At 44.4% G+C, this 67814-nt stretch overlaps 1 protein-coding gene across 1 annotated transcript; it reads right to left on the minus strand.

Moving 5' to 3' along the window:
- Positions 1–18282: 18282 nt before the first annotated feature.
- DCAKD (dephospho-CoA kinase domain containing) lies at positions 18283–60103 on the minus strand. The gene is made up of 5 exons (XM_073607724.1): positions 59966–60103; positions 51566–51679; positions 50350–50553; positions 41369–41456; positions 18283–19249 (listed from the first exon to the last, which is right to left on the minus strand). Exons 2-5 carry the CDS (start codon positions 51675–51677, stop codon positions 18964–18966), a joined length of 690 nt encoding a protein of 229 aa, XP_073463825.1. The 5' UTR covers positions 51678–51679; positions 59966–60103; the 3' UTR covers positions 18283–18963.
- Between the last annotated feature and the right edge of the window lie 7711 nt (positions 60104–67814).

The following is a 67814-nucleotide window of genomic DNA, read 5'->3' on the forward strand; positions in this document are numbered from 1 at the left end:
TTCAAAATTGTCAGCCTTTTTTTGTTTATAACACAAAAAATAAAAACCGCAGAGGTGATCAAATACCACCAAAAGAAAGCTCTATTTGTGGGGAAAAAAGGACATCAATTTTATTTGAGTACAGTGTGGCACGACCGCACAATTGTCGATTAAAGAATGGCCTGGTCATGAAGAGGGGGAAATGTTAGGGAGGTCAAGTGGTTAACAAAAGACATGTAAAACAAAAAAAATAATAATATGCATGCTCTCACTACATACAATAAATTATTTGTAAAGCCAAGACTTTAAACCTGCAAAAATGCACCTTGGTCGCCTGTTTCTAATGCCAGAGTGAATGGGACCTTAAAGGTACAGGCTCTGAAGTTGTCTTTCTGATGCTGGCTTCACTACCTAGGAGGTAACTGGACTGGAACAAGCATATAGTCAGTGAAGTCTGAACTGTCATCGTTGACTTTCTAGGCAAGTGAGTCCCTGTTCACACAGCATTCTAACACAATTGCAAAAGATATTCTTCAGATTTCCTGTAGAGCACAACACAAATGTATGTAATTGAATGTCACAGCGGGTTGGATTTTTTAAAATTGTGAAAGCCCCTGGGTGACATCACTCTTACATCATAGCTCCCAACTGTCCCTGATTTCGAGGGACTGTCCCTGATTTGGAACAATGTCCCTCTGTCCCTCTTTCCTCCTCATTTGTCCCTCATTTTGATCTGATCTATAAAGCTGTATATAAAATGCACTTTTTATCTTTCAGAAAGTGTTTCCCAGTGCTAAACCTTTCATCCAATTTCTAAATTGCTGCATTTGTACATTTTAAAAGCCAATATAAAGGAATAGTAGTGGTAAAAAAAAAAGCCCTTGTGGATTTGATTAACCTTTTTCTTGGGTTAATTCTCCTTTGAGGGGGTGTGGCAGGGGGCGTGTCCCATGCCTACATACGTTTGCTGGTAGGTGTCCCTCATTCCCATCTCAGAATGTTGGGAGGTATGCTTACATGAGTATTAGTCTTAAAAAGTGAACCTGTCATCTGATTATAAAACACAGAGTACAATGAGGTCACCTAGAGCTCCATGTTTGTACCTTCAATATAAGCAGCCTAGCCTTCCAGTTTCGGCTTGCCCAGCTCTCCTGCCTCCCAGACATCCCTATGTGACCATTGCTGTGAAGTGAACGGCTGGAGGATGTAGGCCCGCTTTTTGCTCTACCAGGTAAGGTCAGAGATTGCATAATAAATCATCTTGAGTTTTGGGGCTTTCTTAGAAAACTCATTAAAATCTTTGATAGTTTTTGCAAACGCCCCTAAGATGTGTGATGGCATCTATAGCTTCCTGCCTTGTATTCATATTACTAGTTTCATTTTATTGGTAACATTCTAACTTTAAATAAATCCCTTTGTGAAAAATAGAGAGCAGCTCCCTGAAGGCAGCCCAGTCCTGGTGTAAGAAACAGCTACAGCCTGTCTCCTCCCAGGTCACGCCCCTTTAACCACTTGCCTACCAGGCACTTACAACCCCTTCATGCCCAGGCCATTTTTCAGCTTTCAGCACTGTCGCATTTTGAATGACAATTGCGAGGTCATGCAACACTGTACTCAAACAAATTTTCACTTTCTTCACACAAATAGAGCTTACTTTTGATGGTATTTAATCACTGCTGGGTTTTTTATTTTTTATTAAAAAAAAAAAAAATTTGACAAAAAAAAATTTTTTAGTAATTTTTTTCCTTCACCGATGTGCGCTGATGAGGCGGCACTGATGGGCACTGATAGGCTGAACTGGTGGTCATTGATGAGGCGGCACTTATGGGCACTTATTAGGTGGCACTGATGAGGAGGCACTAATATGCCACACTTATGGGCACTGATAGGTGGCACTGATGAGCACTGATAGGTGGCACTGATGGGCATTGTTAGGTGGCACTGATGGGCACTGATACGCGGCACTGGTGGGCACTGATAGGCAGCACGGATAGGCAGTACTGATGGACACTGATGGGCATTGATCGACAGCAGTGATGGGCACTGATAGGCATCACTGATAGGCGGCACTGATAGCCAGCACTGATTGGCATCGCTAATGGGCACTGAGTGGTGATTTAAGTTACTGTTTCCTTTCTATCATCTTGAACAAGTCTGCCCATTCTCCTCTGACATCAACAAGGCATTTTCCTCCACACAACTGCCATTTTACTAAATATTTTCTCTTTTTTTTTTGGACCATCCTCTGTAAACCCTAGAGATGGTTGTGTGTGAAAATCCCAGTAGATCAGCAGTTTTTGAAATACCAGCTCGTCCGGCACCAACAACCATGCCAAGTTCAAAGTCACTTAAATCCCTTTTCTTCCCCATTCTGATGCTCGGTTTGAACTTCAGCAAGTCGTCTTCACCACGTTTAGATGCCTAAATGCATTGAGTTGCTGCCATGTGATTGATGGATTAGCAATTTGTGTTACCAAGCAATTGAACAGGTGTACCTAATAAAGTGGCCGGTGGGTGTATATACGTACTTTAAAAGAGCTCAGCATGCATCCTGTTCATCTGCATCTTATATCCTTCCAGGACCAAAACAAAGCACACGCACATTGCTTTCTCCCGGCACACAATTTGTTATTTCCCATAACGGAGTCTGTGTTGTCTTGGAGAAGGCAGATGCAAGTTTCTCCGATCGATGATTGAAAAGTTTCAGAGTACGAGCGAGGGCACTTGATGGCCCCCTCCCCACACACACAGGTCCTGCGGTAATTACCCGGCCAGGGCGATTGAGCATGAATTCTCAGTATCTGAAGGAGAAAAGGCCAAGAAAAAAAAAAAAAACACACAACCTGGACAGGCACACACTGACCCACAAACACACTGCGCCCAGTGTACATCTAACCACACAGGTTCTACGTGATGATATAAAAGACTAACACAAGGAGTAAAGGGCACATTGACAGCAGCAACAGATATCTCCTCTTTTCATCAAGAATAATGAAAGAGGATTCTGAATGGCTGCTTATTGCTCTTTTGCTTTATTAACCACTTCAGCCCCTTCCTGACCAGAGCACTTTTTGCGATTCGGCACTGCGTCGCTTTAACTGACAATTGCGCAGTCGTGCGACGTGGCTCCCAAACAAAATTGACGTCCTTTTTTCCCCCACAAATAGTGCTTTCTTTTGGTGGTATTTGTTCACCTCTGCGGTTTTTATTTTTTGCGCTATAAACAAAAAAATAGCGACAATTTTGAAAAAAAACGCATTATTTTTTACTTTTTGCTATAATAAATATCCCCCAAAAATATTTTAAAAACATTTTTTTCCTCATTTTAGGCCAATACGTATTCTTCTACATATTTTTGGTAAAAAAAAAATCGCAATAAGCGTTTATTGATTGGTTTGCACAAAAGTTATAGCGTTTACAAAATAGGGGATAGTTTTATGGCATTTTTATTATTATTTTTTTTTTTTTTCTAGTAATGGCAGCGATCAGCGATTTTTATCATGATTGCGACATTATGACGGACACATCGGACATTTTTGACACATTTTTGGGACCACTGTCATTTATACAGCAATCAGTGCTATACAAATGCACTGATTCCTGTGTAAATGACACTGGCAGTGAAGGGGTTAACCACTAGGGGGCGATCAAGGCTTTAAGTGTGTTCTGGGGAGTGTTACTAACGGTGGGGGGGGGGGCATGGCTACGCGTGACACGTCACTGATCTCTGCTCCCGATGACAGGGAGCAGAAATCAGTGACACTGTCACTAGGCAGAACGGGGAGATGCTTGTTTACATTAGCATCTCTCCGTACGTCCTCTTCGTGAGGCGATCGCGGGTATCCCCGTGGCGATCGAGTTCGCGGGACCTGCAACCTGACTCATGGAGCTCCCGACCGGCGGCGCGCACGCAATGGCACGGCGGCAAATTCAAAGGGACGTACAGGTATGCCCATTTGCCTAGCTGTGCCATTCTGCCGACGTACATCAGTGTGCGCCGGTCGGGAACCACAGAAAAAAAATGTAATATAATGCCCCATACACACGAGCGGAAATTCCGCCAGCAAAAGTCCGATGTGAGCTTTTGGTCGGAAATACGTCGGAAAAAGTTCCTATCGGAAATTCCGTTCGTCAATTCCGACGTGCAAAAAAAAACGCACGCTCAGAAACAATTCGACGCGTTGCTCGGAAGCATTGAACGTAATTTTCTCGGCTCGTCTTAGTGTTGTACGTCACTGCGTTCTTGACGGTCGAAAGTTCAGAGAACTTTTTTGTGACCGTGTGTATGCAAGCCAAGCTTGAGCGGAATTCCGTCGGAAAAACCATCCAAGATTTTTCCGACGGAAATTCCGCTTATGTGCACGGAGCATTACAAAGCTTACCAGTCCTTAGATGTGATGGCTCCCTTCCTTTTCTGTGTTTCAGGCTTTATTTTGAACTGGTGATCCTGCCAATAACACACTTATGCCCCGTACACACTATAGGATAATCGGGCGAACGATCGTACGGTTTTCTTTTAGTGTACACAACTTTTCAAGTAAAAATTTCCGAAGGGAGAAGCTCCAAAATTTTCACCCTTTGCTGTGACACTCATATATTTAACTCAGGTGCTGTCCATTTTTTCTGATTGTACTTGAGATGGTTCTACACCTTCATTTGAGTCCAGCTGTGTTTGATTATATTGATTGGACTTGATTAGGAAAGCCACACACCTGTCTATATAAGACCTTATAGCTCACAGTGCATGTCAGAGCAAATGAGAATCATGAGGTCAAAGGAACTGCCTGAAGAGCTCAGAGACAGAATTGTGGCAAGGCACAGATCTGGCCAAGTTTACAAAAACATTTCTGCTGCACTTAAGATTCCTAAGAGCACAGTGGCCTCCATAATCCTTAAATGGAAGATGTTTGGGACAACCAGAACCCTTCCTAGAGCTGGCCGTCTGGCCAAACTGAGCTATCGGGGGAGAAGAGCCTTGGTGAGAGAGGTAAAGAAGAACCCAAAGATCACTGTGGCTGAGCTCCAGAGATGCAGTCGGGAGATGGGAGAAAGTTGTAGAAAGTCAACCATCACTGCAGCCCTCCACCAGTCAGGGCTTTATGGCAGAGTGGCCCGACAGAAGCCTCTCCTCAGTGCAAGACACATGAAAGCCCGCATGGAGTTTGCTAAAAAACACCTGAAGGACTCCAAGATGGCGAGAAATAAGATTCTCTGGTCTGATGAGACCAAGATAGAACTTTGTGGCCTTAATTCTATGTGGTATGTGTGGAGAAAACCAGGCACTGCTCATCACCTGTCCAATACAGTCCCAACAGTGAAGCATGGTGGTAGCAACAATATGCTGTGGGGGTGTTTTTCAGCTGCAGGGACAGGACGACTGGTTGCAATAGAGGGAAAGATGAATGCGGCCAAGTACAGGGATATCCTGGACGAAAACCTTCTCCAGAGTGCTCAGGACCTCAGACTGGGCCGAAGGTTTACCTTCCAAGACAATGACCCTAAGCACACAGCTAAAATAACGAAGGAGTGGCTTCACAGCAACTCCGTGACTGTTCTTGAATGGCCCATCCAGAGTCCTGACTTAAACCCAATTGAGCATCTCTGGAGAGACCTAAAAATGGCTGTCCACCAACGTTTACCATCCAACCTGACAGAACTGGAGAGGATCTGCAAGGAGGAATGGCAGAGGATCCCCAAATCCAGGAGTGAAAAACTTTTTGCATCTTTCCCAAAATGACTCATGGCTGTATTAGATCAAAAGGGTGCTTCTACCAAATACTGAGCAAAGGGTCTGAATACTTAGGACCATGTGATATTTCAGTTTCTCTTTTTTAATAAATCTGCAAAAATGTCAACAATTCTGTGTTTTTCTGTCAATATGGGGTGCTGTGTGTACATTAATGAGGAAAAAAATGAACTTAAATGATTTTAGCAAATGGCTGCAATATAACAAAGAGTGAAAAATTTAAGGGTGTCTGAATACTTTCCACTCCCCACTGTATCACATCGAGGAACAGCGTCTGAGAGGTTGGGAGTCCTTGGTGGGGACAAAGAAAGTAAAGATTGCTGGATATATACCCCTGAGGGGAAGGTGCCATTAGACCCTATGGTGGGTCTTCATGTGAGCTGAGCACATATAGAGACCGGTGGAGGACACGGTGGTGTGCTTGATCACTCATGTTTGGATTACCACTAATGAAGATTTAGACACGTGCACTGAGAAGAGTTTTGCTTTATTTGGATTTTGATGTGGTGGAATCTACTAGCAAAAGTCACTGTTATAATAATGATTGATTTTGCTCACTGCTAAGTGTTTATGGATTGTCTTCACAATTCTTTAATAATTACCTCATTTATACACCCTGCTTAGCAGCTGGGTGTGGTCGCGCTTCACTATTTTTATCTTTTGTCATACATTTTTGTGGGAACACATTGTGTGTTAAGCAGCAACCATTCACAAGGTGTATACACATACAGTAGCGCAGAAGTATTTCTAGTTTTCTATGTTCTTCTGTCTGTCCAAATTGGACTACGAGGGCCGGCCTTGGCTCCCGATGTGCATCAATGATGCTTGTCCACCCATGACCCTTTTGCCCGTTTGCTGGTTTTGGACCACTTTTGGTCGGTCCTATCCACAGCAGACCAGGAACAACCCAAAAGAGCGATGCCGCGTACACACGGTCGGACTTTACGGCAGACTTTGCCCGGCGGACTTTTCGTTGTACTTTATGACGGACTTTCTGAATGAACGGACTTGCCTACACACAATCCACCAAAGTCTGTCGAATTCGTACGTGATGACGTACGTCCGGACTAAAACAAGGAAGTTCATAGCCAGTAGCCAATAGCTGCCCTAGCGTGCCTTTTTCTCCGATGAACTAGCATACAGACGAGCGGACTTTTCGACCGGACTCGATTTCGACGGATTAATTTAAAACATGTTTCAAATCTAAGCCCGTCCAACTTTTGAGAAAACAAAGTCCGCTGGAGCCCACACACGATCGAACTGTCTGACGAAATCCCGTCCGCCGGGCAAAGTCTGCCGTAAAGTCCGCTCGTGTGTACGTGGCACTAGAGTTTTGAAGTTGCTCTGACCCAGTCGTCTTGTCAAAGTCTCTCAAATCCTTACACTTGCCCATTTTTTTGCTTTCACTTCAGGGACAACTGGTTCACTTGCTGCCTAATATATCACACTCACTTTCAAATGCCATTGTAACAAGATAAAGTTAATTGTACCTGTTGTCATAATATTATAGTTGATCGGTGTAGGAGCTTGGTGTTTTTCCTGCTCACTTGTTCTATACATAGAAGGGGCAACCAACTATCAATACCTGCATGTTATAAAATCATAAATCTTTTGCGTTGACAGAATTGTAACCATCCTAATGGTATGGTATATTAGCGTAAAGCCATGTGGTCATCCTCAATACAAACCGTGCTTCCCACGCAGTCAGTGCATCCCGCACGCACAGAAGGGACTCTCAGTGACACAAATGTAAATGGGGAAAATGCATGTAGAGCCTGAACGGCACACACCAGGAGCCACGGGCTAAACCGACACACACTGAATGGATGAAGCACCAAAAGAGGAACAAACACACAAACACTGATGTAATGTGACATACTCAGCGACACTCCACGGATATGCTAAAACACACTGATGTGTGCATATCATAGAGACGTTCTGGGTGACATCTAGAAAGTGACATTAACATGTACTATAAGCCATCACTGTGTGAAAATGACACAAATCTACAGTAAATATAGCCTGTTAATTTAAAGTTGGCTGTATCTTAAATGAAAGCAGATACACCCTCAGTGGGGACCCATTTACACTGGTCCAGTGCGTTAACGTGCAGGATTTCATGCGTTACCATGCACTGCTTTCGGTTAGTCCATCCGTTTTGATTCGGCGGAAAACAGACCGCAATTAATATTTTAAGGGAGATGCATTATTTTGCTTAACCACTTCAATACAGGCCCCTTTCACCCCCTTCCTGCTCAGGCCAATCTTCAGCTTTCAGCGCTGTCGCACTTTGAATGACAATTGCGCGGTCATGCTACACTGTACTCAAACTTAATTTTTATCATTTTTTTTCACACAAGTAGAGCTTTCTTTTGGTGGTATTTGATCACCACTGGGGTTTTTATTTTTTGCTAAACAAATGAAAAAAGAGAAAGTTTTGAAAAAAAAACGTTTTTCTTAATTTCTGTTATAAAATTTTGTAAATAAGTATGTTTTCTCCTTCACTGACGGGCACTGATGAGGAGACACTAATATGCAGCACTGATGGGCACTAACAGGTGGCACTGATATGCAACATTGATGGACACTGATTGGAGGCACTGATGGGCACTGATAGGTGCACTGATGGGTTGCATTGATGGGCAATGATGAGCACTGAGAGTTGGGCAATGATGGGCACTAATAGATGGCAATGATAGGCAGCACTGATGAGGAGGCACTGACAGGTATTACTGATAGGCACTGATTGGCATCACAGATGGGCACTGATTGGCACCACAGGTACACTTGTGGGCACTCGTCGGCATCACTGATGAGGCTGCACTAATAATCACTGCACTGATTATTAGTGCACATCCCCCCCTATCAGGAGAGCCACTTATCGGCTCTCTCTACTCACGTCCTGTCAGAGTAAGTAGACGAAAGATGATAGCCGGCACTTCCTTGTAACGCTGTGATCAGCTGTGATTGGACATAGCTGATCACATGGTAAATAGCCTGCGTCATAGGCTCTTTACCGTGATTGGAGATGCGGTGTGCCAATTGCTGCGGGCCCTGGGGGGCGCGCATGAGTGGCTTGTTCTGCTGGACATCATATGACGTCCAGTGAGAACGGGAGAGCACCTGCCCACACGTCATTTTGCTATAGGCCAGGCAGGATGTGGTTAACAGAGTGCACCACGGAGCACAGATGGCTCACAGAGGGGTGGATTTACTAAAGGCAAATAGTCTGTGCAGCACTTTGCAAAGTTCAGTTGCCCCAGAGCAACAATACCTTGTTGTATTTTTACTTGCACATGACTGGATGATAGAATGGACTTGCTGGATTGTGGAGATGGAGTTTGTGTGGATGGAATCGGTTTGTTTTTTTGGGCTGAACAAAAAGAAAAACGATCCATCTATGGCCAGCCTAAGGCTCACCACATACCCTATATTGTCAAAAGTATTGGGACACCTGCCTTTATACGACATTACATTTAATGGCATCCCAGCCTTAGTCTGTAGGGTTCAATATTGAGTTGGCCCACCCTTTTCAGCTATAACAGCTTCATCTCTTTTGGGAAGGCTGTCCACAAGGTTTAGGAGTGTATCTATGGGAATGTTTGACCATTCTTCCAGAACTGCATTTGTGAGGTCAAGCACTGATGTTGGATGAGAAGGCCTGGCTCCCAGTCTCCGCTCTAATTCATCCCAAAGGTGTTCTATCGGGTTGAGGTCAGGACTCTGTGCAGGCCAGTCAAGTTGCTCCACCCCAAACTTGCTCATTCCTGTCTTTATGGACCTTGCTTTGTGCACTGGTGCGCAGTCATGTTGGAACAGTGTGGTGCCATCCCAGAACTGTTCCCACAAAGTTAGGACCATGCATTGGTCTAAAATGTCTTGGTATGCTGACGCCTTAAGAGTTCCCTTCACTGGAACAAGCCCAACCCCTGAAAAACAACCTCACACCATAATCTCCCCTCCACCAAATGATTTGGACCAGTGCACAAAGCAAGGTCCATAAAGACATGGATGAGCGAGTTTGGGGTGGAACTTGACTGGCGTGCCCAGAGTCCTGACCTCAACCTGATAGAACACCTTTGGGATGAATTAGAGTGGAGGCTGCAAGCCAGGCCTTCTCATCCAACATCAGTGCCTGACCTCACAAATGCGGTTCTAGAAGAATGGTCAAACATTCCCATAGACACACTCCTAAACCTTGTGGACAGCCTTCCCAGAAGAGTTGAAGATGTTATAGCTGCAAAGGGTGGGCCAACTCAATATTGAACCTTACGGACTAATGCCCCGTACACACGGTCGGACTTTGTTCGGACATTCCGACAACAAATTCCTAGGATTTTTTCCAACGGATGTTGGCTCAAACTTGTCTTGCATACACACGGGCACACAAAGTTGTCGGAAAATCCGATCGTTCTGAACGCGGTGACGTAAAACACGTACGTCGGGACTATAAACGGGGCAGTGGCCAATAGCTTTCATCTCTTTATTTATTCTGAGCATGCGTGGCACTTTGACCATCGGATTTGTGTACACACGATCGGAATTTCCGACAACTGATTTTGTTGTCGGAAAATTTTATATCCTGCTCTCAAACTTTGTGTGTCGGAAAATCCGATGCAAAATGTGTGATGGAGCCTACACACGGTCGGAATTTCCGACAACAAGGTCCTATCACACATTTTCCATTGGAAAATCTGACCGTGTGTACGGGGCATAAGACTTGGATGCAATTAAAGTTCATGTGCGTGTAAAGGCAGGCATCCCAATACTTTTGGAAATATAATGTATGTGCGGCCGCACCTTCTTGACAGAAGTATATCTAATGATCAAATTCTGTCCAATGGGCTTGTTGGAAATTTTTTCTCAATCAGCAGCTGCAGCAAAAGGGCTGCAGCCACTGCTCAGTGTATTGTGAGAGTCCCTACTTTCAGAATACAATGTTTCAGCAGTGAGGATTCCTCTATTCACCTTGATTGTGTGGACAGAGGAATCCATTTGTTTTTTGGGCTGAACGAAAAGAAAAACGATCCATCTATGGCCAACCTAAGGCCCACCACGTACAGTAAATGATCCAACCCCAACCAAACCTTCCTTCCTACAAGGAACCATTCCATAAATGTGCACAATCTTTTCTGCTGCGGACACTTCCTGTCAAACTGGTCTCCGGGGGGAGAACTGATCTTTTGGGGTTGATAAACTAAAGGCAAATAGACTGTGCACTTTTGCAAGTGCAGTTGCTCCAGAGCTTAGTAAATGATGGGAAGCTCTGATGACTTCCATCATCCAATCGTGTGCAAGCAAAAATGTTCTTTTTTTTATTTTCCTTGCATGTGATTGGGTATTCTTTGTAAAGTGATCTTCATCTTGTTTACTAAGCTCTGAGGCAACTGCACTTCCAAAGTGCACAGTCCATTTGCCTTTAGTAAATCCACCGCAATTAATCCAATTCATCTGGCTGACTTCTAATGTTTTCCAGAGCGGCTACTGCCTAGGTGGTCTTCACAGTGAATAAACTTGCCCGCTCTGCCATAATGACTGTGCCCCTTTATGGAAAGATCAGAAAGATATCTCAGTAGGTAATGTTTTTGTAAAAGCTGATTTTTATTTTATTTTGATAAATACCACAAAGAAAATGACGTGACTCATATAAAAAGCTTTCTAACCCGACATGTTTTCTAATAAAGGTGGCTGGCACAACATCCCATCTATAAAAATGACACACATCGCCAGCCATTAAATGTATTTCTATGCCTGGCATGGCTGTATGTGTGTGGGCACCTTCTCCTGTCTGGCACAGCGAGTGACAGGTCTGGCATTGAGGAGGAGAAAACTGATGGAGATTTCTGGAGAGGTTGCACATGGGACTGGCATACAGCAAAGTGAGGAGGAAGATGTTCGTGGAACTCGGCTGGAGAGGCTTTGTAGATTCCCAGAGGAGAAGTGCCAAACCATCGCCTGATCGTCATACACCGAGGATAAAAATGGGGCAAAGGGACCCATTCTATTTCCATTGTCCATGTCTTGTGCTTGCTATGCACGCTGCTGCTCTTTGCAGTTGCGAAAAAAATTAGACATAGCCCAGAGTAAAAAAAACAAAAAAGATGTATACAAATGAGGGAACTCTATTTATCATAAAGTACTTGTGGGTCAGAGCCAAAAGCCGCAGGGTCAGGGGTACTCAGCCTCAAATTGAACGAACCATTTTTTCTTATTTTTCCTATTTTTAGCCATTTGTGGAAAGAGGAGCTGTAGAAAGGGTGTACAGGGAGTGTTTAGAGGAGTCACAAGACTCACTCTAGTTCACAAAACATGAACCCATCTTTCCTTTTTTGATTGGTGGCCTGTTATGTCCAGTCAGAATTGTAATACTATGCCCAAACCATGGTGACTGATATGCTTTCATGTGCTTTAATATGCCCCAGTAGAAGTCCTAGTAGGACGAAACACGTATGGCTTTGCTTTCTTTCTCTCCACATTGCCTTTTTTATCTGTGATCACAATTTTATTGTATGCTGGTTTTTATGAAATAAACACCTGACTTGTAGTATTGGGACGCCTGCCTTTACACGCACATGAACTTTAATGGCATCCCAGTCTTAGTCCGTAGGGTTCAATATTGAGTTGGCCCACCCTTTGCAACGATAACAGCTTCAACTCTTCTGGGAAGGCTGTCCACAAGGTTTAGGAGTATGTCTATGGGAATGTTTGACCATTCTTCTAGAAGCGCATTAGTGAGGGCAGGCACTGATGTTGGATGAGAAGGCCTGGCTTTCAGTCTCCGCTATCGGGTTGAGGTCAGAACTCTGTGCGGGCCAGTCAAGTTCCTCCACCCCAAACTCTCTCATCCATGTCTTTATGGACCTTGCTTTGTGCACTGGTCCAAATCATTTGGTGGAGGGGGGATTATGGTGTGGGGTTGTTTTTCAGGCATTGGGCTTGGCTCCTTTGTTCCAGTGAAGGGAACTGTGGTTGCAAACCCTTACAGACCACTTTAACCTACAAGTAAGCCTAGATTAAGGCTTACCTGTAGGTGCAAGAAATGCACGGTTAAGGAGATATTTTCCTAAAAACGGGCACGATGTCTACGGCACATGTGCGCGGTAGACAACGGCGCAGGCGCACTGAGTGTGCCGTTAGTGAAGGCGATTATGCCGTGCGCCGGAGTGACGTCATCGCTGCTCCGGCCAGTCACAGCGCCGGAGCAGCGATACCCGGAAGTCACTACGGGTATCATGGCAGCGACGGAGGACGTGAACGAGGGTCGCTTCGGGGGCTTCGATCTCAGGTAAGTAATTCCTAAAGAGCTAGTATGCTATGCATACTAGCTCATTATGCCTTTGTTCTGTAGGGTGTTTTTTTTTTTGACAGGGTTTACTTCCTCTTTAAGGCGTCAGCATATCAAGACATTTTGGACCATTTTATGCTCCCAACTTTGTGGGAACAGTTTGGGGATAGTCCCTTCCTTTTCCAATATGAATGCACAAAGCAAAGTCCATAAAGACATGGATGAGCGAGTTTGGGATGGAGGAACTTTACTGGTATGCACAGAGTCCTGACCTCAACCCAATAGAACAACTTCAGGATAAATTAGAGCAGAGACTATGAGCCAGGCCTTCTCTTCCACATCAGTGTCTGACTTCACAAATGCACTACTGGAAGAATGGCCAAACATTCCCAGAAGAGTTGAAGCTGTTATCGCTCCAAAGGGTGGGCCAACTCCACATTAAACCCTACGGACTAAGATTGGGATGCCATTAAAGTTCATGTGCGTGTAAAGGCAGGCGTACCAATACTTTTGGTAATACAGTGTACATCTGGCCACCCATTTTTTTACATGATGGGGATTACATGGGTCCCATTTTCCTCCATCACAAGATAGAGAAAAAAAGAGAAAAAAAACTTAATGGACTTGGGTGTCACATATGTGACATGCGTTTTTGTTCTGATCTGAATCAGAAGGGGATAAGTCTAATGCCGCGTACACACGAGCGGACTTTACGGCGGACTTTGCCCGGCGGACTGGATTTCGTCGGACAATTCGATGTGTGTGGGCTCCAGCGGACTTTGTTTTCTCAAAAGTTGGACGGACTTAGATTTTAAACTTGTTTAAAATTTATCCGTTGAACTCGAGTCCGGTCGAAAAGTCCGCTCGTCTGTATGCTAGTTCGACGGACAAAAAGGCACGCTAGGGCAGCTATTGGCTACTGGCTATGAACTTCCTTGTTTTAGTCCGGTCGTACGTCATCACGTACGAATTCGACGGACTTTGGTGGATTGTGTGTAGGCAAGTCCGTTCATTCACAAAGTCCGTCGGAAAGTACGTCGAAAAATCCGCCGGGCAAAGTCCGCCGTAAAGTCCGCTCGTGTGTACGCGGCATTACAGATGGAATAGAGGGAGCGCGTGTGAAAGGGCCCTTTGACTTGACACTTTAAGGGCTCATTCTCACATGAGGTTGGGGCAGGTAAAACCCAGTGGTTGCATTGTAGTTTTACCGCCCTCCTCCCCAACCTCTACAGGCAGTAGGGGGGGGGGTACACATGCCATGGTCGCAATGCTTTGCTTTAGGGTCACAGCAGGAATTATACCAATTTGTTGCTGCCGCCTGCCAATTGCAACCAATCCAAATGAATGGGTCACTCTGCAGTGATAAAAGGGTAAAGCAGCTAGTGAGGATTGAACACCTCCTCACTGACTGTCAAATGCTCTCTGAAGAGTGATCCGAATAGCGATAGCTCTTCATAGAGCACTGCTAGTGCGAACAAGCCCTAAAAGTAAATGTGATTATAGAACAGGCAGCACAAGGAACTCCGATGGGGAGGGTGTCCATTCTACGATGACAGGTGGAAGGGGCTTAGTGCTAAGGGTGGGGCTTAGAGTGGAAGAATGGTGTAATGCTCAGTGCTAATAGTATGAACAGTCCTGTATCAATTATAAAAGTGATATGATTTAGGTAGAGTGACCCTTTAAATAAGGATGTGTGTGCTTGGTGCCAACCCATCTTGTGTTGGTATACATTGGGGTATTGTGTTCATCTCTTCTTTAGTGGTAATAATGGTTTGTCCGTGTCCAGCAACTCCTGGGTTACACGCTCAGCACTCCGGTCACGTAACCAGAGAGAGATGTGCTGTGACGGCCATAGGACTGGGTGGTCTCCCTCCTTTCCGCTGATCCGTGTTTGATCAGGAAAAGAACAATCTGATAAAATCCGCCCCCTGCCCCTTCTCCTGGGTCGATAAACACCTCTCATCTTCACTAACAAGCAGCGAAAACCAAACTGTGTCACACTGCCACCCACTGACCACATCGGAGACTTTCATTCACAGCAGCACATCGCCGGTCATAGATAAAAGCCTCTGCACATAGTATACCTGACTCTTTAAAGGAAATGTAAACCCGATCACTAAGTTCTCATATAAGCGTTAACATTCTAATGTCATTCAGCATTTTTTAAATCTGCAGCTTTAATGCATACTGAGAAAGGCCATGCGGCCGTCGCCGGAGGGCATGCTGAAAAAGGAAAGCCCATGAGGCCATCGCCAGAGGGCATGCTGAAAAAGGCCATGCAGCCACCATTGGAGGGAATGCTGAGGAAGGCCATGCAGCCATCACCGGTGGGCATGTTGACAAAGGTCATGTGGCCATCGCCGGAGGGCATGCTGAGAAAGGCCATGCAGCCGTCACTGGGGGGCATTCTGAGAAACGCCATGCAGCCATCACCAGAGGGCATGGTGAGAAAGGCCATGCAGACAAAAAAATGGCTGCAAAGAGACTACAGGGGAATAGCAGCACTAAAATGCAACAAAAGATAAGAAAAAGTGAAAACAAGTACTCTATTAAAATAGCGACAATGTGTATGATACACCATGCTTCAGTCAACTAAACATCATTTAGTTTACATTCACTTTAAAGCCTGTGAATCATTGACACTAACATGAGACATACAGTGCCTTGAAAAATTATTCATACCCCTTGAAATTTTCCATATTTTGTCATGTTACAACCAATGTGATAGACCAACACAAAGTGGCATATAATTGTGAAGTGGAAGGAAAATTATAAATGGTTTAAACAAATTGTTTACAAATGATTATCTGAAAAGTGTGGCGTGCATTTGTATTCATCCCCTCTGAGTCAATACTTTGTAGAACCACCTTTCTCTGCAATTACAGCTGCAAGTCTTTTTGGGGATGTCTCTACCAGCTTTGCACATCTAGAGAGTGACATTTTTGCCCGTTTTTCTTTGCAAAATATCTCAAGCTCTGTCAGATTCAATGGAGAGCGTCTGTGAACTGCAATTTTCAAGTCTTGCCACAGATTCGCCATTCTAACACATGAATATGCTTTGATCTAAACCATTCCATTTCAGCTCTGGCTGTATGTTTAGGGTTGTTGTCCTGCTGGAAAGTGACCCCCCACCCCAGTCTCAATTCTTTTGCAGACTCTAACAGGTTTTCTTCTATGATTGCCTGTATTTGTCTCCATCCATCTTCCCATCAACTCTGACCAGCTTCCCTGTCCCTGCTGAAGAAAAGTATCCCCACAACATGATGCTGCCACCACCACGTTTCACAGTGGGGATGGTGTGTTCAGGGTGATGTGCAGTGTTTGTTTTCTTCCACACATAGCGTTTTGCTTTTCGGCCAAAAAGTTAATTTTTAGTCTCATCTGACCAGAGCATCTTCTTCCACATGTTTGCTGTGTCCCCAACATGGCTTCTTGCAAACTGCAAATGGGACTTCTTGTGGCTTTCTTTCTACAATATCTTTCTTCTTGCCACTCTTCTATAAAGGCCAGATTTGTGAAGTGCATAACTAATAGTTGTCCTGTGGACAGATTCTCCCACCTGAGCTGTGGATCTCTGCAGCTCCTCCAGAGTTACCATGGGCCTCTTGGCTGCTTCTCTGATTAAGGCTCTCCTTGCCCAACCTGTCAGTTTAGGTGAACGGCCATGTCTTGGTAGGTTTGCAGTTGTGCCATACTCTTTCCATTTTCAGATGATGGATTGAGCAGTGCTCTGTGAGATGTTCAAAGCTTGGGATATTTTTCTATAACCTAACCCTGCTTTAAACTTCTCCACAACTTTATCCCTGAGCTACCTGGTGTGTTCCTTGGCCTTCATGATGCTGTTTATTCACTAAGGTTCTCTAACAAACCTCTTTTTTTTTTCTCACTAGAAACAAAAAAAGACTGAAAATTTTGAAAAAAACAAAACAAAACAAAACAAAACAAAACAATTTTTTTTTACTTTCATCTATAAAACATATTCAATAAAAAATTTAAAAAAATCAAATTTCTCCATAAATTTTGGGCAAATGTATTCTGCTACATGTTTTTGTATATTGATTGATTTGCATGAAAGTTTTAGTGTTTACAAACTTTGGGATATATACTGAAATTATTATTTTTTTTATACTAGTAATGGCGGTGGTTTTCAAAGTGATTTCTCAACAAAATAAAGCATGGAGACATGGATGAATGGTGGAGTTTACTTGGAATTTAAAAAATTAAGCATTTTCAGTTTGTGATGCTCACTGCAGTGTAGTTCTGTTTTAATTATCTCTACATTTTTGGAATTGCCCTCCACAGAACTTCCACTGTACAGATACACTATATTGTCAAAAGTATTGGGATGCCTGCCTTTGCACATGAACTGTAATGGTATCCTAGTCTTAGACCCCATACACACTATTAGATTTTCTGCAGATTTTTGTCTTCAGATTTACCAAAATCATGTAGTGCAAGGGCCTGCCTGATTGCATACAATTTGAAACTCTTAAGGTTTGACCTCATATTATATGGTTTTGGTAAATCTGAAGACAAAAGTCTGCAGAAAATCTAATAGTGTGTATGGGTCTTTAGTCTGTAGGGTTCAATATTGAGTTGGCCCTTTGCAGCTATAACAGCTTCAAGGTTTAGAAGTGTGTTTATGGGAATGTTTGACCATTCTTCCAGAAGCGTATTTGTGAAGTTAGGCACTGATGTTCAGCCCAAAGGTGTTCTATCAGGTTGAGGTCAGGACTCTGTGCAGACCAGTCAAGTTCCTCCACCACAAACTCACTCATCCATGTCTTTAATGTCCTTATAGAGCTTGCTTTGTGCACTGGTGTGCAGTCATGTTGAAACATGACTGTTCCTACAGAGTTGGAAGCATGAAATGGTACAAAATGTCTTGATATGCTGACGTCTTAAGAGTTTTTCTTCACTGGAACTAAGGGGCTAAGCCCAACCGCTGAAAAAAACCCCCACACCATAATTCCCCCTCCACCAAATCATTTTGAGGGGTGGCCTAATACTTTTAGCAATATAGTGTGGATGAGCAAGGAACTTGACTGGCCTTCACAGATTCCTGGGAAGGCAATGAACTCATCAGCTGCAAAGAGAACTCACAAGATTCTAGAGTTCTGTTGGGCTTTACCCCATTCCCGACTCTATCCAAAACTAAAAGTTTGGGTATAGATAGACTTTCAACTGTATTGTAAATCAAAGTGTCTACATGTGGAGTTCTTTTCTAGAGGGTAGGTCTGCTTTAAGAACACAGCTTAGAATGAAGCGCTAGTTCACCTAATTATTTTATTGTCTTATTCCTTGAACCAGAGATTAAATATACTCCACTTTCCAAAATTTCTCTTTTAAAATCAAAATTGCACATAATAAAATGCATTAGCAATCCTCCCTATATTTAAAAAAAATCCATAGAAATTACTTGCCGAGCTGTTAGTTTAAAAAATATGCTACTTATTGATCTGTGGAAGACTGACAAATACCAGTGTTTACCTTTTTTTCTGAATGCTATAAAATGTAAAGCTTTTTTTGGCTTTGATAAGAAGTAATGGAGAGCTTCTCTCGATCAGTGGCTGCAGCCTCTGATCAGTGTATTCTGACAGCAACGGGTCCTGGGTTATCGTGGTGGGTGGATTCCTCCATCCACTTCATCTGTATGGATGGAGGAACCTGACAGGCTGAAATAAAAAGAAATAGAAAATTCCCTTCTATGGCCAGTTTTAGGGGCTGATTTTTTTTTAACAGCCATCCAGTAGAGGGGCTATAAACCACGGATGGATTCAAGATTAAGTCTACCCGAGCTGCACACATGAATTTGGTAATCTTTCTTGCCTTCCACCACATTTTGGATTATCTGAGAATACACTGTTAAAAGCAGTTAAAATCCTTTTCAAGGCATGTACAAGAAAAAAAAATTGTCACAGTCATTAGGTCATGCTGCCCTTGTCTTGGCTCATTACTGCCATAATCGCCGGACGAGGTGCCACATTAAAGCCACAAGCCCAGCAGCCATGGCCACTGCGGCAATTCGAGTGGGTAGATAGCCTAAGGATGACTCCAGTTTGGTGTGGAGCTGTAGAACTTGTCGCCTCGTACTGTCTCTGTCTCCGGAGTTGTCGATAACGTGGTCAGCAAGTGGAAGTTTGCTGTCAATTGGTAGCTGTGCTGCTAGACGGTTCTGGACCTCTTCCTTTGACAGGCCACTCCTCCGAATCAGCCGCTCCACTTGCGTCTGGGGGTCACTGCCAAACACAAAACAGGAACAATAAAGCTTGTGTCAAAAAAATGGATAATGGTTCTCTGTGTCCCTATGAGGCCCCTTGAAGCCATGGTCCTGGCTGTACATGGCCAAATCTGAGATTAAGCCTCAGCTCCTTCAGGTAAGTCCACCAAAAAGGGGTTATAGCTGGGCCTGCTGTACAGGACCAGACCCAATCAGTTTAGCAGGGTTCCTAAACAGGGAGGGTAATCGGTTAGGCGGGAACTCAACTACTGAAGTAGCTATAATAACTAGACATGTGCACTGCCAAAAAATGTGTTCATTTTCGTTTCATTTGTTTATTTTTTTTTTTCGTTTTTCGGGTCATTCGTTATGATCACAATTTGTACATTTGCACATTCACACATTTGTACATTCATAAATTAGTACATTCGCACATTCATAAATTCGTACATTTGTACATTCATAGAATTCATAAATTTGTACATTCGTAAATTTGTACATTCGCACATTCGTAAATTCATAAATTCGTACATTCGTAAATTCGTACATTTGCACATTTGTATATTCGTAAATTCGTACATTCGTACATTTGTAAATTCGAAAATTTGTATGATCGTAAATTTGTACTTTTGTAAATTTGTAAATTTGTAAATTCGAAATTTGAAAATCCAAAAATTCGAAAATCTGGAATATTAACTAACTATTAAATTATAGGTATTGTAATTTCCTTTCAAATTTGGCTGTTAGTGAACGTAACTAATATGAATTTATCCGAAATAACGAATGCCGCATCTAAACAAATGGAACGGAACAAATTAATAATAAATAATAATAATAAAAAGTTTTTATTATTATTATTTATTATTATTAATTCATTACATTCCATTCGTTTGGATACGGCATTCGTTATTTTGGATAATTCGTAACTTTGGATAAATTTGTATGTGTTACGTTCACTAACAGCCAAATTTGAAAGGAAAGGACATTACAATACCTATAATTTAATAGTTAGTAATAGTTAAGTTATTATTAGTTAATTATTATTTCAGATTTCCGAATTTACAAATTTACGAATTCATTAATTTACGAATGTACGAATATACGCATTTACGAATGTACGAACTTACGTATGTATGAATATACGAATTTACGAATATTTGGGAAAATTTGTCAAACGGGTTTTCGTTAATTCAGATATTTGGATTAATTAACGAATTTGTCGAAACTTGTTAAAAGACGAATTCGGAACGAAATGAATTGCACATAACCTGAAAAGCTGAATAGCTGAAAGTTGGCTTCCCATCCTCTCCCTCCTGCCAGCTTTCAGCCACACAGGGAGATTGGTTCCTGTAACTGTGCCCTCACCGAACCGATCACCCTCCCTGTCCAGAATCCTCTTAACTCTGCTGCCCCATTTGCCTCTGTTTCCCCAGCGTGCCGACTTTCCTCTTCCTCCCACCGGCTTTCAGCTGCTACAGAGGAAAACTACAGGGGATTGGTTCCAGTAAATGCACCCAGGTGGCACTCTTTGTCTTTAGTCGAAAAGGACCCCACTTATTGTGTGTAGTATAGGCTACAATGGTGAATTACAGCTTCACTATTGGCCACACGAAGGTGGCATTCGTTTGAGCCAAACTGGACCATAGTAAGTGCTTCATCTCATTCCTGGAGTTTATTACTGCAAATCTACCCTTCCTTCTCGCCACAGTGTTGCAGGTGCTCACAGGACCTTTGCCAAGCCATTTAATTATTTTGGCATACAACAAGTGGCAGCCCGTCCATAGGGGCGCATAGGCGCCACCCCCTATTCATGCGTCCGGCCCCCTAATCTACATGCTGGGACGCATGGATTTTAACAGGGTTTATTTATTTTTTTAAGCACATGATTAGAGCATGAGGCTCTAATTGGCTTCAAAAAAGGGTGCCCCCCCCCAAAAAAAATACACCACTGGATACAACAGTGAATTTTTTTAAAACACTGACCATTATTAGGGTTTATTTCAATATAGAAATGTGTCTCCTGGACCTATCTATTCCCTCACAAGGACAAGCACAGAACTTAGTTGGAAATCCTCTAGAGCCCTTTCTTGGATTTCCGTCAGTGTTAATTTCGACGACTGGGGAACAAAGCCATGGGAAAAGCAGGAGGAGCCAAAGCCGCAGCCGCAGATGTCCACAGGGAGGTTTCCTGCACCGCTCCTGTGTGAACTTAGGCTCAAAATCACTATGACAAGCATGGGTTCATAAAGGGGGGGAAACCACATACGATTCAGACAGGAATCGCACTGAATTTGCGCCTATTCATTTTGTATGGACGCAAATCACACCTCAAAGTATCAGTACTCAGTATCAGCAAGTACTTGACGGAATGTATCGGTACTCATACTCGCCAATAAAAAAAAGGGTATCAGTGCATCCCTACTGTCTACCATATCAACAAGGCAACTACCGAATTTTTAACATCTGTCCACATAGGTGCAGAGGAAAGTGGTGATTCGTTGACACAGTGATCACATTTTTTTAAATGTTTTAGGGCACCCCCTATGTTTATATGTTAGCTCCTCTCTCCTTCAAGTGGCTGTAACCCTCTAATATACCCAGTATAGTGACTGGCCTCAGGTGTCGGGGGTATTTTCATGAGAACTCGTGAAAATACTTGGTATCGGCGCATCGTTAGTAGACAGTATATAACGTTACCTCCATGGGCGTAGCATAAGGGTTTGCAGGGGTCACAAACGCAACCCCGCCCCTAGCTCCAGGGGGCCCCTGCAGCCTCCCTGTCATATTATCATATCCTCTACAAGGTCCAGCTTCGATTTGCCCTAGGGCCCCACAGCCACGCTCCAGTACTGGGCTTCCACTTTGCCTTCCACAGTCCACACCCTTCTGTTCTCATTGGCTGGGGAGAAGCTTTGAGCCATTTCCTGAATGCAGAGGAGCATGGGGGGAGAACAGCCCAGGATGCGGAAGTGTCAGTGCTGCGTGCTGGCAACATGGAATGGTAACCAAGTTAAGAGGAGGAGAGTGCCGTCCTGTAGCCACGATGGGACCGATGTCACTGATGAAGTATGACACTGCTCAGTGTCTTCTAGTCACTAGCTGGGATTCTCTGTACCCCCCACCCGAGGATGTCCGCTTACCCCACTTTCCTGACAACTGGGGAAAAGACACACACCTCCGGGAGGTGACCTTCCCCCAACACCTGCCAACACTGACAGAGAAACCTTCAGAAATTGCTAAAACAAATCCCTTAGCACCTCCTAAGGGGCCCCTGAGGGGCTGCAGGATCCAGATTTCATGTCACATGGCTTTGCCCCCCCAGATCTAAGTTTTGCCCCCCCCCCCCAAAGCCCCCTGACCGCCCCCTCCACCCTGGATGCTATGCCCGCTGCTGAGCTTCTTTCCCATTACAGCACTCTATACTGCTCCTCCTCCGCAGGGCTGAAATCACATTCCTTTACAACACAGCCAGTCAGCCATGATCTGCACAGGGTGTATCTGCCTACTGCAACTACAGTGCCATTCTGACCAGGGGATTTCACAGGTCAGAACAGCAACATAAAAGCCAGATACACCCTGTGAAGGCTGATAGACTGTGTGTAAAGGAATGAAAGGATTTCAGCCCTGTGTATTGTGGGGGGGGGGGGGGAGAGCTGTTTACAGTGCCGGAATGGGAAAGGAGCTCTGCCAGATGACCTGCCAGGGCTCTCTGTCCTCTGATTCTCCAGCAGTGATCCCTGTCCTCTGATTCTCCAGCAGTGATCCCTGTCCTCTGATGCTCCAGCGGTGACCCCTGTCCTCTGATGCTCCAGCGGTGACCCCCCTGTCCTCTGATGCTCCAGCGGTGACCCCCCTGTCCTCTGATGCTCCAGCAGTGATCCCTGTCCTCTGATGCTCCAGCAGTGATCCCTGTCCTCTGATGCTCCAGCGGTGTCCCCCCTGTCCTCTGATGCTCCAGCAGTGATCCCTGTCCTCTGATGCTCCAGCAGTGATCCCTGTCCTCTGATGCTCCAGCAGTGATCCCTGTCCTCTGTTGCTCCAGCGGTGACACCCCTGTCCTCTGATGCTCCAGCGGTGACACCCCTGTCCTCTGATGCTCCAGGGGTGACACCCCTGTCCTCTGATGCTCCAGCGGTGACACCCCTGTCCTCTGATGCTCCAGGGGTGACCCCTGTCCTCTGATGCTCCAGGGGTGACCCCTGTCCTCTGATGCTCCAGGGGTGACCCCTGTCCTCTGATGCTCCAGGGGTGACCCCTGTCCTCTAATGTAAGGAGGAACTCTGGGAACTCTAAACTCTTAAGCCACTTAGAGTATCTTGGTGTATGGTGGGTGTATCTGCACACACGGTGGAAGTGGTGGGTGGTAGTGGGGGGCCCAGGTCAACTTTTGCATCGGGGCCCACAAACTTCAAGCTACCCCTCTGGTTACCTCTAAAACAAAACAAAAATGCACTGTATTAGCAATATATATGGAATTCTTTGGTCTGTTTAAATGGTGTTGTTTACTGTGTGATGGTTATTCTTGGTACTTAATAACCTATATTTGTGTGTGAACGATCTGAGAGTCATGGAATATTTCTATAATGGAATATTCCCCTTTCCTTTTTTTATTTCAATTTAAAATGAGTACTATGTGAAAGTTTTTGTTCTTTATGACAAATTTGTATTCTGTAATAATTGTTTTTTTTTTTCTATTATTGAAAAACGATTAATAAAAGATTAATAAAAATGACCCGATTCAAAAAAAAGATAGAATCTTTCTTAACTGCACAGATTACATTTCAGCGTAGAGCTTGGCGAATTTTTTCCACTAACTGCTCTGCTAATCTATGTACTCTTTTCTTCTTTTTTATACTGTTACTATCACTCTATATGTATCTGCCAATGGCAGTTTGTTTGTACCTTACCTAAAACCCAATAAAGAGATAATGGAAAAAAAATGAAAAAGACAGAATGTGGTACCTATGCTAACTGGTAAGTGTATTTTAACGTTGAGAGACAGAATAGCAACAAAAATATCCAGAAAAACAAATTTCAAAAAAGTTATAACTTGATTTGCATTTTAACCTCCCTGGCGGTTTTCCCGAGTGTGGCTCGGGGTTAAAATTCAGTACCATTAGCGGTAACCCCGAGCCACACTCGGGATCGCATTGCAGGATCCTGGGGCGGCGTTACTTACCTTGTCCCCGGGATCCTGCGATGTCCCCCGCAGTGTCTGCGGGCTCCGTCCTCCTCCGAAGCCTCTCCGTGCCAGGCTCCGTTCCCTGCGAGCGTCGCGACGCACGGGGGCGGAGCCTGGCGGCAAATTCAAAAAACTGTCAAAATCATAACACATACAGTACTGTAATCTTACAGATTACAGTACTGTATGAAATGATTTCACATCCCTTTTGTCCCCAGTGCTCTGGCCCATGCCCTGCATGCAGTTTTATATGATATACACTGTTCTTTCTGCCTGGAAACTGGAGATTGTCCATAGCAACCAAAAAGTGTCCCTTTACGTCAAAAGTGGCTTTAGACCAGCTAGAAAACAGCGATAATAAATTAGAACACTTGCAGAATTGAGCGATAGTGAATTGTGGGGAAATTTATTTTATTACTATTTTTTAAAATTTTTTTTAATTATTTATTTTTATTTATTATATTATAATTTATGTTTTTGTGTTTCAAACTTTATCATACCCGGGATATCTACTAGACTCTGGTTTGGACAGATTTAAGTGTGTTATTGTTAAGATTTACAGACCTACAATATAAAACGCCAAATTTCCATGCAAAATAATGGTACCGCTTTCAGCACCTAAAATCCGAAATAATCATACCGCCAGGGAGGTTAATGAGTGAAATAAGTATTTGGCCCCTTCACAAAACATGACTTAGTACTTGGTGGCAAAATCCTTGTTGGCAATCACAGAGGTCAGACGTTTCTTGTAGTTTGTAGTTGGCCACCAGGTTTGCTCACATCTCAGGAGGGATTTTGTCCCACTCCTCTTTGCAGATCCTCTCCAAGTCATTAAGGTTTTGAGCAAAGGCGTGCCCACGGGGTGTGCCCAGGCACACCCTAATCATCCCTGTGCTCTGTCTGTGTTTCACACCTTTTGTTTTGTGCTGACTGCCTGCAACATGTCCCTGTGTAACTCAGTCCCCAACCCTGCCTGGGGTCGGGTCCGGTCGGCAAAAACAGCTGTGTGCTGCGAGTTGGAGGATTGAGCAGGGAGGGAACTAGGACCACAGCCGTGGAGTAACCCAGCCGGGAGCGCATTTGCCGATGCAGTTTCTACAGTTCCGGCTGCAGGTCCCGCAGGCGCCTGCGGAGTGATCTACATGTGCACTCCGCCCCCCTCCGGCCTTTCTCTCCCTTAGATCCCTTTCACACTCAGGTGTTTTTCAAGTGCTACAGTGCTAAAAATAACGCCTGTAAAGCGCCTGAAAAAAGCCTCAGCTGAAAACCCAGTGTGAAAGCCCGAGTGTTTTCACACTGGGGTGCTGCGCTGGCAGGGCATCACAAAAAGCCCTGCCAGCAGCTTCTTTGCAGCGGTGTAGGAGTGGTGAATATGAAGCTCCTCCCCCTCCACCGCTCCTCTTTAGCGCCACTTTACCGCTGACGCCCAGGGCGGCTCAGTGTGAAAGGGGTCTTAGAAGCAGCGGGCTAGCCTGGATAGCGGCAGGCGAGTGGCTTCAGGCAGCCTGCTAGATCGAGGTGAGTGAGAGAGACAGCACTGAGCAGGGCAGCGGGTGGGCAAATGATGCACCAAAAAACAAAAAAATAGCCAACCAATTGATGAACCTTACCCTGGCTTGTCAATATATATATATATATATATATATATATATATATATATATATATATATATATATATATATATATATATATATATATATTACATACTTTTTTGCTGACAAGCCAGGGTTCATATGGTTTTAATTGTATATGTAATTATATATATATTACATATACAATTAAAACTATATGAACCTTGGCTTGTCAGCAAAACAGTGCGTATATATATATATATATATATATATATATATATATATATATATATATATATATATATATATATATATATATATATATATATATATATATATATATAATACTACATTTCTTTGGTGTAAAAAAATAAATCCCCTAGCTTGTCAGCCAAAAGGTGTGTATTTATTTTTCTATACCTATATACTACATGTCTTTGGTATAAAAAAAATATAAATCCCAAGTGTATATTAACACTTCCCATATGCCCACAGCTCCAATATATGGTGGACGGAAAGCAGTGCCAAATGTGGGTTAACGTACCTGTACATCAGCCCACAATGGAGCAGTGGCGGCTGATGCTCAAAATTTTTGGGGAGGGGGGTGCAAACAAATTGAAAAAAAAACCCTTCAATTGCAGCCACTGTGCCCATCAAACGCAGCTACTGTGCCCAACAATTGCCGCCACTATGCCATCAAACGCAGCCACTGTACCATCAGACGCAGCCACTGTGCCCATCAAACTCAGCCACTGTGCCATCAAACTCAGCCACTGTACCCATAAATTGCAGCCACTGTGCCATCGAACGCAGCTACTGTACCCATCAATTGCTGCCAGTGTGCCAATCAATTGCTGTCACTGTGCCCATCAATTGCCTGATGGGGTCTCTATTGTCACTGGGTGATCTATTAATGCTGGGGAAGTCTATTACTGCTGGTGGAATCTATTGTTTCTGGGGAGGTCAATTGTTGATGGGAGAATACTACTGTTGAGGGAGGGGGCTTATGTTGCTGGCATAGGTGTGCGCAGGGGGTGTGCCAGGTGTGCCTGGGCACACCCTAATCACTCTGTGCAGTGCCAATTTCCCCTACTGCCCAGGCTTCCCTCTGTGTTGCGCCCCCCGCAGTGCTACTGGTTTCTTTCCTCTCCTCCTCCCCCTGGCTCTTAAGGAGAATGTTTCAGGATGAAAAGCAGGGGAAAGGGCTAGCCCATGGGTGCTCAACCTGTGGCCCTCCAGCTGTTACGGAACTACAAGTCCAATGAGACATTGCAAGCTGCGGACAGTTACAAGTATGACTTTCAAAGGCAGAGGCATGATGGGACTTGTAGTTCCCCAACAGCTGGAGGGCCACAGGTTGAGCACCCATATCTAGTCAATATGTCATTTACTGGCCCCTTCCTTTTCTGAATGAACATAGAGAGCACACTCGCTCTCTGTGTTCATTCATAACTGAAGCATATTAAACTGTGATTACTATGCTTCAATTTGTGAATAAACAGGAAACGGCTCAGTACAGAGCTCCTCCCATTCATTCCCTGTGCAGTGCAGTTGAGGCTGCAGAGAAAGGGGTGTGTGTTTGAGCTTTGGGGTGCACACCCTAATACAATGGGCTGCGCACACCTATGGTTGCTGGCTGCTGGAGAGTATATTGATACTGGATGCTGGGAGATCTATTGTTGCTGGGGGGGGGGGGTATTTTCTTGTGTGGTGATATATTGTTGCTGGGGGGATCTATTTTGCTGGGGAGATCTATTGTTAATGGGAAGGATCTATTGTTGCTGGGAGGGATCTATTGTTGCTGAGGGAATCTATTGTTGCTGGGGGATCTAACACATTTATTCAAAGCAGTAAATACAATTCAGGATATTAAAACATGACACTTATTAAAAAAAATCCTACTTACTGTGCAGTTTTTAAAATTGTTTATTTGATTCAGAAATGTATTTAAAAGATTTATGTTAAAAGATTATTGCAGAGATCTTGCATGGAGCCCCAGACCGAGGGAGATTGACAGTTATTTTGTGTTTCATCCATTTGCAAATAATCACATCAACTGTTGTCACCCTCTCACCAAGTTGCTTGGCGATGGTCTTGTAGCCCATTTCAGCCTTGTGTAGGTCTACAATCTTACCCCTGACATCCATGGACAGCTCTTTGGCCTTGGCCATGGTGGAGAGGTTGGAATCTGATTGATTGCTTCTGTGGACAGATGTAATTTATACAGGTAACAAGCTGAGATTAGGAGCACTCCCTTTAAGGGAGTGTTCCTGATCTCAGCTTCCCACCTGTATAGAATTGATGGGGATCAAATACTTATTTCACTCATTAAAATGCAAATTAATTTAGAACTTTTTTGAAATGCATTTTTCAGGAAATTTTTGTTGTTATTCTGTCTCTCACTGTTAAAATAAACCTACCATTAAAATTATAGACTGATCATTTCTTTGTCAGTGGACAAACGTACAAAATCAGCAGGGGATCAAATCATTTTTTTTCCTCACTGTATACTACAGCTGGTTGGCTCCATTGCGCAAAATTACGTACCTGTACGTGATTTTGTTCAACAGCCACTGGGGGGCACGCGCACCCGCTGGAGCCGCGATCGCACGCTGATTGGCCACAGGGGGAGCCAATCAGCGGGCACGGCGGACATCTCGTCCACCCACGATCGCTCCCCACAGAGATAGAATGGCGGTCTGCCGATGTAAACAAGGCAGACCGCCATGCTGTCAGGCATGGACACTGTGATCTTTGCTAATTATAATTGGTGGCACGGTGGTGTAGTGGGTAGCACTAGCAGTAAAAAGGGTCGCTGGTTCGAATCCCAACCACGACACTACCTGCCTGGAGTTTGCATGTTCTCCCTGTGCCTGTGTGGGTTTCCTCCGGGTATTCCGGTTTCCTCCCACACTCTAAAGACATGCTGGTAGGTTAATTGAATCCTGTCTAAATTGGCCCTATTATATGAATGTGAGTTAGGGACCTTAGATTGTAATCTCCTTGAGGGTAGGGACTGATGTGAATGTACAATGTATATGTAAAGCGCTGCGTAATTTGGCGGCGCTGTACAAGTACCTTAAATAAATAATAATTAGGAACACGGATCACTGTGTCCATGCAGTGAGCTCATCCCCCCTACAGTAAGAAAGCACAAACAGGGAACACACTTAGCCCTTTGATTGTCCCTGATGTTAACCCCTTCCTGCCAGTGTCATTTATACAATGTCAGTGCATATTTTTAGCACTGATCACTGTAATAATGCCACTGGTTCCCAAAAAAAGTGTCAGTTAGGTGTCCCATTTGTCCACCGCAATGTCACAGTCCCGCCTGAGCATGGGTCCTCGTAGGTCTTGTCTGAGCTGCTCCCTCTGCTCTGTCTTAGGTTACACCCCAGATCAGCCCCAGTGTGACTTCTATCCATCACAATATTTGATCCATTAGTGAGAAAAGAAAAACACCCTAATGAGCCAGACTACTTGAAATTCTTCTCGGCTGAAGTGGAATTTGTTAGTATTAATTGGTTCTGATTCTTCAGACTTCTCTGTCCACAGACTCTTAATGAGCTGCTTTATCCTGACAAATCAATGCTCTTACTTCCCCTTTATATCTATTGCGACCGCTCAATTGTTATGATGAAGACGCAGAGGCCAGGCTGCAGCACATAAGCACTAGATCCGAAGTGTAAGCCCACCCGAATGTGACAACTCAGTGTTGAGTAGTCACTGGCACTTTAATCATCAAGTGGACGCTCACCCTTTAACCACTTCCCGCCCGGCCTATAGCAAAAAGGCGGCTGGGCGGTGGTTCAGCTAACCTGACTGGGCGTCATATGACGTCCTGCAGGATAACAGCCGCCGCGCCCCCGTGGTGGCGCGCATCGCGGCGATCGGTGGAGTGGTGTGTCAGTCTGACACACTGCTCCACCGATCTCGGTAAAGATCCTCCGGCAGAGGCTCTTTACAATGTGATCAGCTGTGTCCAATCACGGCTGATCACGATGTAAACAGGAAGAGCCGTTGATCGGCTTTTCCTCACCCGCGTCTGACAGACATGAGTAGAGGAGAGCCGATCGGTGGCTCTCCTGACAGGGGGGGTGTGCGCTGATTGTTTATCAGCGCAGTCCCCCCCTCAGATGACCACACTGGACCACCAGGGCCACCACTAGGGCCACCAGGGAAGGGGGCAACATGTGGATGGCCAGGTATGTACCCCATGGCCATCCACAAATGAATGCCCAATCTGTGCCAATCAGTGCCCACAAATGGGCACTGATTGGCACCAGTATGTACAAACACAGTGATGCCCAGCAATGCCACCCATCAGTATCATCAGTGCCACCCATCAGTGACAGTGCAACCCATCAGTGCCACCTGTCAGTGCCCATCCATGCCCATCAGTGCCCATCCGTGCCACCTATCAGTGCCACCCATAAGTACCCATCAGTGCCGCCTACAAGTGCAATCAGTGCCACCTACAAGTGCCCATCAGTGCCGCCTATGAGTGCCCATCAGTGCCACCTACAAGTGCCCATCAGTGCCACCTACAAGTCCCCATCAGTGCCACCTACAAGTCCCCATCAGTGCCACCTACAAGTGCCCATCAGTGCCGCCTGAGTCCCCATCAGTGCCGCCTGAGTCCCCATCAGTGCCGCCTATGAGTCCCCATCAGTGCTGCATACCAGTGCCACCTATCAGTGCCCATCAGTGCCACCTATCAGTGCCCATCAGTGCCACCTTATCAGTGCCCATCAGTGCCATCTTATCAGTGACGATTATTGAAGGAGAAAACTTACTTTTTTACAAAAAATTTTAACAGAAACAAAGAAAAACTTGTTTTTTTTCAAAATTTTCGGTCTTTTTTTATTTGTTGCGCAAAAAATAAAAATCCCAGAGGTGATCAAATGCCACCAAAAGAAAGCTCTATTTGTGGGAACAAAATGATAAAAAAATGTGTCTGGGTACAGTGTAGCATGACCGCGCAATTGTCATTCAAATTGCGACAGCGCTGAAAGCTGAAAATTGGCCTGGGCAGGAAGGTGTCTAAGTGCCTGGTATTGAAGTGGTTAATGACTCTGAACATGAAGCAATCATATAACACATGGACTTTGGCTGTCCAGAAACCAGCATTGGAAACTGCCAGCTATTTACCAGCAACGTCATGCAACTTATGGTGCTGCTCAGTCCCCCTTGTGCTATTTACATCTTTCACAGCATCAGAGCACAAAGGAATCATTCCCTAGTCACGCTTTACAATCACAAGGCACAAATAGCATGAGGGGGGGCTGAGCTGCATGGTGTTGCTGGTATACAGCCAGCAGTTTCCAATGAGTTTCAGAAATCTACTGCACAGAGAATTATACAAAGCTAAGCGGGGCCATAACTTTACAACGGGATAAAGCAACTTTACAGGAAGACTTAGTGGGCCCTACTGACAAGTCCAGTGCACTACTAATGCCCTGTACACACAATCGCACATTCCGACAACAAAATCCATCTGATTTTTTCCGACGGATGTTGGCTCAAACTTGTCTTGCATACACACGGTCACACAAAGTTGGTCGGAAATGCCAAACGTCAAGAACGCGGTGACGTACAACACGTATGACGGGCCGAGAAAAATTAAGTTCTATAGGCAGTGCGGCTCTTCTGCTTGATTCTGAGCATGCGTGGAACTTTGTGTGTCGGAATTGTCTACACACGATTGGAATTTATGCAAACGGATTTTGTTGTCGGAAAATTTTAGATCCAGCTCTCAAACTTTGTGTGTCGGAAATTCTGATGGAAAAAGTCCGATGGAGCCTACACACGGTCGGAATTTCCGACAACAAGCTCAGATCGCACACTGTCCATGTTTTAATACATTTGGGGTGAACACCCTAATACAATAGGTTGCTGTCAGGGCTGGGCTCAGCCCTTCCTTCTCTGAGCTGGCCGCTCAGCTGTCGGCTAATTGCCAGCTCCCATTTCTCTCCACAGTTACTCAGCTGTTGATGATCCTGCTCGTCAGTCCTGCCTACTTAAACCGTCCAGTCCATAGGAGCTCTGCCTTCGCCTTGGTCAACATCACAGAAATTTTCTCCTGCAATCCTGTTCAAGACTTGCTTTGCTGACATTCCTTCTGGCTCCAGATCCTGCTTGCTGTTCCACTACATCGATCCCCAACTTCTGGCTTGGCTGACTATCCGTTCCGGTTACTGAACTCTGGCTATGTTTTGACTACGTTTGTTCTTTTTACTTTTATTATTAAACAAGTGTGATTTAACTGTACTTCTGTCTCTGTCTGATTTCATGGTTTCTGACAATTGCGCACACCTATGCTAGGGGGAGAACCTCTGGGGGAGTCTTGGATGGAAGAATGATCTGGGGGTCCTAGTAGATCACAGGCTCAACAATAGCATGCAATGCCAAGCTACAGCAAGCAAAGCTAGCAGACTATTAGCATGCATTCAAAGGGGTATTTAATCAAGAGATAAAACTATAATTCTACAACTGTACAGAACACTGGTTAAACCACATATTGAGTATGTCATTCAGTTCTGGTTACCAGTCCTCAGGAAGAATGTGCTGAAACTGGAGAGAGTCCAAAGAAGGACAACAAAGCTAATAAGGGGGCTGGAGAACCTCGGTTATGAGAAATGACTACAAACATTTAAGGTATTCTCCCTGGAGAAGGGATGCTTAAAGTGGTTGTAAAGGCAGAAGGTTTTTTTTTATCTTAATGCATTCTATGCATTAAGATAAAAAGCACTCTGTGTGCAGCAGCCCCCCCTAATATTTTCATGAGCCCCATCTCTATCCAGCGATGTCCAAAAGTGCCTCGGCTTTTCATGACTCTCCCTCCTGATTGGCTGAGACACACCAGTGGCGCCATTGGCTCCAGCTGCTGTCAAACTCAGTTAGCCAAATCGGGAGAGAGAGGGGGCGGGGCTGAACCACAGCTCCATATCTGAATGATTACATGGAGCTGCAGCTCAGCTTGGGTACCTATATAGCAAGCTGCTTGCTGTGGGGGCACTCAATAGGAGGGAGGGGCCAGGAGCTCCAGCCAGGGACCTGAGAAGAGGAGGATCTGGGCTGCTCTGTGCAAAACCACTACACAGAGCAGGTAAGTATAATATGTTTATGTTTTTAATGGGAAAAAGAAAACAAAAGTTTACAATCACTTTAAGAGAAGATACAGTATGATTGTAATTTACAAATATCTAAATGGTTGTTCTAGCACAGAGAGAAAACTATTAAAAGTCTTAGGTCACTTAAGAAGACATGTGGCCACTCAATAAAGTTGGGTGAGAAGCGGGTTAACCTTCAACTGTATAGGGGATTCTTTACTGTCAGAGCAGTAAGGATGAGGAACTCCCTTTCACAATTGGTGGTGTCAGCAGGGAGTGTCAATAATTTCTAAAAACGTTGAGATGGGCATCTCAGTAAACGCAATATACAGAGATAGGGGAAATTATAGTGATGTAAACACATACACACATTGAACTGGATGGTCTGGTGTCTTTAATCAACCTCACCAACTATGTAACTGTAGAATTAAGACTTTAGCATTTGGTAATTACACTTTTATTGTAAAATACCTGAAGTGATTCTAAAGGCTCATTTTTTTTTTAACCACTTCAGCCCCGGACCATTTGGCTGCCCAAAGACCAGAGCGTTTTTTGCGATTTGGCACTGCGTCGCTTTAACTGACAATAGCGTGGTCCTGCGACGTTGTACCCAAACAAAATTTATGTCCTTTTTTCCCACAAATAGAGCTTCCTTTTGGTGGTATTTGATCACCTCTGCATTTTTTATTTTTTTGCGCTATAAACAAAAAAAGAGCGACAATTTTGAAAAAAAAACGCAGTATTTTTGCTCTAATAAATATCCCCCAAAAATATATATAAAAAACATTTTTTTCCTCAGTTTAGGCCGATATGTATTCTTCTACATATTTTTGGTAAAAAAAAAAAAAAAAAAATCGCAATAAGCGTACATTGATTGGTTTGCGCTAAATTTATAGCGTCTACAAAATAGGAGATAGTTTTATGGCATTTTTATTTATAATTTTTTTTTTATTAGTAATAGCGGTGATCTGCGATTTTTATCGGACTGCGACATTATGGCGGACACGTCGGACATTTTTGACACATTTTTGGGACCATTGTCATTTATACAGCAATTAGTGCAATTAAAAATGCATTGATTACTGTGTAAATGGCAGTGAAGGGGTTAAACACTAGGGGGCAGTGAAGGGGTTAAGTGTGTCCTAGGGAGTGATTCTAACTGTGAGGGGGGCTGGGCTTGAACACACAGGACAGTGATCACTGCTCTGGAACACAGAGAGCAGTAGATCACTGTCCTGTCACTAGGCAGAATGGGGAATGCTTTGTTTACATCAGCATCTCCCTGTTCTTCCTCTCCGTGACACGATCGCGGGCACCCGGCAGACATCGAGTCCGCGGGACCCGTGGTCACAGTCACGGAGACCGCGGCGGGCACGCGCCTCCGGCGGCGCGCTCACACTCACGACACTTTTTAAAAGGGGACGTACCTGTACACCCTTTTGCCTGCCAGTGCAATTCTGCCGACGTACATCGGCGTGCGCTGGTCGGCAAGCGATCAATAAAAAAACATGTTATACTTATCTGCTCTTTGCAATAGTTTTGCACAGAGATGCCCCGATTCTCCTCTTCTCAGGCCCCCCCGCCAGCACTCCTGGCCTCTTCCCCCTGTCGAGGGCCCCGAGAGCAAGCTGCTTTCTCGGGGGGCACTGGTGTGTGCTCACTCCTGAGCATCTTATGAACACACAGAGGGAGGCTGGGCACTGCCCCCCCTCTTCCTCAACGCTGGCTGCGATAGCAGCAGGAGCCAATAGCTCCCGCTGCTGTATCTGAGCCAATTTTTTACCTTAATGCATATAATACATTAAGGTAAAAAACATTATGCCCTTAGAACTTCGTTAACAGTATTTTTTAATGAATACATTAATGCATTCATTGAGGTTTTTTAAATCTTACTGTAGTTCAACTTAAAGGCTACAATGATGTATAGTGTACTGAGGGTGACCTAATATGTCTCGGAGTATAAATTCTACACTAACTATTGCACAGCATATACTGGGAAAGAGACTGTTATATACATGTTTGGAAATACAGTAAAACCTTGGACTGCGCGCATAATTAGTTCCAGAAACATGCTGGTAATCCAAAGGACTCGTATATCAAAGCGCATTTCCCCATAAGAAATAATGGAAACTCAAATGATTAGTTCCACAACCTTTTAGGGCTCCATCACACGGACGTGTCCATGTACGGAGCCCACTCTGCTCAGCGGGGGATCGCTCCTTCGATCCCCGCTGAGCAGGCAGATGACAGGTCCGTCTCCGCACACTGTGCAGCGACGAACCTGTCAGAGCGCCGCTCTCCCCAATGGGGGATCGGATGAAGACAGACCGTAGAGTCCATCGTCACCCGATCCGATCCGCAGACGGATGGAAAAGTAGGTTTTTCCTCCATCACACTTTTTCGGATCGGAGTGGGTCAGATGTCAGCGGACAGGTCACCACTGACATCCGACGCTCCATAGAGGCCTATGGAGCGTCCGTTCAGGTCCGCCTAAAAAACTGACAGGCGGACCTGAAAGGATCGTCCGTGTGAAAGAGGCCTTATTCATAGGTCCTTCAGTTTATAGTCCATATAAAAAGATTATAGCAATGTGATAGGTTGTGCGTTTGCAGGACGGGAAAAAAAACTCCTGCAAGCAGCATCTTTGGAGCGGTGTATACACCGCTCCTGCCCATTGAAATCAATGGGGCAGCGCGGCTATACCGCCGCCAAAGCGCCGATGCAGCGACCGGTTTTAACCCTTTTTCAGCCACTAGCGGGGTTAAAACCGTCCCGCTAGCGGCCAAATAGCGACGCTAAAACGACGGTAAAGCGGCACTAAAAATAGTGTTGTTTTACCGCCGCCGACGCTCCCGCCCCAGGGGCCTTAAAGAGAAGAGCGGTACCTCTAAATGTACCAATATGTTGCTAAATATTGTACCTTCAATAAATATAACCATATTGCTACACTTATAGGCACCTCTCTTCTCTTTTATACTCAGTTGTGACATGACGCTACTTGTATATCAAGTCAGAATTTATTTAAAATTTAGCTTGTCTTGCAAATGCTCTCAAACCAAGGTTTTACTGTATTTAATGAATGATTAGAAGGGCTTCTATACAAGTTACATTTGCACTTTGTGTTAAATCTTAGCTTTAACCTGCCATCTTTATCCTCGGTAGACAATTCCCTTTATATAACCTTATACTTATTCTGACAGCATTTTGTAAATCAGATAATTACATGGCCAGAAATTCAATGACAGGATCGTTTTGATCTCTCACATAATCCTATACACTTACTTTATAAATTGTTTTTAAAGGAAACTACAGAATGTATTCTAGCAATCATCAGGCGAAGTAGAATATTGAAACGTGGAGGTAAACTCAACAGATAAAATCTTGTGTAATGGAAAGCTTGCCATTCCTCAGGGCAGAGAATCAATTAAGGTAATTAATGTATCCAATTCTAACCAGTGATCTGCACCAGACCTTGTTTTCTGTCTGTGATTGATGTATCCAGCAAGAGGCCAAGTACAAACTTCTTCTGCTCTGACTACACTGCCAATTATGTTATAAAAGCGGGACTATAGTTAAACATTAGCTCTGAATTATTTCAGCAGTCTAGCTGCAATGACTAAGATTAGGATAGCTGAACATCTGAAACACCTTACTTGTTGAGAAGGAATTAGGATTCTGAACTTCCTTTCACTGGTCAATGCTGATCAATGCTGATCAATGGTGAGGTTGTGTGTTCCTGGGATGCTCAGGCCAGTCAAGCGTTCCTACTTGAACATGAGGCCAGGCGATGGTTGCCTCGGAATTAGCCATGTGACATTGGGAATATTTGTGCCCAATTTCTTTACAACGGGTACGTAATTGAACACTGAAACATAGGTCAGCTAATTAAACCTACCTAGTAACCTACATTTCAAACTGAGCAAATAATACAAAATGTGTAAAAAGGGGTTACCATTAGTAAAATATACCAAGTGAAAACGATCAACAGATCTTGACGTGAATACAATTCTCTGTCTGGACAAGGTAGGGATTGTGATCTCACCTGCTTGCCTCTCCACCTTGTCCAATCAGAGAATGCCTTGTACTCCTGGAAAAAAAAAATACAAGGCTTTGAGTGAATGGTGGCAGTGCCAAGCCGGCAACCACCTGTGGTTACTGTGCAGAAGGGCGGCTGCTCGGCACTGGACCTAGGGTTGCCCCCTCATCCCTTTAAACCCAAACACATATTAATTACACAGGTTCTGTGGCTGATTAAGGTGGTAATTAAACTCACTTGGTGCCTTATCTGCATTTAACTAGCCACAGAACCTGTGTAATTCAAAGGTGTTCGGGTTTAAAGGGATGAGGTGGCAACTCTAAGTGCCGGTTCACATAGGGGCGACTTGTCAGGCGACCTAGTCGCCTGACAAGTCGCCTCCCGTTCTGTGCTACGGAACCGTTCTAATAGGAGCGACGCAAGTCGCTCCGACTTAGAAAAAGGTTCCTGTACTACTTTGGGGGCGACTTGGGGACGACTTACATAGACTTCTGTACAGAAGTCGGTTTTGCAAGTCGCCTCGGAAGTCGTTTGCAGGTCGCCTCGCTGAGGCGACCTGCAAGTCGTGCCGCCCCTGTGTGAACCGGCACTTACTGGACCTGGAAGACTGCTGCTATAACTGTAGTACACAGCAACTACTACAGTCATTTGCAGCTTCTCTAGGAATCCGTCAGGAATGAAATATGAATACTTTACAATGTTCGAAGCTGGCCCAATCAGACATTGGCATGGCAAGGCATGGTTGTAGGTGCCAGACGGGCTAGTCTGAGTATATCAAAGACTACTGATCTACTCCAGGATGTACCCAAAAACATTTTTTATCATTTTGTTCCACAAATAGAGCTTTCTTTTGGTGGTATTTGATCACCTCTGTGGTTTTTATTTTTGTGCAACAAATAAAAAAAGACCGAAAATTTTGAAAAAAAAACAAGTTTTCTTTGTTTCTGTTAAAAATTTTTGTAAATAAGTATGTTTTCTTCTTCAATGACGGGCACTTATATGGCTGCACTGATGGGCACCAATGAGGTGGCACTGACGGGCACTGATGATGGGCACTGATAGGCGGCACTGATAGGTGGCACTGGTATGCGGCACTGATGGGCACTCATAGGTGACACCAATGGGCACTCATAGGCGGCACTGATGGGCACTCGTAGGTGGCACTGATGGGTACTTATGGGTGGCACTGATGGGTACTTATGGGTGGCACTGATAGGTGGCACGGATGGGCACTGATAGGTGGGCACTGATGGGCACGGATGGGCACTGACAGGTGGCACCGATGGACACTGATGGGTGGCACTGATGACACTAATGGGTGGCATTGCTGGGCATAACTGAAATATAATGGTGCCAATCAGTGCCCATTTTTGGCACTGATTGGCACAGATTGGGCACAGACTGGGCACATGTGGATGGCCATGGGGTACATACCTGGCCATCCACATGTTGCCCCCTTCCCTGGTGGTCCTGGCAGCTTCCCTGGTGGTCTAGTGCGGGCTTCCGAGGGGGGGCTGCGCTGATAAACAATCAGCACAGACCCCCCCTGTCTGTCAGATGCGAGTGAGGGAAAGCCGATCAACGGCTTTTTCCTATTGACATCGGTGATCAGCCGTGATTGGACATGGCTGATCATGTAGTAAAGAGCCTCCGCCGGAGGCTCTTTACCAAGATCGGTGGATCGGTGTGTCAGACTGACACTCCGCTCCACCGATCGCCGCGATGCGTGCCCTCATGGGCGCACGGCGGCATGTTATCACTGCTGGACATCATATGACGCTCAGTCAGGATAACTGAACCACCGCCCGGCCGTCATCTGCTATGGGCCGGGCGGGAAGTGGTTAAAGAAGCCTATCCTGCTTCTAACTAATACACTGTTTTACTTCCTCCATCAGTTCATCCCCCACAGCTATTACCTATCAATTGACCCTCCTTTTTAGATTGTAAGCCCTAATAAACAGGGCCCTCTGATTCCTTTTGGTACCCAAATTGTAATGTAACTGTAATGTCTGCCTTAATTTTGATAAGCACTGCGCAAACTGTTGGCGCTATATAAATTCTGTATTATAATCATAATAATAATAATACTGAGATTATCACGCACAACCATCTCTAGAATTTACAAAGAATTGGTCCGAAAAAAGAGAAAATATCCAGTGAGCGGCAGTTATGTGGACGTAAATTCCTTGTTCATGTCAGAGGTCAGGGGAGAATGTGCAGACTGCTTCGAGATGATAGAAAGGTAACAGTAACTCAAATACCCACTCGTTACAACCAAGTTATGCAGAATACCATCTCTGAATGCACAACACATCGAACCTTGAAGCAGATAGGCTACAGCAGCAGAAGACCACACCGGGTGCCACTAATGTCGGCTAAAAACAGGAAACTGAGGCTACAGTTCACACAGCCACACCAAAATTGGACAATAGAAGATTGGAAAAAAGTTGCCTGGTCTGATGAATCTCGTTTTCAACTGCAAGATTCAGCTGGTAGGGTCAGAATTTAGTGTAAAACAACATGAAAGCATGGATCTATCCTGCCTTGTATCAACGATTGGGGCTGGTGGTAGTGTAATGGTGTGGGTGATATTTTCTTGGCACACTTTGGGCTCTTTAGTACTAATTGAGCATTGTTTAAACGTCACGGCCTACCTGAGTATTGTTGCTGACCATGTCCATCCCTTTATGACTACAGTGTATCCATCTTCTGATGGCTCCTTCCAGCAGGATAATGCACCAGGTCACAAAGATCAAATCATCTCACCACTGGTTTCTTGAACACAACAATGAGGTCCCTGTACTCCAATGGCCTCCACAGTCACCAGATCTCATCCAATAGAGCAACTTTGGCATGTGGTGGAACGGGAGATTCGCATCATTGATGTGCAGCAACTGCGTGATGCTATCATGTCAATATGGACCAAAATCTCTGAGGAATGTTTCCAACACCTTGTTGAATCTATGCCACAAAGAATTAGAGTGGCTGTTAAGCCACTGAAATATATTCATCCCAACTCATCTGTTAAATTACTATATGTGTTCCACTGTCTGAGCTATATAAAAACTATGCCGATTTCTACCTTATATCGGAGCGTCTCCCGGTGCTCAGGTAACTCCTCATCTCTCTTGTCTCCCAGTCTGACAGCTACAGCGGGAGGGGCTGAGAATCCCCCGATGACGTCAGCCGGAAGGAGGAGAGAGCTGAGCAGTCACAAGACCGCCAGGAGACGCTCTGATATAAGGTAGAAATCGGCATAGTTTTTCTATAGCTCAGACACTGGGACACATATCGTTATATAACTGAGGGGATGGGATAAATATAATATCGTTTTTATAGCAGCAGGAGGGGAGGGGTGGACAGTGTCTCGAGCTGACAGGCAGGGAGGGAGGGGGGAGAGGAGGACAGAGAAGGACAGAGGAGAGCTGCAGATGACGGAGGCACATAAACTGACCACAATGTCAGGGCTCAGCAGCTATGATAAACCGTGGTCAGTTTACGGGGGGAGGGCAGAACCAGTTAGGATCGGCCAGGTATTTTAGGTTATACAGGGGGCCAAATTACACAGCACAAGCACTGTGCTGTTATGCATGCTTTAAGGGAACAGGATTTATTTATTTTTTTCTTTTTAGGGTAACAAGCACTTTAAGGCAGAAAGGAAAGAATCCTGGACGGCCGCACACCGTTGAAGGCATCTTTATTGAAAGATTAAAATCCAAAACAGTCATATATTGTGCATAGAAAACAGGGAAAAACAGCAAACGCGTTTCACATCATGTATTGATGCTTAGTCATGACTAAGCATCAATACATGATGTGAAACGCGTTAGCTGTTTTTCCCTGTTTTTTATGCACAATATATGACTGTTTTGGATTTAATCTTTCAATAAAGATGCCTTCAGCAGTGTGCGGCCGTCCAGGATTCTGTCCTTTCTTCTAAATTTGAGCAGAGTCAGCGCCGGCAAGTTCATAATAGGGCGGGTGTCTTCAACAGGTCTGGAGCTTTTTGAGCCGTAATTTTTCTTTCATAAGCACTTTAAGGCAGTTCTGAAGGCAAAAGGGGTCCAACCTGGTACTAGCAAGGTGTACCTAATAAAGTGGCCAGTGAATGCATATGCCTAGGAACTGCTTTAATTGCCAAACGATTTATAAATTAATACAGTTTAGAACATTAATTCAGCAAAAGTGGAGTTTTCCTTTTCTAATCCCACCCCCACTCCCTGCTGTGATCACTTACCAGTAAACAAGTACAGTGAGCTTCATATAACGCATCAGGGTCCTTGTTTCAAACAACAATGGGATGTCAAGGATCACATATCGATATCCTGCAATGTAGGGAGAAAATGATTAATAATCATAAATTGATACCTGAGTTCAGCATCGGGACATTAAGTATAGCACTGGAGATACAACTAAGTATATGTGAAGCATAGGTTGCAGAAGCAAGCTAACAAATCATTTTAATTACAAGTCTCTAAAAAGCCACATTACTCACAAAAAACACCTCCAAATACCTTTAAATTGTCTTTTATTCAGCAGTCATCTGACCACAATTATGTCTGCAAACTGTTCTGGGGAAGGGCGGGGGAATGGAACTAGCAGCTCTGTTTTATTTTATTTTTATTTTTTTTATTTATTTATTTATTTTTATTTTATTTTTTTTTATTTTATTTTTATTTTATCTTTATTTTTTTATTTTATTTTTATTTTATTTTATTATTTTTTTATTTTATTTTAATTTTTTTATTTTATTTTAATTTTTTTTTTTTTTTTATTGACAGAGCAACTCCATACAGAAGTCACTGTCATTCAAAATAAGTAGGGCTGGGAAGAGAGCGTTTAGTTCATGCCAACTACAGAAGAACAGGCACACCATGCTCCAGAAAAGCATCCTGTACCTTTCATTAGGAGTTAAGGCATGAAAAATGACCACAGCAGCACAATTCTACTTCTGTGCTTGGCGTGGTCATGATGCTGGGGGAACACCAGCTGACTGACAGGACTACCAGGTATTTTCTGATCACTATTAAAATTACATATAAAAGGAACCCTTTAATATTCATATTATATTAATCATAACATTGCTATCTATGATTGAGGCCCATTCTGGGTGGAAATGCATTAGCGTGGGGACCCACTATGTTTTTTAACTGCGACAAATAGGGTTGAACCAATACCGGTCTTGATGCCAATACTAAGCATTTGCATGGATATCGGTACTCGTGCAAATGCTCCAATACCTGAAAAACAATTTTCAGAGTTTCAGGCTCGGTTCTTTCAGCTGACAGCGATATTCCACCACTAAAAGCTGAATTGTAAAAATAATTTTTTTTTAAAAAATACAGCGATTATCGGTTGTTAAGAAGCAGGGCCGCCACATCATTACCCCTTTCACACCTAAGCCTAAGCCTATTTCTGATATTTGTTGCTTACATGTTAAAATCCATATTTTTTGCTAGAAAATTACTGAGAACCCAAAACATTATATATATATTTTTTAGCAGAGACCCTAGGGAATAAAATGGTGATCATTGCAATATTTTATGTCACACGGTATTTGCACAGCGGTCTTTCAAATGCATTTTTTTGGGGAAAAATACATTTTCATGAATTAAAGAAAAACTAAACAGTAAAGTTAGCCCAATTTTTCTGTATAATGTGAAAGATTATGTAATACGAAGTAAATAGATATGTAACAGGTCATGCTTTGAAATTGCGCACACTCGTGGGATGGTGACAAACTACTGTACCTAAAAATCTCCATTGGCGACACTAAAAAAATGTAACGGTTACCAGGTTAGAATTACAGAGGTCTAGTGCTAGAATTATTGCTCTCACTCTGACAATCTCGGCAATACCTCACATGTGTGATTTGAACACCGTTTACATTTGTGGGCGCGACTTACATATGTGTTTTCTTTGCTGTGTGAGCACGCGGGGACGGGGGCGCTTTAAATTTTTTATTTTTTTTTTTTACATTGTCCCTTTAAAAAAAAATTTTTGATCACTTTTATTGCTGTCACAAGGAATGTAAACATCCCTTGTGACAGTAATAGGTGGGGACAGGTACTCTTTATGGAGGGATCGGGGTTGCAACGTCGCTTCCGGGATTTTACATCGGAGCCGATTCCGGCTTCGTACAGGTCTCAGCCTAGCCGGTGGACGCGCCGAATGGTGGCTCAGGTTTCCGGGTGGCACGGGAGGCCCGGGAAGAGAGGCGGAAGGTGGGGACATCCCCTCCCGCTCCTTTAGGATAACAACCGCATTGGTTGTTATCACTAAGAGCCCTTTCACACTGGGGCGGCGTTGGCGGTAAAACGCCGCTATTATTAGCGGCGTTTTACCGTCGATATGCGGCCGCTAGCGGGGCGGTTTTACCCCCGCTATCGGCCGAGAAAGGGTTAAATACCACCGCAAAGCACCTCTGCAGAGGCGCTTTGCCGGCGGTATAGCCGCGCCGTCCCATTGATTTCAATGGGCAGGAGCGGTAAAGGAGCGGTATACACACCGCTCCTTCACCGCTCCGAAGATGCTGCTGGCAGGACTTTTTTTACCGTCCTGCCAGCGTATCGCTCCAGTGTAAAAGCCCTCGGGGCTTTCACACTGAAATGCAAGCAGCGGCACTTTCGGGTCGGTTTGCAGGTGCTATTATTAGCGCAATAGCGCCTGCAAACCGCCCCAGTGTGAAAGGGCTCTAAAGAGCCAACCGCCCGCTCTAAAAAATTATATCGGGGTGATGCCTGCAGCTGAAGACATCATCCCGGTATAACCCCTTCAAGCCATGAACGCAAATTTGCATACGGTCGGCGTGAAGTGGTTAACAACCAATGACTCATTCAGCTGTCAGTGGGGTTCCCCTGTTGACAGCTGAAGTGTAAACTAAAGTCAACAACATTGCTCAGCCACAAGATAAAAAGAAACATTGTTTCTTTTTGTATCTTTCTGTTTCATTATCTACAGATCAAAGGCGTGAACTTCTATCTGCAGATAAAGTCAGTTTAAAGCAACCTGTCAACCTTTTTTTTTTTTTTTTTTTTAATTAAATGTTCCACTGTTTAACCCCTAATTAACCCTTAATTTACTCTAATCAGCCTTAATTAACTTCTTATTCTCCTCCATTTAATTATTATTTTCCTGATGATTTTTGTGTTTACTTCTATTTGATAAACTATTACTAATTAAAACTTTTTTTGTTTGCTTTGTTCTTTGATATTTTTACACCTTTAACATACATTTACACGTTTCACATTGAAAAAAGCACAAAATAAAAAAAAATCATTTGTAAATAACCTTTTAATGCTTTGTACCATTGCTAGCAGCTGAAGTACTGTATATACAGAACAGTTGCAGTAGGTATCAGTATTTGGTATCAGCAAGTACTAAAAAAAAAAAAAAAAAGTATCCGTACTCGTAATAAAATGGTATTGGTACATCCCTAGTGACAAATAAAGCTCTGGTTGGGCATGTGCCGCTACTATATACTTGCGTATTGTGGATGGCGAGCAGAAGCTATCAGCAAGCACTGTGTCTGCATCAGTAGTGTATTTAGGTTTTGTGTTGCCCTAGGCCAGACTAAACTCGAGTACCCCCTAATTTAAATATGACCCCTTTCTGTTTAAGACCTGCCCTGAAATTTTCGAGTGGGGACACTAGTTCTGAGGTCCTGGGGGGGGGGGGGGGGGGGCAATGGATTCCCCTAGTTTGCATAGATTTCCTCTCACTTCCTGTTTGGCTATGGGGCAGGTAGTGAAGGGAAATCTCTGCAGTGGGACAGGGATGGTTAAAAAAATAAACTGGCAGGGGCTATAACCCTCCTTTACTTTACTCTATCCAAAATGAAAAAAAAAAAAAATGTTGCCTATAGTTCTACTTTAAGCACAAATTTCTGATAATTTTATTGAGAGGACTAAGAAGATACAACCATGCCAATGGTGCAGCAGAAAACATTTAGCACATTGAGGAAAGTCTGTGGTCCAGGATGAAAGGACAGTCAAAATTAGAAGCGGCGCCCCCCTCCCCCACAGTTGTGGAATGCCGGCTGCCTGCATACCGGAAGCAGTGCGGTTGCTTTATGAGGGCGCTAGACTAATTTGCCTCTCAGCCCAGTATGCCCCATAAGACTGGCGTTATACTAACAGTGTAGCACAAACCGGCGGGGACTCTTTCTGTGCTGCCCCCCTGCAAAGTGCTGCCCTAGGCCTGGGCCTTGTCAGCCTAGGCCAGGATACAGCATTGGTCTGCATAGTCTTTTAAGGATTCGGGGGGTCTCAGCAGTGGTGAGTGTTTGTTAGTCAGCCTGAATTGAAATTTCAGCTGGTGTGCTAGGGATGATGGCAGTTTACAGGCAATAGCAGTGGATATAGACAAGGAGATTTTTTTCACCCACACTAGTTCTGAAAAATATCCGATAAAGCTGTCTCTGCTGACAGAGTGACTTTCTTTATAGGATGTATAAAAAGGCCACCAGAAAAACCAAGGGGCCCCTGGTGGCCCCTTCTCCTTTTATACAGGGCCTAGAACAGAACAATGATATCCTCATCGTTCAGACATATCTACATTCAAAAAGCTTTCCAGGTCTGTAATCTCCCCTATATCCCCATTTACAGTCATTTTGCAAACCACGCTGTCTGATAATGGAGGTTCTCTTATCAGCTCAGACTGAAATACCGTTCCTATAGTAGGCCTCGGGATCTGCAGGGAACAGGAGAAATATTCCGCTTTGCTTTGTTCAGAAACTGATGCTATCAAATCCAGAAGAGAACGTAGAACGAATTGACACCTAATCCCTAAAGGTAGAGTGATATTTGTCACCCTCTGCACCAAAAAAGCTATTTATACATGTAGTGAAATGTCTTGTGAAACAAATAAAGGCAAGTTTGACAAAGACACCATCAGGGGTGTTATCTGAACGAACTAAAATTAAAGGAGATGTAAACCCTAAAAGTGTGACTTTGGCTTGCTAAGACTTTGTGTACTATCAACACTGGCAATAATAAAATACTTGTATTCACCTTCTGCTTCATCCCTTGTTTTATCTCAATGCTGCTGATCCCCTGCAGTCTCTTTGCAGCAATGTCCTGTCTACATGCACTTCAGTGATGACTGTGTCTTTTTTTAGGGCAGCTTACCTGATGGTGACAACAGTGGACCACGCCTGCATAATGTATGTTGAAACAGCCACTTGTCTCTATTGGAAACCCATGTGACATGGTGACAATGCAGGAGCACAATGAGGAGATGGGGGAAGAGTGTTTTTCCCCTATGAGAGCAAGTGTCTGGACAAGGACCTTCATGGCAGGATCACCAGGTATTATTTGAATGCAGAGTGGCAAGAGAACCTGTCACTGTGCCCTGATAGGGAAACATAGGTTCCTTTAAAGCTGGCCATGCATATTACAGATTGCAAAGTGTATGGCCAGTTTCATGCCAGTGGATGGTCTTATTTTCAGACAGAAGATTTGCTTTTTTCTGAAACATTACAAAACAGAGGAATGTTTTCCAGGTCATACCTTAAAGAAGAATTATCGCCAAAACCTAAAAATCCTTCTTGGATCCCCGGGGGCCCAAGTGAATGTAGCACTCTGTCCTGTTCTAAGATAGATATACTTTATTGTCTTTGTATATATACACAACAACATTTATTCTAATCTGTAAAACAAAAAAATGCGGGGCTAGCGAAACCAGATCCCGCCTAGATAACCAAACTTTTAAAGGCTCAGCATGGGAGACCAAACAAAATTTAAGTATTTTTAGTTTGGATATGGCTTTGTAAGTCAAAATTTACTTGTCTAATCTGTAAAACAGTTGTGCATTAAAAGCATATTTTTATTTCTGTGTGTACTGTAGCTCTACCCTAGGCTAAAGCCCAATTTATGGGCAGTCCTATTGGGGCAGCTATAGCACAGAACTTGGCACCACCTCCTCTCGAAGGTTCACAGTTTGTGTACATTATGATATCTATCCATTTACAGCCCCACTAGTGCTGACTGATTCTTTGCTGTTGTGAGTGCCGGGAATGTTTACTACCAGTAATAGACCAGTCAGCACTACAAAGGCTATGTTATTTACCTGCTGGCTGGTAGTAATCATTCCCCAGCCAGTGACAATAATAAAGAATCATTCAGCGCTTATATACTATAAATATATGTCTGTGCTGGTCTGGTATTGAACTGCTGCAACCCAAATCTAGGAAAGGAAAAAAAATAAAACAAAAAAATAGTAATGGTGCGCTGTTCCTTTAAATTTGTGAACTCATGTGATAATGTGCTAAAATAGCAGATGAGGTGAGTGAATTAATCTGATACAATCACTCCTATAACTTGTACTCAAACAATAAAAACGAATAAAATGGTTCAAAAAAAAAAAAATTGTCACAATATATAATACATTACTAAAAAAAAAATTTTTCCAATGTGCCAAAAACAGTATACTGTATATACTTGAGTATAAGCCGAGTTTTTCAGCACATTTATTGTGCTGAAAGTGCCCCCCTCGGCTTATACGCGAGTCAAGCACTTTTCTGGTGCAAAGAATGACATTTTCCAAACTGACTTTGGGGCCCCATATCTCAGGACCACTTGGTGCTAGGGTTCCTAGCACCAAGTAACCCCGAGATACGGGGCCCCAAAATCGGTTCAGAAATGTCATTCTCTGCTGCAGAAAAGTGCTTGACATTTTCCAAACCAACTTTGGGGCCCCGTATCTCGGGACCACTTGGTGCTAGGAACCAGCTTTGGATATGTTGTAGTGCTAGTTCCACTGGGTTTGCACACCATATTTGGGGTTCCTAGCACTAAGTGGCCCCGAGATACAGGGCCCCAAATTCAGTCAACTGTGTCCATCTACAGCAATGTCATTTCGGGACCCTTTGGGTCCAGAGACCCCAAATTTTGGCTGCAGCTAGGGGGCATCTAGGAACCCTTAACTACCAAGTTTGAAGTTCGGGAAACCTATGGCTGCAAATGGGCACAGTGAGGCATGCAAATGAGCACAGTGAGGCAGCAAATGGGCATTGTTGACCCTCTTTTCCACTTACAGTAGCTACGCATTTCTCACCCTAGGCTTATACACAAGTCAATAAGTTTTCCCAGTTTTTTGTGGTAAAATTAGGTGCCTGGGCTTATATTCGGGTTGGCTTATACTCGAGTATATACGGTATATAAAATCCAAAACTCAAGTCCATAAAACAAGTCCTCACACTTATTAAAAAATGTGTATAACAAATAAATATGTAAATGGAATGTTCCACTCCGTGTCTACCAGTGCTCAAAGAAAAAAGTGCCCCATCCACAAGAAAAGAGGATGGCCTTAATTCTCCATTTCCCAGTAGACGACAGTTGGGTGGAAAGGCATCAGTTCGGAGAGTAGTGGCAACACTATCTGAACTAGCTGTCAGGCTGAGACTGCCACTAGTGATACAGTTCATGCTCAAATTTTTATCCTCAATGTAAGTGTAACCTTTATCCTTTTAAGAAAAAAGTTTGGCTGATTTACATTATGAGGCTTCTCCTTTTTCTATATATGATCTTTGGATACATGGAGTTTATCCCTGCACGCATATCAAGACATGCTGTTAGAGCCTAGGTTCACATTGTAGCGATGTGGGAACCAGCGCGATTACAGTGTCGGTTTCCGCATCTCTCCCGCAGGCAGTTCACACTGCCCTCTGCAAACCGCTGCAGGTGTCAATACAATGTTAATGACATCCCCAGATCGGTTCACAGATTGCAGTGCGTACTGTGAATTCACACAGGAATCAGATTGTTCTCATCCATGCGATACGATTCCAGTGCGGGAAAAAAAAAAGTCCCTGCACTATTTTCCTGCGAATCCAATGCAAGTTCAGCCATACAATTTGTATGGCTGAACTCGCATTGCACAGACATTGCATGCGATCGGCACCGCAGTGCGGGTGCGAATCACATGCAATGTCTGTGTTCGCACAAGTGTGTACCCAGGCTAAAACTTCCACACCTGTGATCATGCCTGCACAAATCCCTTTGATCCCTGTAATAGGGATCCATCAGATCTGGTAAGAGGTCTTTCTCTTTTCTTGTCTTGTAGATGGAGCACTTCTTTTCTTTGAGCACTGGTAGACACGGAGTGAGACATTCCATTTACACATTTATTTGTTATATACATTTTTTATTAAGTGTGTGGACTTGTTTTATGGACTTGAGTTTTTGGATTTTATATATACTTTTGTTTGTAGCACACTGGAAACATTTTTTTGTGTGTAATGCATTATATATTGTGACAAATTTTTTTTGCACTATTTTATTGGTGAACCTATGATCAGAGTACACGTATACACACTATTCGTTTTTATTTTTGGAGTTTAAGTTATAGGAGTGATTGTGTCAGATTAATTCACTCACCTCATCTGCTATTTTAGCACATTATCACATGAATCAGTCAGAGCTGTTGGGGCTGTTTGATCTATCTGCCAGTTTCTAGTAAACATCCATTGCACTGGCAGATAGATTACACAGCCTCATCAGTGATGACTGATTTTTTACTTCTGTGAATGGAACAGTCAGTGTTAGCCAAGCTTTCTGATCTATATGTTGGTGCTGTGTTTAATAGCAGCTGGCAGATCTATTACACAGCCCCATAACACTAACTGTTCACTCAAAATAGTGAATCAGAAGTGATCATTCAGCAACGGCAGGGCTGTGCAATAGATTTACCGGCTATAGTAAGCATCCAGTAAGCTATAGTAAGCATCCACTGCACCGGCTGATAGTTTACACAGTCCTGAATGAGCTTTTATTAGTGGTGTGTGTTATAAATGGAGCTGACCACTCTGCCTGCTATCCTGAATGATGGAGCTCATCTATAGTGCATGCCTGCTTTCAGAGATAATCACCGTTAATCATGCTCCATTGCATATTTATCTCCTTGATACATGTGGTTAAAAAATGGTGGGGGGTGCTGTCAGCCATGAGATCTCGGCTTTTACAGCACACAGATAGCTGGGACAAAGTGCTATATATACTTTGTACCCTAGGGAAAAGAAGCAACAAACGATAGAGAAGTGAGACTTCTTTAAATACTTGCACATCTAATTTATACAGGTTCTGTGGCTCAGTCACTTACCTGGATCTCATTAGTCATAGTACCTGTGCAATTCTAGGATTTTTACAACCTAAAAGGGATGAGTAGAAAACCCTAGAAATGACCCATGAGTATTAAACAGATCAGGGACATTTGGCTCACCTAGAACAAAGTACCAAAGTGTCTGCCTTAGCATTGCTCTGCGTATGGGAGGGTGGGTGATAGAGTTGAGTAGAGTCCTTTTCTCGGGACTGGAGAAGATAAGGGTTCCCAGCTTCTCACGGTCCAACTCTCCATTTTTTAGCAAAACTTCTTCTCCAAAATGGTGCACGATCTGGTTGTAGGCAGGGGTTCCCAGCTGGACCACTGGAAGAGAAACACCAGGCATAAGGCAACAATTTATTCCAAATGATTACAACCAAAATGTCTTACCGACCCTCTAAAACAGGCAATATATAAAGAGCACAACACTCCCCCAAAAAAATCACAAAATAACCCCCAATAAACTATAAAAGTCCTCCACTAAACGATGCCTATGTATGTAGAAACACAATTACTAACAAGAGGAGAAAAATTTATAATATTGAAAATGAGTATTTAAAGAGACAATGTCACCTGCCCATTCAGAGCAGGGCGACAGTACATACTGATAGCCCCCTCTAGCGTGGTATACACACCCTCTCTCTGCTGGAGTCCACACTGGGTAAACTCTGGTGCTGGAGCAATCCAGGAAGGAAGATATCACTGCTCTTCCCCATTTGACTGCATTGAGGCCTGGCAAATGAGACTACAAGAGGGAGATCACATGCTTCCCCATATCCAGAAGTACCTGGTATTTCTCATCCATTACAGCAATGGAAGGAGGGTTCCGATGGAGCACAAGGGAAAGAAGGCGCATGAACCGTTAAGTATAATTTGCAAAGGGGGTAGACTACCAGCAGACACTGTCACTTTGTCCTGAAACAGACATTAAAGACTTAAGCCGGACATGGACAGAGAGATTTTCTTTCCTACAACCATGGGTTGCAGGAAAGAAAATCCCTTGATTTTCCCATCAACGCTGAATCCCTCCCATGGAGCCATTATGTTCTCCCAGCGGGGAGGCGGGGGAAGCCATCCCCTCCGGGAGAACATAGTGATTACTTAATCGCATGTAAAATTTGACAGGCTGGTTGTACCCAAGTTGATCAATCAGCTTGGGTACATTCAGCCTGCCCATACATGGTTTAAATCTGAACCAGCCAAGATTTGAACTGTCTATGGCGGGCTTTAGGGCTATATTTGCCCCAACGACTGCCTGGAAGTTGGGCAGAATAGCTTTCACAGTCTTTCTGTATTTCATTTAGTCTATGTCACAGGGTGACCATTATATACATACCCTGTCTGGCAATGACATCTGCGTCAATCACAGCACAGCCCAACTCTCGAAGAATTGATACAACGGTGCTTTTTCCCGATGCAATCCCCCCTGACAGACCCACCAGGAACATTGCTGCAAAGAGAAACAGAAATGTATTCAGTGGTACATTGCAATGTTCCATACATAATCACAAAATTCCTCCCCAACCAACTAACCAGGTCCAACACCACACTCAATACTTTCCTCCTCTTCAACCCTGTTACTACTGAGTAGCTTGCCAAACTCCTTTCCGTGTCCCACCTCACCACCTGACCCCTAGACCCTCACAATTACTGCGACCACCTTCCTGCTCTGTCCTAAACTCTCTAACCCATGGACAGAAAAAGGCGTTTTACATGCCGGATGCCGGATTGCGTGGTCGGCCGTGTTCACATTTTTTGTCCTCCCAAGGGGCGCCTTCCTGTGACCTCAGCATATCGCTCTGGCTTGCGCACGCCCGGGTCGGGCGGGATGGGCACAGTGTCATACTCCTTTATGGAGATTGCTGCCTACCTTCTTGCAGCTTGTACCATCTAAGAATTAGCACCTATATCTGTTACATCATAACTGCCCACCTTCACACCCTGCTCTTTCTCATTGGTTTTTCGTTTTAGACTCCCTTCCATAAGCAGTTATTGAAAATTCTTCCAGATGAACCCCTCTTTTCAACTATGCCCCTGAAGAAGGACCCTAGAAATATTAAATACCCCGAAACGCGTCGGGCTTGATAAGAGTCTTCTGGTTCCTTTTCATCATTGCTTACTGCTTGATTGTACATTATGTTTACTAAGTAGTACTGCTTTGTTACCCATGATATCCACTTTGTTTTTAATATTTGTATTTTCCAATTGAATAAAATATATATTCTTTTATTATGTACTATAGTCTTTACTTCTATTTTTTCTTTTTTATGCAAGTGCCGGGAAAGTCCACCTAGGGGAACTCTTTTCTTGTGTTTATAAACTCTCTAACCCACATCTTCAACTTCTCCCTCTCCTCCAGCACCTTTCCCTCCCCACTCAAACTTGCACTGGTTACCCTACCCCCATACTTAAAAAACCCTCATTGCACCCCACCAGTTTGAATAACTTAAGACCCATCGCCCTGCTCCCATTTGCCTCAAAGATTTTTAAGTGCCTTGTTCACAACCATATGGGTTACTGACAACAACATTCTCGATCCCCTACAGTCCGGATTCCACCCACAACATTCCTCTGAAACTGCCCTACTAAAACTCACCAATGACCTCCTAACTGCTAAAACCAACAGGCCAGTACTCCATATTCATACTCCTGGACCTTTCTGCTGCCTTTGACACAGCTGACCACACGCTCCCTCCTCAATAAACTCCACTCCCGTAGCCTCCTTGACTCTACCCTATCTCAGCGCACTTTCAGTGTCACATACAACACTATCTCCTACGCTCCTCTTACGCTCCCTCAGGCCCCTCCTATTCTTTCTCGATACCTTTTCCCTGGGCCAGTTGATAACCTCCCATGGCTTCCAATACCATCTCAATGCTAGGATAAGGAGAGTCGGCCACACACCACTAGATAGAGATGCTCAAACTGTATTCCATATAAAGCGGGGACAACACAAATGACACTAGATCTGTACCCGTTAACGCACTTCACACATGTCTCAGTGCTTATTCATAACCCCTCTATGCTGACAACACCCAGATCTATCTCTCCACTCCTCAACTCACCCCCTCAAACTCCTCAAGTATAATAAAATTTACTGAGCGACATACCAGTATGGATGTCAGACCACTTCCTCAAACTCAATCTTTCTAAAACTGAGCTTGCAATATCTCCTCCACCCCGATCCCCCTCCATGACTTTACCATTGAGATCAACGGCACAACCATTGGTCCCTCCCCACAGGCCAGGGTGCTAGGTGTAATCATAGACTCTGACCTCTCCTACAGCCACCACATCCAACCACTGGCTAACTCTTGCCACCTTAACCTCCGCAACATTTCCAGAATTTGCCCCTACCTAACTAATGACATGACAAAACAACTTATCCACTCCTTTGTTATATCCTGCCTTGACTACTCCAACTCCTTCCTCACTGCCTTACCCTTACACAGGCTATCACCCCTTTAGTCTATTATGAATGCTGCTGATAGACTAATACACCTCACTAACCAATCCATGACTGCTGCTCCTCTCTGCCTATCTCTTCACTGGCTTCCTCTACCTCATCGTATAAAATTAAAAATACTAACCACAACATACAAGGCCAGCCACAACATTACCAACCTCATCTACAGATATCGCCCAAATCATGCTCTCTGCTCCTCCCAGGACCTCCTGCTCTCTAACTCCCTTTTTACCACCTCCCACGCCTCCAGAACTTCTTCACAGCCTCTCCCATTCTCTGGAACCTCCTGCCCCAGTATGTCCGGTCAGCTCCTACCCAGTCCGCCATTGAAAACTCATTTATTCAGCGAAAACTACCCCACCTCCACCTAAAAACTGTACTTGAGTCACCTTCATCAGATCATTCTCTGCAGCTATTACCTTTTGTACCACCTCCCCTTCCCTTTAGATTGTAAGCTCCATGAGCAGGACTTCCTATTCCTTCTGTATCGAACTGTATTGTAATTGTACTGTCCCCCTTTATATATTGTAAAGCGCTGCGTAAACTGTTGGTGCTATATAAATCCTGTATAATAATAATAGTAAGCCACCAAAACCTTTGACTGGTCTAATTATACCAAGTCTATGAAACCTGAAATTTATTTGGTTGGTGGGGACATATTATTTATTATATATATTGATTTGGCATACATGTGGTTAGTCACACAGACTAATAGGCATATTTCAAGGCCAACTTTGTGTGTCCAGTTTTCTATGGGTAACAGTATATTGAATTGGGGTTTTCAAGTAAACGTGTGCTTTGTTAATTCATGGCATAGTAACAGGTTCACATCATTGCCAGTTCCGTCAGCAGCTTATATTTACCTTCAATGTGCGTCCCTAGCACTTACCTGTAGGAGTGAGAAGACGATGCCCTATTTAAGTCCCAAGGCAACCCTAGTCGCAGCTTAAAGAACAACTTCAGTTCCCCCCATGCCCTCTTAGCTTTTTTTTTGCTGTTTTCATACATAGTTCACATGCTCACTCAGGCCAGAAAATCCAGTGATGTCCTGCCGTGATCTGCTCTGCTGCACCACTGCCATGAGCCTTGCCCCCCTTAATTCCTGATGCCACTGGGAGTGGGCTGCCTCTTCTTGGTTCAGGCAGTCCGCTCCCCCCTGACGAAAAAACACCAGGTCAGAACTCTGAATGGAATATGGAGCATTTCAAAAGAATACTGACCAAATGAAACCATTCTGTACCATTTACATTGGCTTGAAAAAGTATTCATACTCCTTGAAATATTCCACATTTTGTCATGTTACAACCAAAAACATAAATGTATTTTATTGGGATATCATGTGATAGACCAACACAAAGTGGCACATAATTGTGAAGTGAAAGAAAATGATAAACGGTTTTCAAAATTTTTTATGAATAAATATGTGAAAAGTGTGGTGTACATTTGTATTCAGCCCCCCTGAGTCACTACTTTTTAGAACCACCTTTCGTGGCAAGCTGCAAGTCTTTTTGGGGATGTCTCTACCAGCTTTGCACATCTAGAGAGTGACATTTTTGCCGGTTCTTCTTTGCAAAGTAGCTCAAGCTCTGTCAGATTGGATGGGGAGCGTAAGTGAACAGCAATTTTCAAGTCTTGCCACAGATTCTCAATTGGATTTAGGTCTGTACTTTGACTGGGCCATTCTAACACATGAATATACTTTGATCTAAACCCTTCTATTGTAGCTCTGGCTGTATGTTTAGGGTAGTTGTTCTGCTGGAAGGTGAACCTCCACCCCAGTCTCAAGTCTTTTGCAGACTCTGACAGGTTTTCTTCTAATGCCGCGTACACAAGAGCGGAATTTCCGTCAGAGAAAACTTGGATGGTTTTTCCGACGGAATTCCGCTCAAGCTTGGCTTGCATACACACGGTCACACAAAAGTTCTCTGAACTTTCGACCGTCAAGAACGCGGTGGAGTACAACACTACAATGAGCCAAGAAAATGAAGTTCAATGCTTCCGAGCATGCGTCGAATTGTTTCCGAGCATGCGTGATTTTCTGAGTGTCCGAATTGCATACAGACGAACGCATTTTCGGATAGGAACTTTTTCCGACCGAAAAAAAGACAACATGCTCTCAATCTTTTGCTGGCTGGAATTTCGCCAGCAAAAGTCCGATGGAGCATACACACGGTCGCATTTTCCAACCAAAAGCTCACATCGGTCTTTTGCTGGCTGCATTTCCGATCGTATCTACGCGGCATAAGATTGCCCTGTGTTTGGCTCCATCCATCTTCCCATCAACTCTGACCAAGTTTCCTGTCCCTGCTGAAGAAAAGCATCCCCACAACATGATACTGCCACCACTATGTTTCATGGTGGGGATGGTGCGTTCAGGGTGATGTGCAGTGTTAGTTTTCCACCACACATAGCATTTTACTTTTAGGCCAAAAAGTTCAATTTTAGTCTCATCTGACCAGAGCACCTTCTTCCACATGTTTGCTGTGTCCCCCACATGGCTTCTCGCAAACTGCAAACAAGAATTCTTATGGCTTTCTTTCAACAATGGCTTTCTTCTTGACACTCTTTCATAAAGACCAGATTTGTGGAGTGCACCACTAGTAGTTGTCCTGTGGACAGATTCTCCCATCTGAGCTGTGGATCTCTGCAGCTCCTCCAGAGTTACCATGGGCCTCTTGGCTGCTTCTCTGATTAATGCTCTCCTTGCCCGGCCTGTCAGTTTAGGTGGACGGCCATGTCTAGGTAGGTTTGCAGTTGTACCATACTCTTTCCATGTTCAGATGATGGATTGAACAGTGCTCCATGAGATGTTCAAAGTTTGGGATATTTTTTTTATAACCTAACCCAGCTTTAAACTTCTCCACAACTTTATCCCTGACCTGTCTGGGGTGTTCCTTGGCCTTCATGATGGTGTTTGTTTACTAAGGTTCTCTAACAAACCTCTGAGGGCTTCAGAAAACAGTTGAATTTATACTGAGATTAAATTGCACACAGGTGAACTCTATTTACTAATTAAGTGACTTCTGAAGGCATTTGGCTCCACTAGATTTTAGTTAGGGGTATAGGGGCTGAACACAAATACACGTTACACTTTTCAGATATTTATTTGTAAAAAAAATTGAAAATCATTTATCATTTTCCTTCCACTTCACAATTATGTGCCACTTTGTGTTGGTCTATCACATAAAATCCCAATAAAATACATTTACGTTTTTGGTTGCAACATGACAAAATGTGGAAAATGTCAAGGGGTATGAATACGATTTCAAGACACTCTAAATAACATATATACATTGCTTATTATCCCGCTAGTCATTCTACCCTTTTTCAGTCTGTGTGACAACGCTCATTGACCCACAATGAATTCACTATCAGGTTGTCACCATGCTCTGCACTTTAATGACTGCATCACTATAGTCATTGACTAGATGAGTTATGAATGGGAACAACCTCCATACTGCCACTGATGGCTGGTTATGTCTTGCTCTATTTACTCCTTCCCACCATCTCCACCTACAATTGTGATTGTGGTCCCACCAGCACCCTGCTTCTGGCAAAAGTGATGCAAGACTGCCATGCTTCATCCCTGCTGCTGGTGGACAGAAGACCCCAGGAGCCTCTGTGAGGACATCATAGGGGTAAAAAAAAGAATGTCCTGCTGCCTCTTCTTTGGCCTTGTTTACACTAGTAATGGGGGGGGGGGGGGGGGGGGTAAAACCACAAGGTTGATTCGCATTTTTACCTTCCCTCAATTGCTTCCTCTTTAGCTGCAAAGGCAGCAAAGGGGTGCGTACATATGCCGGGGCCTCAATGTTATGCATCACAGTGTGGCAAAAATGATTTTATCGGTTGCACTCGGGGAGTTGTAATGTCCCCTGAACATAGCCCATTCAACTGAAAGGGGGCACAATGCTTTGCATCAGAGCATGGCAAAAATTATTCTTGTAGGTGCATTCAAGGGGCGGTACTGCCCCCCCTTCCCCCCTGGAACTGAACTGTGGGGCGCCCCACAAATGCATTAAATCCATGCGGTTACAGCATGCTAGCACAGAGTTCAAGGGGTTAAAGCAGGCAGTATGGAAGTGATACAACGCCTCCACACTGCCTGTCAAATGCTCTATGAGAAGCAATCCAAACGCGAGTTGCTCTTCTAAGAGAGCACCGCTAGTGTAAACGAGGCCTTTGTGTGTCCTATTGGGGGGGGTTCCCCTTCACTTCCTGTCTCAGAGACAAAACAGGAAGTGACAGGAAATCTCTTCAACGTCAACAGAGTTCATTTATAGATTGTAGTCATAAGAACTGGTGTCCTCATTGGAAGATTTCTCTTGTATTCTCTTGTATTGCCATATCAACTCTGAAATGTGAGATTTCCCATCACTTTCAGACAATGATCCTCAGGAGCTCAGGAGTGTTTTGATCCAGGTCCAAACTCACCCGAGAGATCCATCATGAAACTGTCATTGTATTTGGCCAATCATAAGCAGCCAAGGCATTCCCCACCTCACAGTAAGACATAAACACGCCCCTTGTATAGGTGTGGCTGGAAGGCGGGTAATGTCTCGGCTGCCTGTGATTGGCCAAATACGATGACACACAACGACAGTTTCCTGTTGGATGGCTTACGGGTGTTTGAACCAGGAAGCCAATCTCCTCAACGTGTACACAGCAATAAAAACCTGACCGGGGTTTTAACCCTTCCATAGTCTATCCAACATTTTAACCACTTTAGCTCCGGAAGATTTACCCCCCCCCCCTCATGACAGGCCCATTTTTTGCGATACGGCACTGCGTACCCAAATAAAATGCATGTCCTTTTTTTTTACCACAAATAGAGCTTTCTTTTGGTGCTATTTGATCATCTCTGCATTTTTTCTTTTTTGCACTATATACTATATAAACAAAAAAAGACAGACAATACTGGAAAAAAATAAATACATTTTTTTTTTTACTTTCTGCTATAAAACATATCCAATTAAAAAAAAAATTAAAAATCAAATTTTTTCATTAATTTAGGCCAATATGTATTCTGCTACATATTTTTGGTAAAAAAACAAACAAAACATCCCAATAAGCGTAAATTGATTGGTTTGCACAAAAGTTATAGCGTCTACAAACTATGGAATATTTTTATGGATTTTTAAGTTTTTTATTTATTTTTTTTACTAGTAATGGCGGCGATCAGTAACTATTGCGGCGGACAAATTAGACACTAAGCAGCGATTTGCAAATTCGGCGGCTATTCCTGGCAATGAATTGTTTGCAGCGCCGCACCGTTTCCCAAAAGTAGTTTCTGCGCTACTTTTGGCGACTTCAGGGTGCGATTTCCATAGACATCTGTGCAGAAACCCGCACAGATGCCTCTGAAATCACCCCCCCGAAGTCGGGACTGACATGCGGGAATGAAATCGCACGGATTTCATTCCCGCTGTCAGTGTGAACCTGGGCTAAGTGACACTTTTGGGGACCAGTGACACTAATACAGTGATCAGTGCTAAAAAAAATTCACTGTCACTGTACTAATGACACTGGCAGGGAAGGAGTTAAGGACGGGTGCGATCAAAGGGTTAACTGTGGGGGAGGTGCTTATACTAAAGGAAGGCATGGGATCCATGTCCCAGCTTTACAGAAACACAGGATCACTACCTTCCCTACTGACAGAATGGCAGTCTGCCTTGTTTACATAAGCAGACCGGCGTTCTGCTTGTTTCCTGAACGATCGGCGGGTCCTGGCAGACATCAAGTCGGACACCCGCTGATTGGCTCCCGCTGTGTCCAATCACGACGGGAGTGGGTTGCCGGCAGAACGCGTGCGCGCCCCAGACCCGAAGTGTCAGATTACGTACTAGGTACATAATCCATCACAAGATGGAGCCTCCTTGCCGCCGTATATATGCAGTAGACAAGCGGATAAAAAAAAAAAAAAAAACAGTTTGGGCTTCAGATCACCTTTAATAAAATATATAAGCACATCATTTAAAAGAGAAATGCAAGAGGCCAGTGTGAGCACACATTTCCATTGGTGGTGGCGCAGGACAGACATGACAAGCTGCAGGTGGCCCTGATCTGCTGACTATCACTACAATATACCATGATGACAACTTCCCATAGAAGTAAACATCATCCCACTCCTGCTGTAACACTGTACAATATTGGTAACCATGACTACCACAGACATGGAGGCGTACCTCATTGTCTAGTACGCATTACATGCATAACAAGCCCCCCCTGTGGTCTCCTAATTAAATCCACCCCATATCACCGACCACTTACCACCTGCCCTATGCCAGCCCTCTCTTCAGTCACCTCTCCTCAATGAGCGCTCCTATTGGTTGAAAGCGGAAAATCAACCAATAGCGGCTCTCCTTACTGGATATTACTACTGGCAAGACAGACTGGACTTCCCTGTCTAATCCCTTACTTCCGCCCACACTGCGTGACCGTCTAACCTCTAGGAATTAATAGTTGCTAGGAAACGGGAAGCGCTTTGAATGCTGATAGGCGGGGGGGATTTCAGACAGTAACCAGTCAGAGGCTAGCGTGAGAATAGATCATGGGTGGGGCATATAGAAGGTCAGGGAGCAGTGTCTTGCTGGTTAGGAGAACAGTGTTATCTAACAAGAGAGCTACAGAGAGTACAAATAGCTGTGTTGAATAATAGAGAAATATACCGTTTAAATTAAAGTGTATCTATATGTTTTTCTGGTTTTGGATGGAGTTGGGAAGGCTTAGAACCCTTGTCAAGTTTTACTGCAATCTGAGGTTCAGCCAGTGAGATTTCCCCTCACTTCCTATTATGGTGACACAATTTTACCAGACAGCTAGGGAAACGCTCCAACACAGACAGAAGTCTTTTTTTTTTTTTTTTTAGGTAAAGGAGTGCTAAAACCCCTGTCAGCTTGTTAGGCTAGGACCGCTAGGTTCACACCTGTGCTGGCTGCGGTGTGTGCGGGCACAAGAGCCCATTCATTTGAATGGTTTGCCGTGCCCCGCAAAGCGCAGGAAAGAAGTTCCTGCACTATTTTTGAAATCGCAGCCCGCACAGGAACCGAGGTTCCCTGCGGATCCCAAATCTCTCTGTGCGGATGGTTGCAGCTGCGGGAATTCGATCGGGTCTCACAGTGGCACCACCCACACAGGTGTGAACCTAGCCTTAAGCCTCGTACACACGGTACGATTGTTGGCAAACCGAGCGCCTGATTTTTGTCACAAGGGCGTGTACCAGGATCTTGTCTTGCATACTAATGTTACACAATTGTTGTGCCACAAACACAAATGTAGTGATGTACTACGAGAAATTTCAGCTCTTGAGCGCCACCCTTTGGGCCCCTTCTGCTAATTTTGTGTTTGGTGAGCATTGATTCTGAGCATGTGTGTTTGTGCTTTCGAATTTTGTGTGACGGACTTGTGTACTCACCATATGAAAATCAGACGTGGAGCCATTGTCCGCCGAAAATTTACTAGCCTGTCATCCAGCTGAAAATTGGTACTGACGGTCAGATTTTAGGACAACAGTCTGTCAACAGACAGGCTTTAATGTTATTGTCTGCAGATTTTTCTGTGCAGGTGGTGCTACTGCGAGACCCGCACAAATTCCCGCAGCTGCAACCATCCGCACAGCGTGACGCGGGCGCCCGGGTGCCATTAATGGTAAAGGCACATTATACGCACTGGAAATCAAACCCGCACTGGGAACCTCGGTTCCTGTGCGGGCTGCGATTTCAAAAATAGTGCAGGGACTTCTTTCATGCATTTCGTGGGGCACGGCAGCCCATTGCGGTTGCGGTTATCAGGTGCGTTTTTGCATGCAGTTTTCATGCGTTATTTTTTATCTCTTTAAACTCGCGCATGCACAGTAGGAAACCGGCTGTGAAGACAGAAGGCTTTACTGCCGGCTTCCCTTACCTAAAATGGCAGCGCCTGCACCCGAAGTCGATTGAAGATATGGCTCGGGTGCCGACATCGCTGGATCCCTGGACAGGTAAGTGTCCTTAAATTAAAAGTCAGCAGCTATAGTATATAGAAATGCCAGAACAGGAATTGAGGGGAAATCTTCCGGGGGGTGGGGGCACTTGTTCCTATGACACCGCTCTCAGAGGAATTTCCCCTCACTTCCTGTTGATTCTACAAGACAGGAAGTGAAGAGAAATAACTCCAATCGGATACAGATAGCAAAAAAAACTGACAGGGGTAACATTGAGACTTTTTGGCAGCATTTTTTTTATCATAAGACCCCTTTCACATGCAGGGGACAAAGACCGATCCCTTAGTGAGTTGGATCAGTAAGGAAATGGGCATCTGTTCTGTGTTTGCCTCCATCTTGTGAAGGCCCCATGTAATCCCTATGGGCGCCTAGATGTAAACAAAAGAGTGTCCACCTATATCCTCCCACATCCTGAAAAGCAGGCTTGGGCGCAAACGTACTGCACTTGATCAGATGAACCTGAATGGACTCAGATGTAAACAAACGCACATCCTGTTAGGCCCTGTTCCCACAGGCCTGCTACAGCGTACACCAACTGTCTGCGCCCTGGGCTGTGCACCTGCATGGGTGTCTAATTAGGAGCAGCGACTGTGTCTGTGCAGCCGCTGCATCCTAATTGACACGAATGGGGTTGCCTGCACGGGGATGCATGTGAGGAAAAACGCAGGCCACCTCTGATAGTGTGAAGGAGCCCTTACTCTATGTTTTGACTTTTGGCTCCCAAAGAGCAGACACCCAATGCCCACTGTTATCTCTTAAAGATATAGTCTTTATTCGGTCAAAAACATTGTTTTATGGTTGCTAAAAGTAACCTGCACAGACATAAGGATAACATACAAACTCCATGCAGTTCCCTCTGTGGGAATTAAATTAAAAAAAAACTCCATGACCACAGCGGCAACCGCAGAGAGGAGTAAACCAGCCTGGTCTGGCAGATATCTGAGGAGAGCTGTAGGCCCTTTTAATATTTCTATTGTTTTGATAATGTTTTTGTGACAAAAAAGCACCCCCCCCCAATCCCCCACCATGGGCGGATATGCAATTAGCAGACCTCCAGCTGTTGCAAAACTACAAGTCCCATCATGCCTCTGCCTCTGGGTGTCATGCTTGTGGCTGTCAGAGTCTTGCTATGCCTCATGGGACTTGTAGTTCTACAACAGCTGGAGGTCCGCTAATTGCATATCCCTTAGTCCATTAACAGACATCCGAAGTCTCCCGCGAGTTGCAGGAGTCTCCCGCATTTATTAGCGGGCTCCCGGACATCCGCGAGTGATTCTGGGCGGCAGTGGCATATCATCCATGTGTTCTCCGGCCCATTGTCCTTCTCCGCCCCCCCTCCGTTCTCCTCCGGACCGCTGAAACCAACACTTCAATTACTAGGCCTCGTTATCATGGGGCATACAAAAAAGTACTTGCGTGGAGGGCTGAGCTTATCCGCACAGGGATGCACGTGCAGGCAGCCATATTCGATAGCTCCCAACATTTTGAGATGGGAATGAGGGACACTTACTAACAAATGTATGTAGGCATAGGACACGCCCCCTGCCACACCCCCTTAAAGGAGAATTAAGCAAAAAAATTTTTAATAAATCCACAAGGACTTTTTTTTTACCACTATTATTCCTTTATATTGGCTTTTAACTGTTTCAGATCCACGCTATAGCCGAATGACGGCTACAGCGCGGATCTGCTTTGCCGGGAGTACGTCTATTGACGTCCTCCCCTTTGCAGGCTCACCACGCCCCCCTGAAGGGGCGCGCGCAATGAGACTCGGGTGATCACAGATACGAGTAAGGGGCCAATCCCGGCCCCTTACCACATGATCAGCTGTCAGCCAATGATAGCTGATCACGTGATGTAAACAGAGGATCGGTAATCGTTTTTTTTTCCTTCTCACACTGACAGCGTGAGGAGAAAAAAAGCCGATTACCAGCTTCTGTTTGCAGGGACATCAGTCCCAAAGAGGAAGAGCCTCATGTGCCCACCAGTACCGCCTGCCAGTGCCACAAATCAGTGCCCACAGTGCCCACCAATCAGTGCCCACAGTGACAACAGTACGTAAGTGCCAGCAATCAGTGCCACCTATCAATGCCCACAAGTGCCACCTATCAATGCCCACCAGTGGTGCCAATCAGTACCTCATCAGTGCCACCTAGCAGTGCTGCCTATCAGTGTCACCTACCAGTGCCCATCACTGCCACCCATCAGTGCCCATCAGTGCCAGCTATCAGTGCCACCTATTAGTGCCCTTCAGTGCCACCTATCAATGCCCTTCAGTGCCGCCCATCAGTGCCACCTATTAGTGCCTCTCAGTGCCCACCAACGTCACCTATCAGTGCCCACCAGTGCTGCCTATTAGTGCCCATCAGTGCCGCCTTATCAGTGTCCATCAGTGTCACCTTATCAGTGCCCAACAATGCAGCCTATCGGTGCCCATCAGTGCAGCCTGTCAGTGCCCATCAGTGCAGCCTATCAGTGCCCATCAGTGTAGCCTCATCAGCGTACATCAATAAAGGAGAAAAACTACCCGTTTGCAAAATTTATTAAAAAAATATAAGATGGTTTCGTATTTTTTTAAAAAGAAAGCGGTATTTTTTATTTTTTTTAACAAAAAATAAAAAGCCCAGAGGTGATTAAATACCACCAAAAGAAAGCTCTATTTGTGGGAAAAAAATGATAAAATTTGGGTACAGTGTTGTATGCGCAATTATCATTCAAAGAGTGACAGCGCTAAAAGCTCAAAATTGGTCTGGATAGGGGGGTTTAGGTGCCCAGTAAGCAAGTTAAAATGTACAAATGCAGCAATTTAGAAATTGGATGAAAGGTTTAGGCACTGGGAAACTTTTTTAAAGATAAAAAGTGCATTTTATATGCTCTAAATCAGGGACAGTCCCTCGAAATCAGGGACAGTTGGGAGCTATGATATTCTTGTCAGTCTGGACACAGCGGCTGCACAAATACCAGACATCCCAAGTCTCTCGCGAGGCCTGGCAGTTTAGTGGTCTGACATGCCCCCCTGCACACTTCATCAATTAATAGCACGTGGGGGGTGTAAGAATAGTGGTCCGACTCTACAGTGGGGGAGGAGGAGTATGTGTGAGAGCAGCAATCTGACTCTCCAGTGGGATTAGAGGAGTGTATGTTAGAGCAGCAATCTAACTCCCCAGTGGGGGAGGAGGAGTGTGTGTAAGATTAGCAGTCTGACTCTCCAGTGGGGGATGAGGAGGTGTGTGTGAGAGCAGAGGTCTGACTTTCCAATGGGGGAGGAGGAGTGTGTGTAAGATTAGTGGTCTGACTCTTCAGTGGGGGAGGAGGGGTCTGTGTGAGAGTAGTGGTCTGACTCTCCAGTGGGGGAGGAGGAGTGTGTGTGAGAGCAGCGGGCCAACTCTCCAGTGGGGGAGGAGGTGTGTGTGAGAGCAGCGGTCCGACTCTCCAGTGGGGGAGGAGGAGTGTGTGTAAGATTAGCGGTCTGACTCTCCAGTGGGGGAGGAGGAGTGTGTGTAAGATTAGCGGTCTGACTCTCCAGTGGGGGATGAGGAGTGTGTGTGAGAGCAGAGGTCTGACTTTCCAATGGGGGAGGAGGAGTGTGTGTAAGATTAGTGGTCTGACTCTCCAGTGGGGGAGGAGGGGTCTGTGTGAGAGTAGCGGTCTGACTCTCCAGTGGGGGAGGAGGAGTGTGTGTGAGAGCAGCGGGCCAACTCTCCAGTGGGGGAGGAGGTGTGTGTGAGAGCAGCGGTCCGACTCTCCAGTGGGGGAGGAGGAGTGTGTGTAAGATTAGCGGTCTGACTCTCCAGTGGGGGAGGAGGAGTGTGTGTAAGATTAGCGGTCTGACTCTCCAGTGGGGGAGGGGCAGTGTGTGTGAGAGCAGAGGTCTGACTCTCCAATGGGGGAGGAGGAGTGTGTGTAAGATTAGTGGTCTGACTCTTTAGTGGGGGAGGAGGGCTGTGTGTGAGAGTAGCGGTCTGACTCTCCAGTGGGGGAGGGGAAGTGTGTGTGAGAGCAGCGGTCCAACTCTCCAGTGGGGGAGGAGGTGTGTGTGAGAGCAGGGGGCTGACTCTCCAGTGGGGGAGGAGGAGTGTATGGGAGAGCAGCGGTCTGACTCTCCAGTGGGGGAGGGTGTGTGAGAGCAGAGAGCCGACTCTCCAGTGGGGGAGGAGGTGTGTGTGAGAGCAGCAGTCTGACTCTCTAGTGATGGAAGAAGAGTGTGATAGGGTTGAAATAATGACTTAGAGTTCCACTTTAATTGTTTCTGTTTTTTCTTACCTGTGTACGTATCAATTGTTCTATTTAAGTTGTTTGTGCTCCTTTCTTACCTGTGTACGTATCAATTGTTCTATCAATCTGTATCTAGATGGAATTTGGAACTGCTGAATAATCATTACATGTTCGCTGATGAGAAACTCTTTGTACCTTAACCTCATTTGGTAATGCCGATAAGATTACTGCTTTTGGAACTGCCTATAAAAGAAGTAAAGGGAGCAGTCCTTTTTTGGATGCTCAGAACTGTGATACAGACATACCTGACTCCGTGTCATTATTCTTATAGAAGCAATAATTTGGCAAAGCAATATAAACTTAAGCAACTTGTTTAAAAGTTGAACCTAACATTTTGGCGCTCGGAACAGGGACTCACCAATGATACTACAAGAGGTGGACGAACGCGGCTGACGGAACAAAAAGGAATAGGCATTCCGGGAACCACAGATCAAAAAACCTGGCCAGGTAAGAAAAAGCTTTGTTTTTCTTATATTCTGTGCTCCCCTGATTTGTGCCTATCCGTTCTGTCAGTTACGGTTCTCCTGGTTTTAAAACACCAGCCTCTGTAGTGGTGTATCTAGAATTACTGCATATTTTCGTTTATATTGCTGGAATTATTTGTTTGTTTTGTTACCTGTGTTTGTCTTGTCTGTCTTGTTGAGAAAGTGAATGAGCCTTGTCAAGGATGGTATGAGTTAGAAGGGGATTGCTGAACTAAGCAACGGAATGCGCCTTACCTCACACGATTGGGAACCTGAGGGCTTGTGAGCTTGGGGGTCTGACGCTTATGCTTAACCTCACATCTAACTCATAAACCATAGACGGGTTGAGAGTATAAGCCCTGTCTGCTCCATAAAGCAGGGATAAGAGTGTATGAGAGGGATTCCCAGATACGGGGAGGGAATAAGGTCTCAACAAAGTCCCGAGATCTAGTCGGATACCTGGCCACTTAAAGGAATGCTTGTATATGTTGTAGCCGCATTTTTGTATATGTTGTAGCCGCATTCTGGTTTGTTATTGGGCTAGCATATAAAGTAATTATTTATTATTGGGCTAGCATATAAAGTAATTCGGTTTCAGAAATCTCATTCCGGAGAGGTTTCTAGAATTCTAGCACCCTAGGAGGAAGGCAACGAGGAACTAGTGTAACTTAGCTGGTTTGCTATTGGGCTAGCATATAAAGTAATTATTCATTCTTGTATATGTTGTAGCCGCATTATATTGTACACTAAGTGTCCCACACGCTACCTAGGCAGGACTGTTAGAATGGGCCAGAGGAACACAAAACCCCGTCAGGGAATTGTGGCGCACTATACGGTGCCACAGATAATTAAGAACATTTATGGGAAAACCGAAGCACAGGACTTAAAGGATGTCCTTCGTAAATTTAAGGTGAAAGGAGCAGCGGGCTTAGACCCGGATGTATGGAGTGAAATAAAAAGGGACAGACAAGGAGAGGTGTTAGAGAAGCAATGGATGCGTCAGGTTCAATGCTTAATTAAGGTCTCAAATAGAGCGAAAGAAGAGGGGTGGAAGTATAATCCAGATTGTGATGGTTGGGATATGAAAGATAGAAGAACAAAAAATGTCGAGGCTCCCAGCTCAGCCATCCCACCCCCATACACTGACGTAGAACGCAAACCACACAAGATATATCCGGTACTTGAGGGGAGAGGATGGGTTTGTCAGGATTGTGGAGCACAAAACCCAGAATGGGCAGTAGAATGTGTGCATTGTGGGGCACAAAAACCTCATCCAGAAACTGTAGCTCCCGTACGCACTGATACACGCATTGTTCAGGTAAACAATCCAGAATTTGGACAAGCAGCCCATCCAAATGCCCCGCCTACTGTCACTCGTAGAATGCAAATAAGGACTTGG

The sequence above is a fragment of the Aquarana catesbeiana genome, linkage group LG12, assembly GCF_042186555.1.
Source record: "Aquarana catesbeiana isolate 2022-GZ linkage group LG12, ASM4218655v1, whole genome shotgun sequence".
Classification (NCBI taxonomy): domain Eukaryota; kingdom Metazoa; phylum Chordata; class Amphibia; order Anura; family Ranidae; genus Aquarana; species Aquarana catesbeiana.

Coding starts and splice junctions, on each gene's coding strand:
- DCAKD (XM_073607724.1), bottom strand. CDS start 51,677: ATGTTCCTGGTGGGTCTGTCAGGGGGGATTGCATCGGGAAAAAGCACC. Junction 50,554..51,565: donor AGATGTCATTGCCAGACAGG/GTATGTATATAA, acceptor TTTCTCTTCCAG/TGGTCCAGCTGGGAACCCCT. Junction 41,457..50,349: donor ACTTTGGTACTTTGTTCTAG/GTGAGCCAAATG, acceptor CCTACATTGCAG/GATATCGATATGTGATCCTT.